General features: G+C 37.6%; 1 protein-coding gene across 1 annotated transcript; it reads right to left on the reverse strand.

Annotated features, from left to right (window-relative positions):
* Positions 1–46,154: 46,154 nt before the first annotated feature.
* Positions 46,155–56,697, reverse strand: LOC131869783 (uncharacterized). The gene is made up of 6 exons (XM_059215762.1): positions 56,525–56,697; positions 55,856–56,407; positions 54,613–54,722; positions 53,703–54,193; positions 47,377–47,528; positions 46,155–46,551 (listed from the first exon to the last, which is right to left on the reverse strand). The coding sequence occupies exons 1-6, from the start codon at positions 56,695–56,697 to the stop codon at positions 46,155–46,157; spliced, it is 1,875 nt and encodes a 624-aa protein (XP_059071745.1).
* Positions 56,698–72,089: the final 15,392 nt, after the last annotated feature.

Here is a 72,089-nt window from a genome sequence, read left to right on the forward strand (position 1 = left end):
AACAAAAGAAAAAGATTAGGGAGTTGTTGGTGCCTGGATCGAAGCAAGGAAATTGGATTGCAAGAGGACCTTGAGAAGGAAACAACTAAGTCATAAATGAGTCTACAAATTTCAAGGATAGAAATCATGGTTGGGTTTGCTAGCTTTGGAAAACATACTTTGGATAGATAGAAAACGTGTGATGGCTTATTCCTCCAATGCATGTGTGCGATCCAAGATGGATTAGATCAGATTGGATACATATTTAGTCAGTAGAAGGAAACTGTTGGCATTTGCATGAAGATTGCATTAATGATATGTTATGTTGTCATTGGTGTCAATTAACTAGTAATGATATTGTTGATATTGTTGTAATATTGTTTTGTAACTAGTAGAAATAATTTGTGGAGTAACCCGGTATTGCTATATATTAGAGAGTTGAACCGGTAACTGGTAAACCCTACCTGTTGTTTTTTATAAACCCTAACCGATTAAGTTTGGTAAATTGGTTATATTGGTTTATGATCTGATGATGAGCGGAAATGATTATGACACATATGATTATTGTATGAAGACAATTTCAAGTGATTTTGGCAAACTGTTGTAATGGTTTTTGTCTAGGGAATGAGAAAATGTATTACATATAATGCAAAGCACATGATGAGTTACTAAGTTTGATGAAGTGGTGATCAAGGAGTGATCAAGGTTTTCTTGATTGATGTGCAGAGATTGCTATGTAATCTAATAGTCATACTTGAACTGACTTGTTTGTAATCTCTATGAGAAGTAGATTTTTGTTGTGTTATCGACCTAATTGATTTGTTTATAAGGTTGATGAAGTTGTTTAGTTTAATGAGTTGGCAAAGAGTTGGAAAATATCAGTTGAGTGTGTGGTTGCCGAACTGGATGATGTATCTATAGTTTGAGTAAAGGCATATAGGAGCATGAAAATGATCTGATCAAGCAAGTGTAGTGCTATTCAGACAGATCAACAAACTCCTATTATTTTCTAATAATTACATCAGTATTGAAATCCCCTAACAGGGTAAGCTCTAACAAGGTGATCCATTAGCTTGGATTTTCAAATCCTCTATTGAGGTTACTCCTTATAGGGTATTGCTTCTAACAAGGCATTGTAGTCAATCCCTTAACCAGGTGATTCCTAACAGGATCAGTTCTTAACAGGACTTTTGTAAAGCTTTAACAGACTAGGATCCTAACAAGGCGAACTTCAGAACAATTCAGATAGTTATCTTGTGACTCTCATCTCACCGTGGTTTTTCCCATTTTGGTTTCCACGTCAAAAATATTTGTGTCAAGTGGTGAATGTTATGGCTGGTTTACTTAACTACTTAACTAATTTGATAAGTTATGATAACTTGAAGCATTGAGAAATGAAGTCTGTTGACATATGAAAATGTATTTGGATGTTTATTAGTTTGAAGTTGTTTATTGTTAATTTATTGTAACAGTCAAGCAATTTATCTTATGAGTTTTTATCTTGACAGTGGTATTACATAGGTAGTTCTAAGTTTACTTTAAGAGATTGATTTTTGAGATTGGTGAAGTTTGTATCAGTTTTTCTATCTACAGATTCACCCCCCCCTCTCAGTAGTTGACCAGATACTTATTCTTTCATCATACCATCAATTGGTATCAGAGATTATCAGGTCCTCTAAGGTCTAAGCCTAACAGCTTGAGGTAAATATCTTGCAGATCATGATGAAGAAGGAAGGTCCAAAGTTTAATAGAGAGAACTATATGATATGGAGTGATAGAATGAAAATTTATATCAAGAGTTTGAGAATCCAGTATTGGGAATATGTCAATACTAAATATGTTGCACCTACTGGGATGTTGCCTGATGATCAAAAGAAAGAGAAACAAGAAAATCATCAAGCATTAGAGGCCATTATCAGTTCTTTATCTGATGTAGAGTATGTAAATGTTCATGGTCTAGAGATTACATATGAGGTATGGAAAAACTTGAAGATATTTTTAACGATGATGAACATGTTAAGATTGCTAAAGAAGAGATTCTAAGAGGGAAGTTTGATGACATGCAGATGCCTGAAGGTGAGAATATCCAACAGTATGGTCAAAGGATAAAAGAGATAGTCGGTGAAATTAAGAGTGCAAGATGCCACAATGATCAGTAAGGTACTGAGAACCCTGCTACCAGTCTACACTATCCGAGTTGTAGCTATTCAGGAGCTAAAGTCCATTGACAAAACTTAGGTAGCTCTTGACTCCATCATTGGCAAGCTGACTTCTTTTTAATTAAATGGTTATGATGGTAGTGTACATAAATTTGAGTCTACATGTAAAGATTTTGTTTCTAACCCATCTGTGAGGAATAGTAGAGATGACAGTCATAGTTATGAATCCAGATCCAGTAGAGAAGTTGATGATGAAGACAGTTTAGTTGATCTTTAAGCATTGTTGGCCAAGTGGTTTCCTAGAGGTACAGGTAAATATAGAGGTAAATTACCTTGAAATTTTTTCATGCAACAAGATTGGACACATAGCTGCTACCTGTCCTAATGGGGATAATGAGCACAAATGAGAGAAATTCAAGAAGTATAAGGGTAAAGGCAAAAGAGATTGTCTTATTGTTGTTGATGGTGGTATTATTGATGAGGAATCTGATGGTGATGCTAATGAAGACATTGTGTTTGTAGCCATTAAAGAAGAGATTTTTAGACCAGAAGGCATTAGTATCTAGGATGGATAAATCTGATGATTGGATTATTGATAGTGGTTGTTCATATCACATGACCGATGATCAAAGCAAATTTCTTTGTTTGAAGGAATTTGATGGCTAAGTTGTAAGATTTGGTAATGAATCACCCTGCATGGTTATAGGTAAGGGAACTATTTCTCTTAATGTAAAGAGCAGTGCAGATGATGTCTACTGGGTTGAAGGTTTAAAGCACAATCTTTTGAGTGTGGCACAACTCAATGACAGAGGATACCCATTGGACTTTAAGAATGGTATGTGCAAAATCTATGGCAGAAAAGGTGAACTGATTGCAACCAGGAAGAAAACTAAAGGTAACTTGTTTCACCTTAATCCTAGAGTCATTAACTTTTTAATTGCAAAGATACATGATAGTTGGCTTTGGCATAGGAGATTTTGTCATATAAACTTTGATAGCATTGTTAAAGTGAGTAAGTCCAAGACTGTGAGAGGTTTTCCTCAGTTGGACAAACTGGTTAATTCTCTATGCAAAGAATGTCAGTTGGGAAAGATGACATCCTGTTGGTGGTTCATATAAATTCCCATTTTAATGTCCCTTATCGAGTCATGTCCCTGAATGGTCCTTTGGTCAGGTTGTGTTTCTTGAATTTTCTGTGCAATTCAGTCTTCGCGGTCTTCTTTATTTAAGTTTCACTGTGCTGAACTTGAACCTTGAATGTGAACCTTTTGGGTTCAAGGTTCAAAGTTCAATGGGTGTCATGTTAAAGTTTATTTCCCCACGCGGCTTTATAAGTTTGTTTTAGTGTTTGTCGGTGTTTAGCATTGGTTGAACCTTGAACTTGAACCTTTCGGGTTCAAAGTTCAAAGTTCAATATTTGTCATGTATATGTTTTTGCGTTGATGTTTTTCTTCAAGGTTCAAAGTTCAATGTTTGATTTCTTAGAAATCATATGACTTTTCATAAGGTGGTGGCACGGATTTTAAGGAATGGCTAACGGTGGTAGAAAAAGGAAATATTCTTTCTAAATGATTTAAAAGTTATCATTTATAGCAAGTATGGTGTGGGAATCCGTGTTTTCAGATATGAAGTGACTTGTTATTAAATGCATGCTCGTTTGTGATCATTTTAGAGTAATGTTGCACGAGTGAAGAGTAATGATGATAACTTATAGAAATCATGAGTAAGATTTTCTTGGTTATTTTAAATTGAGTAGTTGTCTTGTCGAGATTGTCATTTGTGAAACATAAGTTTTAAGGAGAGTTTTTGGAGCAAAAGAAAAATAGACTGCGACAGGGGTTTTGCAAATGACAGAGGAAGGAAAGAAGCAAGATAAGATTAAAGAGGAAAAACTTGACTTTGACACTACACATTCCATTGGTGGTTGAGTTACTAGATCAAGACACAAGAAGAATTTGCAGCTACCTGCCGCTCATCTCATTCTTGATTTGGACGGTGAGGAAGTACAAGGCAATATGACAACACCTATCTCTGATGCTAATAAGGTTTTAATCGATGCCGATGCTAATGCCCAGGATTCATAGGTGCTTGATGTTCTGTCTAATATAGATAATGCTATGTTGCTGACTTCAGGAGGGCCTTCGCCCGTGCAATCCAAAGACCTAACTATGGCTCCTAAATGGTTGAGCAATTCAATTACCAAGAAAAGGAATGTAGTTCCTATTTGTGTGTCAATGGAAGATGTCATGAGTAAATGTCTAGGGAGAGCCACGAAGCCTAAGCGGCTAAAGGTGGAAACCATGATCGGTTTTGATGAGGGCACAAAACATTAGACTATAGATATTGCTAAGCCTACATCCAATAAAGATGTTGCCACTGCCTCAAAGGCCGATTATACTATTGAGCGAGTTGATCTGGGGGTAGGAACTAGAGCAGTTGATGTGGAACATTTAGAAACTTCAACCAAAAGGATTATCTCTCGCAACTAGAAGGATGAAAAGGATAAAGCAGAGTTGAAATAGAGTTTAATGAAAATGGCTCAATACATCCATCCTCTATAGAATAGTTTGCTACCATTGTCCCAAAGCTCTATTCCCTTCAATTTAAAATCCCCTGGTAATCAGAAGTTCTTGGATGAAGTTCAAAGGAACAAGATGATTGGTGAGATTTTCTTTGAGTGGCTTACATTGATTGTGCATCAAGGAACTAATTATATATCAGATTGATGTTACCAAGGAATTGGACACTGACTTAATTGCATGGAAGAACAAAAAGACTAAATGGGAGGTGATTTCAAGGCAAATGCACGATATTCAGCGCTATGGCTTGATAAATTTTCTTACCAAAAGACAAGTGCCAAGATTAGATGAAGATATAATGTTCATATGCAAAGAAAGTATAGAGTGGTGTAGCCAAATCATCAAGCAAGGTCATAGTGAGTCTGCCAGTCTACGAGGTGAACTAACAACCCTGAGAACAACCATGCAAAAGGATCTACGTTGTGTAAATGTTCAATTGCTTAAAGAGGATGGCCAGACTTTGGAAGATACAATAGAAATGGTCAATCAATTAAGTAGTCGCATTAAATAGATTAAGGTGGAAAAGTCCTTAGGTGTGGAATATTTTACAAAGATTGCTAAAGTGGAGTTGATGCTTATAGTATGTCTAGATTACTTGGACTCTCACAAAGATAAAGTGCAGCTGGTGAAAAGAAAGAAGGAACTTTGGAAGCAAAGGGTAATTCATATCAGCCTGCCACATGTAGTAGTAATCTAGGAATTCTCAAGGGTTCATCGGGAATGGAGTGCAATGAAAGCGGTTATGGTGTTTGCCCATAATAGCAATCCAGGCAATCCGACTGAAACAAAATCGACAACATGACTAGCACTGCTGGCAGTTGTATGCCAGTGTGTCTAGTTTTCTTTTTATTTTTCAGTTATGCAGTTAGAACAGTTTCTCATTAACTCATTTCGAGTTAATATTACCTTTGGTTGAACTATTGGTCTGGGGGCCTCTTTATAAGCTTTGTAATGACTTTATGTGGGTCCACTAAGTTTTTGAAAAACTATCTTTTTAATTTTGGCTGAATACTTTATGTATGAGTTGGAAGTTGATGATCATTTATGAATGAAAATCAAATGACATTTTATCTTTGGCTTCAAATCTGTGTGTTTGGTGTTTGAAATTTGATGTTTCGTGTTTGAAATTTGATTATGTGAGGATCTATTTCAAGAAAGAATTTGTCATAGCTTTCTATATGTGCAGAAAATATCAATGAGATTCATCTTTTAAGGTTTTGATTTTGTTTTAGCGTACATGTAAAGTGTTGGTGTAAATAATTATTCATCATGGATATTATTACACTTACTTAAGTTTACTTAGGATAATGCATTTCATAGTAGTTTGGATATGAGACACTTGGGTGTTTGTGCCACATTGGGATAGTGTGTGTAGGAGAAATTCCACCTTTTTGGTGTTGATCTTGTTATTACACTATCATATTCACTTATTGTGGAGTGATAATTCCACCTTCGGTGGGTGATCCACCTCATGTGGAATATTATATTATTTCTCCTACCTACCCACACCTATTTCCTACCTACCCTTGTTTCTCATTGAGCCACATGTCATATTTGTGTGCTCATACATCCATATGGCCTTGCCTATATAAGCATGCCTCTATTCATTGAACAACTATTGAAGCTATATTATTGATCATTTTCTATTGATGAGAATACAGTTTATTCTTGTCCTATATTGTGTCTCTATTTTGTACATTTCATTGAGCTCTTGATCTTGGCAAAATCCAACATGGTATCAGAGCCATTGGGGCTTCATTGATTCATCTTGAAGAGGCATTATTGTGACGTCAAGAGGCAGATCTGAGGAGCAGCATCTTTTGGAGGCGTCCTAGACCAGATCTGACCTCACCATTGTGTCCAAAAGGTTGTTTCCATGAATTTTGGTTATAAAGTCAGCCTATTTTGGTGAGAAAATTTTTTTCTCCATTTTTGCTAATATTGTATGGATTTACAAATTTTTTATTATTTTTTTCGAATTAAAAAAAAAACAAAAATTCCGAAAGCAAAAAAATAAAAATAAAAAAGGAGAAAAATCAAAAAAAAAAAATCAAAAAGTTGTTTTTTGGGGGGTCCGCAGACCCCCCCCGTGACCCGTGAACCGCAGGTTGCAGATACGTACCTGTTTGCAGGTCTGCGTGTTGCTAGCCGTACCCTGCGTCTCGTCCCGGCCGATCGTGCCCGCAGTACCGTGTACCTATCTCCGGTGCCACGGCCTCCGCTTCCGGCATCTCCGGCGCCTCCTTGCTGCTAATTCACGCCGCGCGCCGGACTCTCTCGCTACCTACCGGACTCTGCCCACCGGTACGCTGCACTGCCACCACCAGCGGCGCCCGCCAACGCCGCCTCTCCGCGCCGCGCCTGTCTGAGCAGCGCCTCCTCTGCCACGCGAACAACCAGACCGGAGGACCGCGCCCGCCACGTGGCAGGCGGCCACTGGCCCACGGTACAAACCCTGCCACGCAGCATTCCGTACACTGCCACACAAACATCCATACACCACAGTCATCTGCCACGCAGACCTGCTTAGTCAGCAAAATCCATACAGTACGGACTGTACAGTCACCGGCCACGTCATCCGTCCGTACAGTACAGACACCCCGTCAGTAGAGGGCGAAGTTTTTGCGACGTTCATACGACCGTCAAATTTAACCCAGTGACTTGCTGACATCAGCGCCACATCAGCAGGGTTTGGAAATTTTGGACCCCCTTCTCATTGAGCTTTTTGATTTTGCAGTTCAACTTCAAATGGCCATAACTTGCTCATTTTTGCTCCTTTTTGGGTGCAATTTTTTTTGAAATGGGCTAGAATTTCGTGCTCTTTGCAATGGTGAAGAAATTTTTTGATTTTGATGCATGGATTTTTCAAAAAATTCAGTTTTTGGTGACTGTACCTCAGTAATCCCAATTTTTGCAACTTCAAAGGCTTCGTTTGGCATCATACGACCTCCTTTTCAGGTGTCGTTTTTTTTGAAAGTGCGTATTTTTTTGTCTAATTTCACATGATGCTATCAGATTGATGCCATTGTGAGTAGAATTTGTACTTTCAGATCTTGGCCATTCTTGGCTCTCTTGGTACTTGTATATTTGCTTGAATCTCAGTTAGATTCATTGCACTATTGATTGAAGTCTCTTGTATCTCATTTGAGAAGTTGTAAAATTTGCATCAGAAGACCACTTTGCCTTGTTTTGTAAGTGGCTCATTGTAATCACACTAAGTATAAAGTGCCAAAATCATCACTTTGGGGGGGGGTACATTGATTGAGTGAATTTGGGGGGGTGTCTCTTGTGCTTTTGTGCTCTTGTGTTCCTTCCTTTTTGCTGCTATGGGTTCTTCTAGGTTTCCTCTCTTAACTCCACATAATTATGCTACTTGGAAAATTGATGCAAGGAGTAAACTTATGGAAAAAGGACTCACTCATTACATTGATGGAACTTATGTTGCTCCAACTGATCCTAAGGCTGATCCAGTTGGTCACTTAGATTGGCTCACTAAAAATATCATGGCAATTGGTACCTTAAGAAAGTATGTATCAAAGGATCTCATTTTTCATATTGAGAAATGTACTCTAATCAAGGATGCTTGGCAAAAGTTTCAAGACTTGTATGGTCAAGTTGATGAGATTAGGGGATATCAAATTGATAGTGATCTCACCATGTTAGATCCCAAGAACTTTGATACTATACAAGATTATGTCACTAAGGCAAATGAGTTGAGGGCACAACTCAAAGATTGTGGCATTGATAAGAAGGATACTCAATTGATATTCAACTTGATAGGCAAGCTTCCACAAGAATATGTAGCATTTGTTTCTAGTTTCCAAACCCATAGGATGACAATGGGTTCAAGCTACACAATGCCTACATTTGATGCTTTCAATGAAATGTTGATGATGGAACAAACTAAGTTGATAAGCATGGGCATTCTTAAGGCTTCTAAGTCTCAAGCATTAGTGGCAAATAAAGGGAACAAAGGAAATCAAGGAAAGGACAACTCAAACAAGAAGAAATGGCAATCAAAGCCTAAGGACAAAGCACCATCTTCTCCACAACAAGGAGATTCATCCTCTTCCAAGAGAGATAATTCACCAAAGAGAGAGAGAACTACTTGTGCTTATTGTAAAAATATTGGTCATGAGGAGCATCGTTGCTATTCTAAGAAGATTGATGAGCTCACACATATCATCAAAATGCATAACATTGATTTGCCTAAAGTCTACAAGAAGGATGATTCATCAACTTCCACTTCCTCACATTCAAAAGGAAATGGGCAAGCATTCATGGCTTCTACAAGTGGAAAGACTCACTCTTTTGGAACAAGAAAAGGAAAAGCTCTATGTGCTACTATCAGTCATGATTCAGAGAGATGGCTTCTAGATTTAGGGGATTCTCATCATATGGCATCTTCGCAGTCTATGTTCTCTACATTTGAGCCTTGCACCATGCCACAGATTTTTGATGGGCAATCATACATACATGGACGTGATTGGGAAAGGATCTATTGACATTGGGGATAACTCCTTCAATGATGTGTTGTGTGTACCCCACTTGACAAACAATCTCCTTTCTATCTATCAAATCACACATGGCGCAACTAAGAGAGTTGTGGAGTTCACACCTGACTCAGTTTTCATTAGAGACATGGAGACTAGAGCTATCATTGCGATTGGGGTGGTTGATCATGCATCTCGGTTATACTCCTTTTCAGATTTTGTTGATGATGATGATTTCACATTTGATGATTCTACACATGATGATCACACTTATTGTGATGGCTCAGATTTTGAGGAGAACTTTGGACACTTGAACATGGGGATTCTCACATGTGACCCTATTCTTGAGTCTTGTATTTCATCTCCTCATATTGATATTACATCACCTATTGTACCTGATGATGCAGATAGTGCGATAGTTTTGCCATCATGTGATTCAGTGCAGCGGGATATTCATTGTCTTCCAGCTTCAGATTCATGGGATGATTACTTGACAGATATTGCAGGTTTGTTTGTGGAATCCTACATTGCAGATTTGGGAGACATCATTGATGACATTCATCTTCTCTTTGATGAAGGTGATCCTTCTTCGATTGTTGCGAGGGCACACTCTGACCCTCTTGTTCATTCTCTACATGATCATTCTTTCGAGGTTGACATGATTGTGGATACTTATGTACAACAGTTGGAGGAGGTCTTTTTATTTTTTGAGGAGACATGTGAATCTTTGGAACATGTTCTACATCCATCTCCACTAGATCTTGGAGTGCCTTTTTTAGCAGTGTGGCACAGTTTACCACCTTTGGAGGGGGTATCTTTCAGCATCGACATGGGGACACTTGAGCAGTTTTCAGAGATTCCTTTCATCATGAGTTTTCTTCATACGTCTTCCCTTCATGATTGGGGAGACTTCATGGATACACCTTTGGTTTTGTTTCTTCCTAAGGGGAGGAATGTTGTTCGACGTTCGTGGAGCAGTTTCTTCATACATCGAGCTTCTATCATTGGTGTAGATTCTCCATTGAGGGGGGGTCACAGTTTGACTTCACTTCTTCTCTCATATGGGGGGGACTTTTTCCTCACATGGGGTTTTGTCCTTCACATTCTTCTATGAGAGTTCTCTTGTATTTTTTTCATCTCTTGTTGGGGGAGGGTTTTTTCCCATTGGGTTTTTCTCTCTTTCCCCACTTTGTGAGAGATTCCATTGCATTGGTTTGCATGCATTTGCATTTGTACATGGGTACCTAACATGGCCTCATAGCTGGGACCCATCTTGCATTGCTTAGTTGCATTATAGACTTAAGTGCATTCCCCTAAGTTGCACTTAAGGGGGGGTGTTGGTGTAAATAATTATTCATCATGGATATTATTACACTTACTTAAGTTTACTTAGGATAATGCATTTCATAGTAGTTTGGATATGAGACACTTGGGTGTTTGTGCCACATTGGGATAGTGTGTGTAGGAGAAATTCCACCTTTTTGGTGTTGATCTTGTTATTACACTATCATATCCACTTATTGTGGAGTGATAATTCCACCTTCGGTGGGTGATCCACCTCATGTGGAATATTATATTATTTCTCCTACCTACCCACACCTATTTCCTACCTACCCTTGTTTCTCACTGAGCCACATGTCATATTTGTGTGCTCATACATCCATATGGCCTTGCCTATATAAGCAGGCCTCTATTCATTGAACAACTATTGAAGCTATATTATTGATCATTTTCTATTGATGAGAATACAGTTTAGTCTTGTCCTATATTGTGTCTCTATTTTGTACATTTCATTGAGCTCTTGATCTTGGCAAAATCCAACATGAAGTATGTCAGCTTTACACAAAGAATTATATATGAATCAATGCTTGTGTTCATTTGGTATTGACTAGTGATTACAATTACCTTTTTTGTACTTTCTGGTGAAAAGTATAATATTGATTTATGTAATTTGGAGCTGATTGAATATCCATTAAAGGGAGTTGTACCTTATTTCAGAGTTTAATCAATACGATGATTTTCCAACTGTATGGTGAAATTTGTCTTTCATTTCTTGGGCTAAAGAGTATAAAAATTAAATAAATTGTGAGAGACAAATCTATTTACCAACACATCCTCAACTTTCAAGAGCAAATATTTTTCAGCGGAACATTTGTTAGGTTTGGTTCATATAGATCTTTGTGGACCAATAAGGACAAAAAGTATTCAAGGTGACAAATATTTTATGATCTTCACTAATGATTTCTCAAGGATGATGTGGGTCAAATTCTTGAAGGATAAGACTAAAGCTTTTGGTAAGTTCAAGGCATTCAGGGCCTTAGCTAAGAAGGAGAGTGGTAAGAAGATAAAGTGTCTGAGGACAAATCAAGGCAGTGAATTTAGTTCTGAGTAATTCACTAGATATTGTGAAGAAAATGGTATCAAATGACAGTTTTCTGCACTGAGGACACCATAGTAGAATGGTATCACACAAAGAAACAACCGATCCATTGTTGAAGATGCTAGGACGATGTTGATACAAGGAGGTGTAGCGAAAAATTTCTGGAGAGAAGCTGTCAGCACAACTGTCTACACTATGAACCGGATTTTGTTAAAGAGAGGTAAGGACAAGACTCCTTATGAATATTGGTATAGAAGATCACCTGATGTTAGTTATTTCAAGATATTTGGAAGCAAATTTTTTATTAATAGAGGTGATTATATTAGCAAATTTGAAGCTAAAAGTGATGAAGGTATATTTCTTGGCTATTCGACCAAGAGTAAGGCCTACAAGTGTTTTAACAACCGAACACAGAGAATTATTGAGAGTGTTGATGTTTGAGTGGATGAATATCTTGAAGTCTCAGAGGAAACCAGTTTGGAGAAAAAGGATGAAGATCCTTGCATTTTGCTTTTGGAGCCAGAAACTATGAAATCTGAAACTGACAAAGCAAATTATGATGTACCAGTTCAAGCGGAACAAATAAAATTAGAAGAAGATGATGATAGTGAAGAAGCCGAACCTGAAGATAATGATGATGTTATTCCAAGATATGTGAGACTGAATCACAATCTTGAATAGATTATTGGGGATAAGGATGCTGGAGTACTAACCAGAATGAAGAATCAGAGAGAATTCTTGCATGATCTCCACTATTGAACCAAGAACTATTAAGGAAACATTTGGTGAAGATCATTGGGTTAAAGCTATGGAGGAGGAATTAGATCAAATTGAGAAGAATAACACATGGAACTTAGTACCCTGACTAGTAAATAAAAATTTGATAGGTACTAAGTGGGTATTCAGGAAAAAGTTGAATGAAGATGGTGTTGTAGTTCGCAACAAAGCTAGGTTGGTTTGCAAAGGTTATACACAAGAGGAAGGAGAAGATTATGGTGAGACTTTTGCACCAATAGAAAGACTGGAAGGTGTCAGAACTTTACTTGCATTTGCAATACACAAGAAATTCAAGGTATACCAGATTGATGTTAAGTCAACATTTTTGAATGGGATACTGGAAGAAGTATACATTAAGCAGCCAGATGGTTATGCTTTGACTAATGAGAAAGACATGGTATGCAGATTGCATAAGGCTTTATATAGATTAAAGAATGCACTGAGATCATGGTATGAAAGGCTTCATACACATCCAATCAAAGAGATAAATACTATTCAGTGAAGTATTTGTAGATGATATCATATTTGGAGGTAATGATGACATGAGCAATAGTTTTGTAGATGGAATGAAAAATGAGTTTGAAATGTCTTTAGTGGGAGAAATAAAAAATTTCATAGGCTTGCAAATATAGAAAATGAAGAATGGTATTTTCATCACACAGTCTAAGTATGTGAAGAGGTCTTGAAGACATTTGGCATTAGTGACTGTAAACCAGTTGGGATACCAATGGTTACAGGTTGTAAGTTGTCTAAGGAAGGTGAATCCACATATGTTGATGAGAAGGAATATAGGTCAATGATTGAAAAATTGTACTATGTTGTTCATAGCAGACTAGACATAACTCATGCAGTTGGCATAGTTGCTAGATTCCAGAAGAATCCTAAGGAAACACATCTGATAGCAACCAAGAGAATTATTAGATATTTCAAAGGTACTGTTGACTATGGATTATGGTATCCATATGGAGGAAATTTTGACTTGTAGGTGTACACAAATGCAGATTGGGTAGGAAATTTTGATTCCCAGAAAAGTACAACTGGTTGAGCATTTTTTCTTGGAGGAAGACTTGTTTCATGGAGTAGTAAGAAGCAGAGTTGTACTTCACAATCTACTACTAAAGTTGAGTATGTTGTAGCTTACATGAATTATACTCAGGCTATCTGGATGAGGCACATTTTGGAAGGTTTTAAGATGAAGATTTCAAAACCTATAAATATTTTATGTGATAATAAAAGTGCCATAAATATTTCCAAGATCCATATTTTGCACGCACAAACCAAGCATATTGAATTGAAGTATCATTTCTTAAGGGAAAAAGTACACAATAAAGATGTGATCTTGGAGCATGTTTCTACCAAGGATCAACTTGCAGAAAGTTTTACTAAACCTCTGCCTAAGACTACTTTTGAATATCTTAGAATTTAGCTAGGGGTTGTACCCCTTCATGAGGTCAGTTAAGCATGATGTAGATTACATCAGTCCTGGAGCTACTTGCAGAATTTTACAGAAGGATTGGTGTAGAAGTGGAATTATTCTATAGGGGGAACATCAGGTTGCAGGTTGTTGATGTTGCACAGTGAAATTTGACGTTACATGTTTTACTTTCAATTTGGCATTGTTGTCAAAGGGGGAGAAGAATTATGTGATTATGGGAAGAAGAACCAATGACAAGTTGAAGACATGGAGAGCATGGTGAATACTTGGTAATGTAAACCAAGATTCCTATTCACAATCACAACAACAATCAATGGTATTGATATTTGTATTGCCATGAATGCCAAAGGGGGAGATTGTTGGCATTTGCATGAAGATTGCATTAATGATATGTTATGTTGTCATTGATGTCAATCAACCAACAATAATATTGTTGATATTGTTGTAATATTGTTTTGTGACCGGTAGGAAGAATTTGGGGAGTGAAACGGTATTGCTATATATTGGAGAGTTGAATCAGTAATCAGTAACCCCTACTTGTTGTATTTGATAAACCCTAACCGATTAAGTTTGGTAAATTGGTTATATTGGTTTATGATCTAATGATGAGCAGAAATAATTATGACATGTATAATTATTGTATGAAGACAATTTCAAGTGATTTTGGCAAACTGTTGTAATGGTTTTTGTCTAGGGAATGGGAAAATATAATGCAAAGTGCATGATGAGTTACTAAGTTCAATGAAGTATTGATCAAGGAGAGATCAAGGTTTTCTTGATTGATGTGCAGAGATTTCTATGTAATCTAATGGTCATACTTGAACCGACTTTTTTGTAATCTCTATGAGAATTAGGTTTTTGTTGTGTTACCGACCTAATTGATTTGTTTATAAGGTTGATGAAGTTGTTTAGTTTAATGAGTTGGGAAAGAGTTGAAAAAGATTAGTAGAGTGTGTGGTTGCAGAACTAGTTGATGTATCTGCAGTTTGAGTAAAGGTAGATAGGAGCTTGAAAATGATCTGATCAACCAAGTGTAGTGTTATTCAGACAGATCAACAAACTCCTATTGTTTTCTAACAATTACAGCAAAATTGAAATCACCTAACTAGGTAAGCTCTAACAAGCTTGGTACTATTCAAATCCTCTAACAAGGTGATCCATTAGCTTGGAATTTCAAATCCTCTACTGAGGTTACTCCTTACAGGGTATTTCTTCTAACAAGGCATTGTAGTCTCATCTCACCATGGTTTTTCCCATTTGGATTTCCACGTAAAAAATATTTTTGTCAAGTGGTGAATGTTTTTGTGGTTATGTTCTTATGGTTGATTTACTTAACTAATATGATAAGTTATGATAACCGAAAGCATTGAGAAATGAAGTTTGTTGACATATGAAAAAACATTTGGATGTTTATGATCTTGAAGTTCTTTACTGTTAATTTTTTGTAACAGTCAACTGGTTTATCTTATGAGTTTTTATCTTGATAGTGGTATTACATTGATAGTTCTAAGTTTACTTTGAGAGATTGATTTTTGAGATTGGTGAAGTTTGTATCAGTTTTTCTATCTACTGATTCACCCCCTTCTCTTAGTAGTTGACCAGATACTTATTCTTTCATCATACCATTAATTGGTATCAGAGCTTATCAGGTCCTCTAATGTCTAAGCCTAACAACTTGAGGTAAAGATCTTGTAGATAATGATGAAGAAGGAAGGTCTGAAGTTTAATATAGAGAACTATAGGATATGGAGTGACAAAATGAAAATTTATATCAATAGTCTAGGAAGCTAGTATTGGGAACATGTCGATACTAAATATGTTGCACCTACTGGGATGTTGACTGATGATCAGAAGAAAGAGAAACAATAAAATCATCAAGCATTAGAGGCCATTTTCAGTTCTTTATCTGATGTAGAGTATGTAGATGTTCATGGTCTAGAGACTACATATGAGGTGTGGAAAAAACTTGAAGAGATTTATAGCGGTGATGAACATGTTAAGATTTATAAAGAAGAGAGTCTAAGAGGGAAGTTTGATGACATGTGGATGGCTGAAGGTGAGAATATCCAGCAGTATGGTCGAAGGATAAAGGAGATAGTCGGTGAAATTAAGAGTGTAGGAGGTAAAGTGCAAGATGCCATAGTGATCAGTAAGGTACTGAGAACTGCGCTACAAGTCTACACTATCCAAGTTGTAGCTATTCAGGAGCTAAAGTTCATTGACAAAACTAAGGTAAATCTTGACACCATCATTGGCAAGCTTACTACTTTTGAATTAAATGGTTATTATGGTAGTGTACAAAAATCAGAGTCTGCATTTAAAGCTTTTGTTTTTAACCCATCTGTGAGGAATAGTAGAGATGCTAGTCACAGTTATGAATCTAGATCTAGGAGAGAAGCTGATGATGAAGACAATTTAGTTGAGCTTGCAGCATTGTTGGCCAAGTGGTTGCTTAGAGGTACATGTAAATATAGAGGCAAATTACCTTTGAAATGTTTTGCATGCAACAAGTTTAGACACATAGCTGCTAACTATCCTAATTGTGATAATAAGCACAAACGAGAGAAATTGAAGAATTATAAGGGTAAAGGAAAAGATATTATCTTATTGTTGTTGATGGTGGTATTACTGATGAAGAATCTGATGGTGATGCTAACAAAGACATTGTGTTTGTAGCCATTAAAGAAGATATTTTTAGACCAGAAGGCATTAGTATCCAGGATGGACAACTCTGATGATTGGATCATTGATAGTGGTTGTTCACATCACATGACCGGTGATCAGAGAAAAATTCTATCTTTGAAGGAATTTGATGGCGGAGTTGTAAGATTTGGTAGTGATTCACCCTGCATGGTTAAAGGTAAGGGAACTATTTCTCTTAATGGAAAGAGCAGTGCAGATGATGTTTACTGGGTTGAAGGTTTAAAGCACAATCTTTTGAGTGTGGCACAACTCAATGACAGATGATACCCATTGGAGTTTAAGAATGGTATGTAAAAAATCTATGGAAGCAAAGGTGAATTGATTGCAACCGGGAAGCAAACTAAAGGTAACTTGTTTCACCTTAATCCTAGAGTCAATAACTATTTAATTGCAAATATAGAAGATAGTTGGCTTTGGCGTAGGAGATTTTGTCATATAAACTTTGATAACATTGTTAGAGTAAGTCCAAAACAGTGAAAGATTTGCCTCAATTGGACAAACCGATTAATGGTCTATGCAAAGAATGTCACTTAGGAAAGATGACATCCTCAACTTTCAAGAGAAAATATTTTTTAGTGGAACATTTGTTAGATTTGGTTCATGCAAATCTTTGTGGACCAATAAGGACCAAATGTATTCAAGGTGACAAATATTTTATGATCTTCATTGATGATTGCTCAAGGATGATACAAACTGATAAGATAGAAACTGGTAGTGCAGAGCTTTGAAGGGTTGCAAAAATTCATTTTCAGCAAGGATCTCATTTGTATATCTGAGTTTTCATATTATTTTCACTGAGTAGATGCTTAGTGCAAGGGTTGTAGCTCCTTTAGGTTGTAGCCTCTAAATTGTGTAGGGGTTGGTGCCTTAAAATTTGTAATCAGATCTTTTCATTGTGAGGATGGATTGGAGTAGAATATATCTAGTAGCTATTCTCACCACGGTTTTTCCCACATTGGGTTTTCCTCATACATCTAGTGTTATGTGTTGCATCTTCATGTGTGTAATGTATTAATCCTTTAGTAATTTCTCCTACACACATTGTTTGCAATGCTTTGGTAACCCATCTGCATCTTGTGTATCTCATATTGAACCATTATAGCTCTAATTAAGTAAAAATTGTTTAAATCACTTATTCACCCCCCTCTCAGTGATCCATTGTGTCCAAGATTTATTGTATTATCTTTTTAGGTGGCTGACCTAATTGTTTAGGTCTCTGGTCGGTAAATATATGATACAAGATCTCTTTGTAGATCATGGTGATGGGATGGTTATGCAACTATTTGTGTGCAAATAATGCTGAAATCATATGTAGGATTTTTGATCAATCATAGGTGATTGAATTGGGTTTGTAAGAGAAGTTTAAGACCTCCGGTACTGAGCTTAACTAAAATTGTACTCAAGCATAGGAGATTATATCTTTGCAGTTCTCTCTTCATTCTAGATTGTAGTCTACATTTATTTTATAATCAGTGAGGCTCCTTTTGTGATGAGTAGTACGCTCTAGGTTGTTGGCCTTCCTACATGTGCAGACCCCTCATTTTGTAATCATATACTTACTGCAAAAGTATTATCTGACCGTGGGTATGCTTCACACCATGGTTTTTCCCTTTACTATGTTTTCTACATACAAATATTCTTGTCACGTGTTATGGATGGATGGTAATTGTTCTATGATTTATGTTTATGCTTTATTTCTATATCGGTTATTCCAGTATTTGGTTTATGCATTCTAGTATTGGGTTTATGTGTTCTGGTAATAAGGATTTGAATGCTTAAAGTTCTATAATATGTTGACAACTAATTCACCCCCCCTCTTAGTTGTCCTTTGGTTATCTGAGTTGTCTAACAATTGTTACCTCCCCATGGAATGCACCCAACATGTGAGAAGTGACCAGAGTAAAATTCACTTCCATCTTTCACTCACCACCTTAAACTTTGTCGCACACAATTGCAAATGCTGCCACCAAGCACTCAAACCTCCTTTTATTGTCACCTCACACACTTCTCGTCCCATCACTCTAACTCCCCTACCATACCATTAATATTTTTGCACCCTTTATAGGATGACATCATTAATCATCTAGCCATGCAATCTCTCTGAAATCATCAATTTGTACCTCTCCCAATTTAGAAAATGATGATGCCCATTTTGATAAGACATCTACCTCCTTATTGCTCATTCTTACGTGGCTCACCTCACATCTTAGAAGGGCCTCCATCTCATCTTTGATGGCCTCAATATATTTTTTCAATTGCTATGCCTAGATCTCATTGCTAATAATGGAATTTACTATAATCAATTAATCGCCTTCCATGTGGATAGATTGCAAGCCAAGTTGTTTCCCAAATTTGATACCAAAGAGAGCTGCTTCAGCTTCGGCCACACTATTTATACCATCTTCAATTCTTTCCCCCCCTATAGCCACTATGTTACCCTTATAATCCCTCACCACACATCCAATACCAGAGGGTCCCAAATTTCCTTTTGAGGCCCCATCAGAATTCACTTTAAATCCCCGCCTACCTAGTTTTTTCCATAACACGTCCTTCTGAAACATTTCTCTTGAATGCACTCAGACCTGTCCCTTAGTAAGCCATTTGTTGTTGTTGTTGAAATTCTCAATTTATTCAAAATTTAATGAATTCTTTAAAAAACTTTATGAAGTGACAATATCACTTTGTAACAGACAAGTGATTCCTATTGAGCTTATTCTGGAGGAGAGCTAAGACATGCACATGTTACTAAAGGCCCAGAATAGACAAAGGATTTTTACTCATTAATGGATAAATTTCACATGGAGACATGAAGAAGTGGAGTGTATGAAAAGAGAGGACAACTTGTTTGATAGGAGAAAATGGAAAAAAATATCTTTGTATTTTTGCAACGAATTGCTTGAAAGGAATCCTAAGTTTGAAAAAATGCTTCCAAATGGTAAATCTAATAGGATAGGTGATGCAAAAATTTCTTACAAACTTTTAAACAATTTAAAATTAGATAAACAAATATAAAATCAGATTTCACAAATAAAACCACAACACCAGATATATGTGGGAAAACCCTTTTGAGAAAAAACCCACACTCTGAAAGCCAAAATCAATTGTATTATCAACAACAACAATAGTTACAATACAATGTACAATGCCAATGCTCTTTAGGAGTAGCTACAACAAAGATTTAGAAAATAGTTCCAGCAACATAGAAATGTCTTCAACTTGTCTCTCATCAAAACAACTAAGGCATCAACATATTAATAGATCTTATCACAAAGTGGTATCTGCCCATGGTTTCCAAAACCATCTTCAAATCCTAAGAGGTAAGTTGTGTCACAAGAAACACCTTGCTAATCCAATGACATGTTGCAAATAGTAACTTCTGAAGCAACAACACCTATCTCTTCCATAACAGTCATCTTGCCAAATATAATGTAAGTACAACATAGAAGTTACCATGACGGTGCCTTCCTTACCTCACATCACTTGTCAAAAGTGAACTCAAACCATAAATGTAGACTACTGAAATATAACTCTCCATGACTCTTCCATCGAACTAGAAACCATCATAGTCATAATAGAAATTTGTCATAATCTCAACATAGCAACATATGACACTAGTTCCCTAAAATATTAGGACTTCCAAAGTGGGTGAAAAATAAAACAAATAATTAAATTAGCATGTTTGGACTATAAGGTTGAGACACATTAATCCCAACATTATCCCACTTGTCGAAGACCTGTCAAGAGCGAAAACACTCTGGACCATCTGCTCAAAGCCCCAAAGCCCATATAACTGGCACACCAGCTAAACTTCTTAGGGCTCATTGGCTTCACCAATGCATCTGCAACATTCGCCAAAGTATAAATTTTCTCCAACTTCACCTTTCCATTTTCTATCATATCACGAACAAAAATGAAATTTTACATCAATATACTTTCTTTTGGCATGGAAAGTAGGATTATTCACTAAACAAATAGCACTATGGCTGTCACAATAGATAGTAATATGACATGCATCAAAAACAATATCCGAGCATAATCTCTTAAGCCAAATGGCTTCTTTGCAAGCATGAGTAGTTGCCATGTACTCTTCTTTAGTTGTGGACAAAGCGACCACAACTTGCTGCTTACTCATGCAAATTATTGCACTACCAAACATCATCAACACATATCCACTGGTGGATCTTCTACTGTCAATTTTACCTACCCAATAAGAGTCTACATATCCATGAATACTCAACTAATTCTAAGGTCTAGTAGGATTACTATGGAAAAATAGAGAATAATTGGAAGTACCTCACAAATATCACAACACTCTCTTCACTGCATCCCAATGCACTCATTCAGAATTAGCCATAAACTGACTAAGTTATCCCATTTCTTGTGTAGTGTCTCACCTTGTACAGACTATAACATACATTAGGCTACCAACAACACTTGTATAAGGAACTGTGGTCATGTCCTCCATCTTGGTAGGAGATTTTGGATAATCTTCCAAAGGAATTTTCATTCCCTAAATTTAACAGGAATAACTAACTGTCTGCAATTTGTCATCTTGAATCTTTCCAACACAGAGTTCACATACTTTCTCTCATTGACCCAAAGCTTTCTATGAGCTCTATCCCTTTTGATCTCCATTCCCAAAATGTACCTATCTACACCTATATCTTTCATCTCAAACTATGTTGACAATTGAGAGTTCAAATCTAAAATCATTCTCTTCCCATTACCAATGAACAACATGTATCATCCACATATAGGAAAATAATGAGAATATGACAATTTTTAGCTTTGCAATAAACACAATGGTCAGATTTAGATCTCAAAAATCCCAATGATAACACATAGGTGTCGAATTTCTAGTACCACATTCTAGGAGATTGCTTAATACCATTAAGATATTTCTTTAGCTTGCATACTAGATTCTCTTTACCTTTCTCCACAAAGTGCTCTAGTGGTGACATGCAAATCTCCTTGTTCAAGTCACCATGAAGGAAAGTTGTCTTAACATCCATCTACTCAAATTCCAAATAATAAGTTGCTATGAGTGATAACAAAAGCCAAATGGATGCCATCTTAGCTATAGGAGAGAATATCTCCCCATAATCAATCCCCTCCACTTGGGAATATCCCTTCACAACCAATTGTGCTTTGTACTTCTCAACACTACCATCCAGACCAAGTTTCTTCTTGAAAACCCATTTAAAACCAACAAGTTTACATCCTTCAGGAAAAGGTATCGGATCCCATGTAGAATTCTTCTTCAATGCAACCATCTCTTCATTCATGGCCTCCATCTAGGAGTCGGCATCATGCATACCCATAGCCTCTCTAACAGTCCTAGGCTCATTAGTGTTAGCAATCAAGGAAAAAATACAACTCAAATCTAACAACGAATAGCTAAACCTTTCTAGTGAATATCCATATTTGTCAAGTTGATGGATATCATGTGTAGACCTCCTCAAAGATTGAGGTTGAGGATCTTGTTCCTCTTCTAAACTATTTGATCTACTAGAGTTCTCCTCATTATAAGATCCCATAGGAGTATGTAGTTCAGCTCTCTTAGGAGGGTGGAATATGAAATACCTCCTTCTTTTGTTTCTCTTCTTTCTCTAGTTGTAAATCTATTTTGGAAGATTTAAACTCATGAAAGATAACACTTATTCTATAAATCACCTTCTCTGCATCTGGATCCCAAACCTTGTACCCCTTCACACTGACACCATAGCCGATGAAGATACATTTCACCGCCTTATTCTCCAATTTAGATTTATTTTCACTAAGGACATGAGCATATGCCTCACAACCAAAGGCTCTTAGATGTCTCAATGAGGGCTTTTTACCAAACCACACTTCCATAGGGGTCTTTTAAAAAAGCACCAAAATAGGAAATCTATTTATTAGATGTGATGGATGAAAATAGAACCAATCAAACTAAGACCTAATCCCACTCTGATGCACACATTGGAATACAAAAGAGCCCTAAGGAGATAATTCACTTTGTCTACTTCTTGTGAAAGAGAGTCAAGGAATATCTTTCCAGGGTTTCTATTCCTTTGCTACAATGATAGGAAGTGTGCAAAATATGATAGTGTGATCAACTAGGATAAGGAGATAACTAGAGATGCTAATATAAATTGAAAATACAGAAAAATGCAAATCTGAAACTAAGACACAAAGTACAAAAATGGAAATCAAACTTAGATGTGTACCCATCACCATAAATTAGGTCTAACTAAGTTGGACCAAGGTGCTACACCATGGTCCCTAATACTGTGCTAAGCTAGGATCTGAAACCTGAGATTATGAGCTACAAAACTGCCACAAAAAAGAAGAAAAACCTAGAGGACCAGAGCGCCATGCCTTGGTCCCAAAAAATTGAGACCTACCTCTGGCCTTGAGTCTGCACTTGTGTGTTCTATCGGTTCTGAAGATCATGCATCCATTGGATTCCTACATGTTGGCAAGAAACACTTCATAGATAATCCAATGTTGTCATTGATGGAAACTAATGCTAATGCACCCATCCTCATAGCTCAGTTTGTTCATACTGAAAGAGTAATTGATTATGGTTAAGTCCGATAGATTGGAATACAAATTATTTGACAATGAATAGGTTGATTGATCCATACTTCAATATAGGTTTATATCTTATGTTGTGGATCTCAAGGAAGCATTATGGATGTGTTATCTACCATATGTTGGCATTGTGTTGTCACTGATGTCAGCTGATATAGCATGTTACTGGTAAGTATGAAATGTTGATTGGTGAGAAAGTATTGGAGACTAGTATGGTATGTCAACCAATTAGTGATGTGTTGGAAGTACATTGTTGCCAACCGGTAAGCATTGCAACCGGTAAGAAAGCAAGGTTGAGATAATGAATAAGGACAGACAACTGGTATGCAGTTGGATGGCATACAACATGACTCCCACCAGATAAAGATGTTATGACCAACAAAGCTTGGGCTGTTGCAACTTAGTAAGGTAGACAAAGAGGGTGTCTACCAAGTTATGTGATTGAAGATATGTTTTCTCAATGTCAATAAAGTCAAGTTTAGTGCATTGGTCCATCTACTTCCACCTGCAAGTGGTCATACTAATCTTATCTCTCAACATACATGGAATGCATCATAATCCTATGAGATAAGATAATCAAAGAAGTTGAATGCAAGTGATTGAAGGCTTATACCGGATGACCATAGTGGAACATGAGGATGCCTTAGTTGCATGAAATCAGAGATGTGCACCAGATCAGCAAGGGAAAGTATGATGAAATACCGGGATAGGAAGAGGAAGAGTGGCGAGTGACGAGTTTGTCACTTTGACAAACCAGTTGAGAGGAGAACCAGTCAAATGAAGGAGAAGGAAAAGCTTAGCACTTGTAGACATGGATCTACTAAGAGATGTTTATGTCACCTAGAATGCAAATGGAGATTGATGTTGCCAAAGTTGGACACAACTAAAGTTTGTTGACATGGTGATTCTATGGGTGTCATCGGTATGCAGTCAGGAGTAATGTCAACTGCTAAACACATATATGAGTACGCTAGAAGATCTATATTGGAGATTGTTGATGTACTATGTCAACTGGTAAGTGGCCAAAGAGGCAAAGGTGAAAGGCTCTCACCTAATGAAGATATGCATGGAGACCCACTCAGGATACATGTGATGGATTAGTATGTTTGGTGACTAGGCAGATGTGTTCCCATTGACAAATTTGGAGATTGCACGTCATGAAGGTGAGCTAGTTTGTATATAACATTAAGGTAAGATGGAGTGATAGTATATAGGTAACACTGGTTGTGTGTTCATTCGGTGACTAAGCTTGAACCGACATGATCAGATGAGTTGGATACCAACTGAGATGCCATGTGGTCTCGAAGTGGCAAATGAACTGTGCATCATCAAAGTTGTCAATGAGGTAGTTAGTGATTGGTCAACATTAATGTCGATTGCATAAATCATGGGTTGAGAGCAAAAGGATGTGACTTAAGGCAGATTAGAAGGTTGATGTTTATGTTGCAACAATCAATGCAGGATGTCCTGGTTCAGATCATATTTGGAGTGGCAACCGAGAGATCATTTAATGTGACTGAGCAAAGTAGGTCAATGATCCATTTGTCATGTTTTCTAAATATAGAAAACATGTATTGGAAGCAATGAGATTGGTGGTGATGGGTAATCTATTGCAGGTTGTCAATCTTAAAGAAGGGATCCAATCAGATTTGATACGGATTGAGTTGGCAAAGAAAATCCTAGGGCGTGAAGTTTGAGTTTCCATTTTGGCAGGAAAGCCCAAGTATAAATATACAGGTTTAAGATCTAAGTGGTTGCTATTGTGAAGGCCAATGAAGGAGGTTGAATTCTAGATTCTGGATGCAAGTGAAGAGTACAGACAAAATAGTCTGAGTGCTTAAGTGCTAAACCTTGAATCTACTGAGAGTGTTGAAGGGAGAAACTAGTAAGAGGGTTTAACAGAAGGTTAAACTGGTGTGGCCAAAGTAACTGATAAGCTGCTAAAGATTGTAGCAGTCAAGTGAATTGGTAGTGACAAGTTGTAGTGGGTTAGTGTGAGCAGAGGACTGGTAGAGATCAGAGAAAAGTGAATCGGCAGAGAAGAGGCAAAATTGAAAGTCAAGTGAATCGGCAGTGGTCGAACCGGTAAGAAGGCAACAATAGTGAGCAAAGGTGAATAGACTACCGGTGATGAAAAGTAGTAGTGGGTCCAAGTGATCAAAAAACCGATAGCGAACAGAGGAGAGGAAGACCGGCTGAGAAGAGTTGAACCAGTAGAGTAATTTGATTGTGAGAGGTTAAAAAACTCATTTGTAACCGGGCTATTCTATTGTGTTGATATATTTCATTTTAATCACTGAGTTGGAGATCGGTGTAGGGGTTGGTGCTCCTTGGGTTGGTGCCCTAAACTTTGTAATACAATGTTTATTGTGAAGATAGATTGGAGCAGTAGACTCTAGCAACAAAACTCACCAAAGTTTTTCCTACATTGGGTTTTGCTCATATATCCAGTGTTATGTGTTGTGCCTTTTATGTATGCTTGCATTTTTGGTCTTCTCCTTGTGTCACCGATATATTCATTTAGTGTTTGAACAGCTAACCGGTGCACACATTTAGGATTAAAAGGGTTAAGTTTGGAAACCACTGATTCACCTCCCCTCTCAGTGGCATCTTGTGTTCTACAATTGGTATTAGAGCATAGGTTCCCGATTAGATAAGATTTCTCTATCTTTGGTAGATTCTGGTTTTGAGAACACAATGGTCAGTTTTGAGTCAACCCCTACTCTAGTGTTTGATGGGTCAAACTATTTCATTTGGAGTTATAGAATGGAAGTCTACCTGTCCTCTTTAGGGTATGATGTCTGGATGTCAGTTGTCAATGGCTATTCTAATCCTGTCAGTCCTCCCCCTAGTCCTAAAGATGAAAGAAGATCTATGTGCAATGATGAAGCCATGAAAGCTATACTCAATGGGATTTTCGGTGATATTTCTTCACAGGTGGATAGATGCAAATCGACAAAGAGTTTGTGGTACAGATTGAAAAAACTATATGGAAATGGACCTAGCACTACAGAACTGGTTTATGAGAGAAAGAAGAGAAATGGAACACATGCATATACAGATGAAGACAGATCAGTCAGATGCTACAAAAATGATGAAGAAGAAACCCATATGCTCATGGTTGAAGAGACAAAAAGTGAGATCCACACATCGCAAAGTGATCATGCAGACCAATCCTATAGGCAAGATGTGTTTAGCAGTGATGAAGAGGATCAAGAAGAAGTTAAGGTTGAAGTTGATCTAGAAGGGGAGCTTGTAAGTGCCCTAGATGAACTAAAAAATGTTAGGAATTATTTTAAGAATTACAAAATTTTAGTTCATGAAGAATGCAGTCAGTTGAGAACATGCCTTGAAGAGTCAAATAGAAATATTTGCATATTGACAACTCAACTTGAAGAGGCCAAAGATATGACTGGTGAATTGAAATTAGTTTTTGATGCCAAGGAGAGTAGATGTGAGGAGTTGGAGATAGAAGTGGAGACAAAGGATAAAGAATGCCAGAGGCTAAAATGAGAAATGGAGAATCTTCAGAAAGATCTTGAGAAGTGCCAAGATGAAATCAAGGTGAGGATTCAGTTTGGTGGCAGCATTGATGCCTTGGATAAAATATTGAATAAACAAAAGCACTCCAAGGATACCAAAGGATTAGGATTTGATACTGGTAAGTGATTCACAAGCAAGGCTTCCTACAACAAAGACATTCAGTTTGTCTCCAAAAATGGAAATGACAAAAGTCAGACCTTAACAATCAAGAATGCTCCAAGGAAGAAGATTGACATAACTACAACCAGTGAAGACATGAGGATGATGATCAGTGTTGCAGGGAGGAATAATTCAGATCCAAATGAAAAAAAGGAAGTTGAATGAAGGTAGCTTCATCAAAAATAAGAACATAAGAAGATAGCTTGGAAGACCTCCTATTGGTAGAAGACAAAGAGATGTTGTTGTTCCCAAGAACAATTCCCGGAGAAGTAGAAATGGAGAAGCCAAATTGGTAAGATCACCTCATGTTTGGTAAAACAAATTTGTAAGTTGCAAGCCCTCTTTCTCTAATTACTTTTTTGCTTGCAAAGATTATGGTCATAGAGTAGATGAATGCAAAATAAGGTCTAGGAATAGACAAAAAAAATTTCCAAGGAATAACAATGTAGTGTGTCAAAGATGTAATGCATTTGGCCATAGAAGTCACGAATGCAAGAAGAATAAATTTCAATCACATGGTAGTCAATGTGATAGTTATACTCAAAATGGAATTAGTTTTAGAACATATGAGCATCAAAGACCTGTATGGAACAAATGGAGAAATGTTTATTGAAGATCAAGATATCTATTGAAACTGGTAGTTGGCTACAACAGCATGATTAGGAGAAGAAGATCAAACCGATGTGATGGAAGGTCCTCCAATCATTTGTCTGGCAGGAACATAGTATGCTACTATAATAATGTTCTTGGTCATACTACAAAATCTTGTAGTGCAAGGGCCAATCAGCAGAAGAAGGTAAGACCTTCTCCAAAGACAACAAATGAGGAAATGAGTGAGTTCAAGAAGGTATGGAGGAAGAAGGAAGAAAATACAACCATGGGAAGGCATTGTCCATTCAATACACAGGTGATATATCCTAAGGCATAAAGGAGATGCAGGACCTTAGGGGGGCTACATAATGATGAAATAATTCACCCCTATAGTTGAAATGGACAAATGAAAGGACAAGTTGCTACAGGTACAAGGAAAAAGATGAGATGACAATGTGTGTCGTTAGTGCCTTGGCTACACATCTACATATGAGAGATGGATTACTACCACATGTGTCAGTGGATGGTTCAAATTGCAAATTATGATTAGAGGAACTTGACACAAGAAGACAGAGGCTGATGGACAAAGTGTTCTAGTAGAGATATTGGACTGGTATAGAAAATTGGCATGTATAATATGTTATCGATATGGATATTGACTAGTATTTCAGGTTGTGTGATTCAATGTGTTCTGGGATCAGTGCGTGACTCTGGTGGCTTGGATTGAGGAAATTATGTCTCAGGTGATATTGGAAAAGTCTTGAATGACAATGTGTTGGTCTGGTAGCTGATCTTATATGCATGCATCATTTTGATTTAATCGATTTGGTAGTTGACATGATGTTGAGGTGAATGTCAACTTTGTGGTCATGTAAGATTATGTCTCAAGTTGTCATGGACATCATGGAAGTGAAAGACTATTTGTAGATCACATATAATCAGTTCTACCAGTACAAGGTGTAGTTTGGTGTCTCGTTTAGAACCTGACAGGCAAAGAAGACACGGGATCTGTGGTTCAAGGGGAGTTCACAGCCATATCTTCTGATTGGTATCAGATATACTGAACACAGAGGGAAATCAAGTGTCTATGGTTGTACCGGTATGTTTGATACTTTGGGATGTGTTCATTGGTCCTTGTTTGTAAGGTCTTTCAATGTCTATTCAAATTGTACTTAATTGAAATAACAATTGGACCAATGGGAGAGTTGCTTGTAAAAAGGGAGAGAATATAGAATTTATATAAGATTGGTATATTCTATTGGTATTTGGTTGGTGTTTGATCCCTCTATCTCAGGTGTTGTTGGATGAGAGGATGCAAAGTATAATGGTCAAAGGGGGAGAAGCAACTGGTAGAAAGCTCTGTCAGTTCCCTTTGACATTGTTGTCAAAGAGGGAGAGAAAATTTGCAGTATACTAGATAGTACATTGTTGACATCAATGCCAAAGGGGGAGATTGTTGGCATTGTGTTGTCATTTATGTCAACTAGTATAGCATGTCACCGATAAGTATGGAATGTTGACCGGTGAGCAAGTATTAGAGATTAGTATATGTCAACCGGTGAGTGATGTGTTGGAAGTAAGTTGTTGCCAAATGGTAAGCATTGTGACTGGTAAGAAAGAAAGGTTGAGATAATGAAGAAGGACAGACAACCGATATGCAGTTGGATGTCATACAATAGGACTCCCACCAGATGAAGATGATATGACTGATAGAGTTTGGGTTGTTGCAAGCTAGTAAGGTAGACAAAGGGGATGTCTACTGGGTTATGTGTCTGATTGAAGACATGTATGCTCAATGTAAGTAAAGTCAAGTTTAGTGCATTGGTCCATCTACTTGCACCGGCAAGTGGTTATACTGAACTTATCTCTCAACATGCATGGAATGCATCATAACCCTTTGAGATAAGATAGTCAGAGAAGTTGAAGGCAGGTGATTGAAGGCTTATGCCAGATGACCATAGTGGAACATGAGGATGCCTTAGGTGCATGAAATTAGAGATGTGCACTAGATCAACAAGGGAAAGTATGATGAGCTACCGAGATAGGAAGAGGAAGAGTGAGGAGTGATGAGTTTGTCACTTTGACAAACCAGTTGAGAGGAGAACCAGTCAAATATAATGAAGGAGAAGGAAAAGATTAACACTTGCAGACATGGATCTACTTAGAGATGTTGATGTCACCTGGAATGCATGTGGAGATCGATGTTGCCAAAGTTGGACACAACTGAAGTTTGTTGACATGGTGATTCGATGGGTGTCACCGGTGTGCAGTCAGGAGTAATGTCAACTGGTAAAAACATATACCGGTACGCTATAAGATCTACATTAGAGATTATTGATGTGCTATGTCAACTAGTAAGTGGCCAAAGAGGCAAAGGTGAAAGGCTCTCACCTGATGAAGATATGCATGGAGACCCATTCTGTATACATGCGGTGGATTGGTATGTTTTGTGACTAGGCAGATGTGTTCCCACTGAGAAATTTGGAGACTACACGTCATTGAGGTGAACTAGTTTGTGTATAACAGTAAGTTAATATGGACTGGTAGTATAGAGGTAACACTGATTATGTGTTCATTCAGTGACTAAGCTCGAACAGGCATGATCAGATGAGTTGGATACCAACTGAGATGCCATGTGGTCTCGAAGTGGCAAATGAACTTTGCATCGTCAAAGTTGTTGGTGAGGTAGTTAGTGATTGGTCGACATTAATGTTGATTACGTAAATCACGGGTCGAGAGCAGAACGATATGTCTCGAGGCAGATCAGAAGGTTGACGTTTGTGTTGCAACGATCAATGTAGGATGTCTTGGTGCAGATCATATTTGGAGTGGCAACTGAGAGATCATTTAATATGACTGACCGAAGAAGGTCAATTATTAGTTTGTTATGTTTTCTAAATATAATAAACATGTATTGGAAACAACGAGATTGGTTGTGATGGGTGATCTATTGGAGGTTGTCAATCTCAAAGAAGGGATCCAATCAAATTTGATACAAATTGAGTCGACAAAGAAAATCCTAGGGCGTGAAGTTTGAGTTTCTGTTTTGGTGGGAAAGCCCGAGTATAAATATGCAGGTTTAAGATCTAAGTGGTTTCTTCTATGAATACCAATGAAGGAGGTCGGATGCTAGATTCTGAATGCAAGTGAAGAGTGTAGAAAAAATAGTCTGAGTGTTTAAAAGCTAAACCTTGAAGCTACTGAGAGTTTTGAAGGGAGAAACTAGTAGGAGGGTTTAATAGAAGGTTAAACTGGTGTGGCCAAAGTAACTAGTAAGTTGCTAAAGATTATGGGAGTCAAGTGAATGGGTAGTGACAAGTTGCAGTGGGTTTGTGTGAGAAGAGAACCGGTAGAGATTAGAGAAAAGTGAAATGGCAGAGTTGAAAGTCAAGTGAAATAGCAGTGGTTGAACCAGTAAGAAGGCAACAACAGTGAGAAAAGGCGAACAGAGTACCGGTGGTGAAAAGTAGAAGTGGGTCTGACTGATTAGAGAATCGACAGAGAATATAGCAGAAGAAGACCGGTTGAGAAGAGTTGAACTAGAAGAGTGATTTGATTGTGAGAGGTTACAAAACTCATTTGTAACTAGGCTATTACTATTGTGTTAATATATTTCATTGTAATCATTGAGTTGGAGCTCGGTGCAGGGGTTGGTTCTCCTTGGGTTATTGCCCTAAATTAGGGGTTGGTGCCCTAAACTTTGTAATACAGTATTTATTATGAGGCTAGATTGAAGCAATAGACTCTGTTGGTTCCCAAAACCATAGATTAGAAAACTTAAGGATTTTCCAAGCCCTTAACTAATCCAACTAGCTTTGGCCAATGAACAGGAATGGTCAAAGACCAAATCCCTCTGTACTTAAGGCTCCACTGCACCTAGGTGGGTATACCTCTCCCTCTTAAGCACAAAAAGGGTTATTTAAAGTGGATTTAAACTTTGGTAAGACAACTCTTTGCAAGAAGGGCAATAATTTATTGCTACTGCTGAGTGCTTTTATTTGAATGCTTTTGAAATTTGAAAACTGAATGTAATGATAATTGTGTATAAATATTGTTGTATTTTGGAAATAAATGCTTTCAGAAAATTCAAGAAATATGCAATAGAACAATTCAAAAGGTTTCAAAAGAATTCTTCTCTCTCGAGGACCTTATGCATATAAAATAAGAATCTCAGAGAATGAATAATAGACCAGTACCTCTATCTCAGAATACATATGATACTTTGTGGACAAACAACTTTATCAACTCAGGAGACAATATTAATAATCACTATAGTGGTTCAGTACGTGTCACTTAAACAATAAGAACCCAATCTCACATTTAATGTAATAGCATGTGATTCACATTACAACAAATCCTTAAACAAATTTATCAAGAGGATGAAGAATGTTTCATCAACACAGAAAGTAGACAATGCATTTGAAGTAGAAAGAGTGAATCTTAATCTATGAGAAACGACAGTACACAAATGCTACACTTGGAGATATTCCATTACAATTTGCTTGCATAAAACTAACATTTCTTCTTCCTATAAATTTTTTTAATACATATGACTTTCAGTCCCGACAACAGTATGAATATTTTTTTAGAAAAAATCCCCATGTTTGATACAAAACAACTTAATATAAATACTGTAGCATCGTAAATTGTACGCACTCGCTAGGGTGGTACAATTTCACACCTAGTTTAGCACCCGCCTTAGCGCATTTTGCATTCTGCATTGCATTTCTCCTTAAGCACTTAATTAATCAAATTAATTAGGTCTAAAGTCTTATTTCATCATTCTCTACATCATAAAGTAGGGCCCTTTCACTAAAGCGCGCCCTTCACATTTCATTTCTTCAATACATCACTTAATCAAAAACCCTAATTAAGTCCTATTTCGAACTTGGGGGCTTGGTTTCGGGGTTTAAACATCTCAAAATCACTTGTAACTTCGAGATTCTCTCTAAAATCATCATATCCGACGGCCCTGAAAATTTGGTGAAAAGTTGTCGAGACCATGGCGCCCATGCAACATGGTCCCGGACATTTTTTCCAAAATTTTGGGAGCACGATCCAATCATAAAATAAAGCTTAACCCCAAGAAATTGGCGGGATATTCAATCTCTAGGTCGGCCAAAATATGAATTTACGACCTAGGGTTTCATACATAAAAGCTCTCTTTCCTCATTTGAAGGGATCAGATTTTTGTCTCTAGGAACTTGATATGTAGCGAAAGAGCAGATCTTTGAAGACTTCAACAACATTCAACATCATTCTATCAAGCATCTATCAAATCCATTCATTCATCCAATTAGGGCTTGGAAGACATTGAAGAACAATAGGAGATTACCGACTGAAGATTGGTTTGTACTCCTCCCTTGAGGGTTGGGTATGATTTCATATTGTTTTCAGGTCCTTACATAAGCTTTGATACATCATTTATTCATGCTTTAGATCATATTGCATCTTGATTTAGAGCATTTACATTATCATTTACAAGCAATTAGGGTTTACTTTCTAGGTTGCTCTAGTTTGCTTTCTTGCATTTTGGACCTTGCACACACACTAGGTCTGCACACACAATACATTTTACAAAACAACTTGGCTATTCGTGGAGGTGGAAATCACCAAAGCGGGGGTTTGACTAATGCAAAACCCTATATAGCCGCCCTTCCCCCTTTTCAGATATTATTGCAGGTTTCGGGATTCGGACGACGCCGCAAGACACAGATCCGGAGAGAGAAGGCTGAGGCAGAACCCTGTGTGAAATTGCAGCTCAGAAGACCAGGACAGGGGCGTTGGGCGCCCTGGTCCTACCAGGACAGGGGCGCTGGGCGCCCTGGTCCCTGGGACAGAGGCCCTGGGCACCCTGGTCCTCCGGACAGATAGCTTTCCGACAGCTTTCCGACAGTTTCCAGACAGTGTTTCAGGGTGCAAAACAATGGTTTCCGGTGCAGTTTTCAGGACAGTGGCGCCCGCGCCCCCGTCCCGAACATTTTCAGTCTGATTTCAACTCCAGGTACATATCTGCATTCTTATTTTATCCTTACGTTTACAGCTGTTCATTGTTTAATCTCAATTCTGCAAACTTGTTATTAGTTCATACTTACATTTCGAGGTTAGGGTTTGAACTTGTATCATTTTAGCTTTCAATTTCAACAAGGGAATAGAAATCCTAATAGATATCCTGTGGCTCTCTCTTTCACCAAAAGAAGTAGCCAACCATGCGATATCTCTAGGCTCTTTTGTATTCTGCAATTTGTGTCAAAAGTTAGGATTAGGGTACATTGTCCTAGTCTCGCTTTTTTCCCCTACACATTTTGGTGAACCCGACGTGAATCTATCATTGCTTCCTCTTGCATTGCATTTGTTAGATCTAGATCTAGATTTAGTGTATTTTTCATTAAAAGAAAAAAAAAAAAAAAAAAAAAAAGGAGAAAACTTGTGTTTCTTTGCATTGTGTGTTTAAATTTTATGCAATCTTTTCAAAATGTCAGATTTCTATTTGCAAAATGTTCATGCATTTGATGATTATTATGAGTATAGCCAAGATGAATTAGATGAAGCTTTAGATGAGTTTTTAAACCCTAAGGATGCTAAACCTTCATTTTACCAAAAACTCATAAACCTTGTTACTATGCCATTTAGGTGTGATGAGAAAGATAAGTCGAATGATTCCTCTCAAGGATACATTCCTATCCACTCTTCCCCTGAATCTAGTAACATGGTTGTTTTCAATAATCCCCTCTATGAGGAGATGTCTCCTTTTGAATCAAAAGACAAACCTTTTAACCGATATGATTATGCTTTGTTGGATGATGCCCTTGATGACTTTGTGGCTTTGTCGAAACCTATAAACAAAAACAAGACCTCTAAGTTGGTTAACATGATAAATTTGAATGAATATAACAAACCTCTCTTTGAAGTCCAAGGTGCTTATCCTTCTCCCACCTTTCAAATTCCTAAGAATCCTCTCCTTACTGTCCAAGGGAGGTATGATCATGATTCCTTTTGTACTCCGAATAAACCAATCATTACCATACAAGGAAGACAACCTATAAGTCCTTACAATTATGCTAAGCAAATAACTAGAGAGAGTTATCATGCGGTTGCCCATACTTATCATACCAGAAATAATAAGCAACCCAATCCTCCTCCTGTTATTCCAGTTTCGCTTCCTAATCCTCAACCAATTCTTCCTCAAGCTCCTCGTATTTCGCAAGTTATGGGTAAGGAATATGATCTCATAGAACAGCTTAAGGCTACCCCTGCTAAGATATCCCTTTGGGATTTGATTCAAAATTCTTCCGCTCATCATGGAATGTTACAAGATGCCTTGAAAGATTTGAATGTTCCTCCACCGAATACATCTAGTAATATAGCATCTTTTGTTAACTCTGTGATGAATCCTAAGCCTCAAATTGTGTTTACGCAAGATGAGTTGCCTACTAGTGAAGTCCAACAACAATATGATCCCTTGATGATTGTGGTTGTCATGAAAGACACTGCTATAAGACGAACACTAGTAGATAATGGCTCTGGCCTTAATGTGTGTAGCATCAATCTATTGCATAAGATGAATGTGGATACTTCTCTTATGGAGACTGACTCTCGTTCCATTCGTGGCTTTGATAATGTGGCTAAGACTTCATTGGGTATCATCACCTTACCTCTCACAGTGGGACCTGTTACTTTGCCTACTCCTATCCATGTTATGCCGGGAAATTTAACATATAACTTGTTATTAGGGAGGCCTTGGATTCACAGCATGCAAGCTGTCCCCTCTACATTGCATAGACAAGTTAAATTCATTTATAACAATAAGACATATACTTTGATGGGAGATACTAATTTTCAAGCTTGTCTACAAACATCTAATTCCAAAGGAGATTCTTCTAAGCCATCCTCGTCTAGTGATGACTCTTTAAATAAGAAACCTATCGATGAGTCTTCGCTTTCCGATGATCAAAATCCTTGGGATGAATCTGGAATTCCTAAGGAAGATCCTTCTCGGCTTGAAACTACACATAAAAAGGATTTTGATCCTGAGAAGGTTCTCGTAGAAGATGATTGGGGATCTCTTGACTTTAACCCTACCTTTGTGGGTGAATATAAGATTCCTTCTAGAGAACTTAAAGTTGAAAAGAAGGAAGAAGCTGGAAATCACAAAGTTGGAAAGAAAGAAGAAACTAAAAGACAATCAATCCTGCCTGAAGCTATGAGTAATAATTTTGTGGCCGCTTCTCAAACTTCCTCTTCTCACATCTATAACTATGAAGAGTTTGATGCTTTGTCTTATGAAAAACCACCTTCTTTTCCTAAAATGGCTGATCGCTATGGTCGGGGTTTTCGCATTTTTGCTAAGCATGGGTATCATGGAAAAGGTTGTGGTGCTAATGAACAAGGGATTAGAGTTCCTCTAGAGACTAATTTTCAACATTATGCCTTTGGACTTGGCTATAATCCCTGCAGACGTACTAAAGCCTCTAAAAGACCATGCATTAGTGTTAATGCCATCTCTACATCTTTATCAATACAACACCCTGAGTATATTGATGAGGATTCTTCGGGTGATTGTGCTCTAGATATCTTCCCTACCAACGACGCTTTAGCTGAGTTCTTGGGAGCCTATGACACTCTTCCTCGTTATCATCACAATAGGGGACTCCCTTATTGTTTGAACACTGAAGCTTATTTTGGAAAAGAGATTGATAATGATAAGACTATGAAAGAATTCCCTCAGTTAAAGGATACTCCTCAACAAAGTAATCTTCTCATAAGTGATACCACTGATGTTAAGATGGATCCTTGCAACAAAGAAAAAATAATTAAAATTGGAAAATGTTTGGATAAAGAGGAACAGAAACAATATGAAGAACTATTGCATGAATTCCCTGAGATTTTTGCTTGGGCATATTCTGATGCTAAGCCCGTGAAACAAAAGATTCGAAAAATGAATCCTAAGATAGCTCTGCTTGTTAAAGCTGAGATTGAAAAGTTATTGGAGGCTGGATTTATCCGCCCTATTGACTATTCCCCATGGATTTCAAACATTGTCGCTGTGGCTAAACCAGATAACAAAATAAGAATGTGTACCGACTTTCGGGATCTAAATAAGGCTTCTTTAAAAGATGATTTCCCTCTTCCAAACATTGATATGATAGTTGATTCTACGGCAGGACATGCCCTCTTATCCTTCATGGATGGTTTTTCAGGCTACAATCAAATTTTCATTAACCCTCAAGATCAATACAAAACCGCTTTCACCACTCCTTGGGGTACGTTTTGTTGGATAATGATGCCTTTTGGACTTAAAAACGCCGGTGCAACTTATCAACGAGCGATGACCCTTATCTTTCATGATTATATGCATAAGATTTTAGAGGATTACGTTGATGATATTTTGGCTAAATCCTTTCTTCGCATGGATCATGTTAAAGTCCTTCGTCAAATCTTCGAAAGAATTCGTAAATATCACATGCGCTTGAATCCCCGAAAATGTGTTTTTGGTGTGGATAGTGGAAAACTATTAGGGTTCATAGTTTCGCATCGTGGGATTGAGGTGGACACTAAGAAAATAGATGCTATTGTTAACATGCCACCTCCTCGAAATGTATCTCAACTTAAAAGCTTACAAGGAAAGATTCAAGCTATTCGTAGGTTTGTGTCTCAACTTGCGGATCGTACCTTTCCTTTTACTCAACTTCTTAAAAAGGATATCACTTTTCAGTGGAATGAGGATTGTCAACAAGCATTTGAAGATTTAAAAGTGTATTTAGCTAGTCCTCCTATTCTTCAACCTGGTGAACCTTCTAAACCCTTTATCCTGTATACAGCTGCTTCTTCTCATGCTCTCGCAGCATTGTTAGCACAACATGATAAAGATGGTAAGGAGTGTCCGGTGTATTACATAAGTCGTACCTTACTCGATTATGAGACCCGATATTCTGTGATAGAAAGACAATGCTTGGCCGTGGTGTTTGCGACTCAGAAATTGAGACATTATCTTTTAAATTCAGAAGTCCATGTCATGGTTAAGTTTGATCCGTTGAAGCATCTTTTCTCTAAAACTGATTTATCAGGACGTCTCGCTAAGTGGGTTATGATGTTAACTGAATTTGACCTTAAATTTGTTTCACAAAGAGCAATTAAAGGACAAGCGTTGACTGATCACTTAGTTGAGGCTCCTTCACCTTTTTCATTCCCTAACCCTGAGTCCTTTCCTGATGATTTCATTCTTTCTATAGAGAAAGATGAAACTTGGGAGTTATATTTTGATGGCTCTAAGTGTCGTACGGGATCGGGGGCAGGGGTTGTTTTGGTTTCTCCTACAAAGAAACCTATTCCCTTATCATATCGTCTAAATTTCCTGTGTACCAATAACATTGCTGAGTATGAGGCTCTTATAGCAGGAATAAAAGCAGCCCTAGCTCTTAATATAAAACACATACATATCTATGGAGACTCGCAATTAATTATAAGACAAGTAACAGGAATATATCAAGCAAAACAAGACAAATTATCACAATATAAAGACCTTGCTATATCTTTATTACAAAATTTTGATTCTTATACCATGGAACCGGTCCCTTGAAAAGATAACCGACATGCGGATGCGATGGCATGTGTGGCTTCGTTAGTATCTTTAGAGGACCCTATGGTCGATCTTAACTTTGTTATTCACAATCTTACTTCTCCAGCTATTGAAGATGATTCTAGCTTGGTAACATGTTGTGACTTTGTAAACTCAGATGAATGGTTCTCGCATATTGTAAGATATTTGACCGATGGTACCTTCCCTGATTCTGCTAATAGGAACACTAGGGCTACAATCCGCAAGCTGTCTGCTAGGTATATCATCCTTTCTAATGTCCTTTATCGAAGGGGTTATGATGGTCTTCTTCTTCATTGTCTTAACAAGTCGGAAATCCCTGTTGCTCTTGAAGAGGCACATTCGGGTGCCTGTGGGGGGCATTTTGGGGGCAAATCCCTGGTTCATAGGTTGCTTCGTATGGGATACTATTGGCAAACTATGCAGAAGGATTCCTTCTCATTTGTTAAGAAATGTCACCAATGTCAACAACACAATAACCTGATTCATGCTCCTGCCCAAGAACTTCGTTCTCAAGTAGCTTCTTGGCCTTTCTCCACATGGGGTTTGGATCTTATTGGAAAAATTTCTCCTCCTTCATCTCAAGGACACACCTTCATTATAACCGCAACAGATTACTTTACGAAGTGGGTAGAGGCTATTCCCCTTCGCTCTACTACTGCTGAAGTGATTTGTCAATTTCTTCTAGAAAACATTATTTCTCGATTTGGGATACCTTCCACTATTATCTCAGATAATGGAACATCGTTTAAGAACAAGGACGTGAAGAAATTCCTTGAGAAGTATCATATCAAACATCGATTTTCTACACCGTATTATCCTCAATCAAATGGCCAAGCCGAATCATCCAATAAGATAATTGAACAAATTCTTCGTAAAACCGTAAATAAGCATGGTAAGGATTGGAGTAACCAGCTAATCTACGCTCTTTGGGCCTACCGAACGAGTGTATGAATTGCTACGGGAACTACTCCTTATAATCTTGTTTATGGTGCTGACACTATTATGCCCTTAGAGTTAGAAATTCCATCACTTAGGGTTTCTCTTAAAGGTATAGTAGATGATGACTCCTATAGAGAACAACGACTTCAACAGCTTGAGATGCTTGATGAACAACGTATAAACGCTCTTGAGCATATTCAAGCGTATCACAAAACTCTACAACGAAGCTATAATGACAAGGTTATTCAACGTTCCTTCTCAGTAGGTGACTTAGTCCTTTATGAGAATCAGCGCAATGTGAATGCCTTGCCTGCAGAAAAGGGAAAATTCAGTCCTAATTGGCTTGGACCATACATCGTTATTGAGGATTATGGATCAGGTGCTTACAAAATAGCGGATGTAGATGGTACGCCTCTTAAAGAACCTATCAATGCTATGCACTTGCGTAGATATTATGTTTAATTCTTCATTTTTTTTTTCATCTATCTTCTTTTTCAATTCTTCAACATTGGATAATATGTTAGTATTTCTTAATTAAAGCAAAATAGAATTAAATGTTATGTTAATCTATATTGCTTCGTTCCTGACAAGCGTGCCTTCTTACTTTATAGTTTGTCTTGAATTCATTTATGTAAATTGTAAAAGGTTTACATTTCTCATTATGCTAGCATATTATACAATGTCTTTATGTATTAAGTAGAATCGTATCATGTTGTGTTTAAATTCAGAATTAAATCGCATTAGTTATATGATTCTTAGACTTAATGCATATTTCTTCCTTATCATCAATGTCGTACTTGATTAAATATTTTAATTAAGTCACACATGTATCAATTTAATCATGGAGCATTGAGAAATCAATCACATAGAAATTAAATCCTGAACATACACGTACATTTACCAAATGTATTAGATTTAATCAAAACAAAATATACATTGTTTTAGGCATTAAAGATAACACATTTGAGACAGAACGAGAAGCATGTATATATACATATATATGTGTGGATCGTGTACAAATATAGGTCACTGTATATCCAAAATGTGATCTCTCTCTTACATCATACAATCATCTCCTATCCCTAGGGCTAGTGGCTGGAGAGTGCCGACTGGATGCTCCCTCCTGATCTAGCCGTGGAGGTGGACCCATGGGTGTGTAGCGCGATACAGATCGTGAGTGACTCCGAGAGGAACTCCTACGATCCCTATCCATGAGGATCGCACGATAGGTGGTAGCCTCGGTCTGGGCCACTACTAGATCTCGCCGCACTTGCTGGAGGTCCTCTGATAGGACTCTCTCTCTCTGCCCCGCCTGATGGAGATCCTCTGATAGGATTCTCTCTCTCTGCCGCGCCTGATGGAGATCCTCCAATAGGACTCCCTCTCTCTGCCGCGCCTGACGGAGATCCTCTGATAGGATTCTCTCTCTCTCCCTCCATATATCTACCTATAATCGGAATGGGAAAAACAAATCCTCATGCCGACCCGCGTTCCCCTGAGGCCTGTAGGTAATCTGTGAGGAACTGGGAATCTGTGCTATCATGGAGATGTCTGTCATTGCCTGCTGAATCAAGGAACGCCAGTCCTGCACATTAGCTGTGGCAGTAGAATAGATCTTTGTTAGTACCATTCTATATCATCAAAGCATTAATCAATCAATATAAACCTACTATACCTGGATCTCCCTCGCGCCAGTAGGGATCATGATATGGTAGCATCTGTGACTGGGAACCGCTAGGCTCCCCTCGCTCGAATACTCTATCCACGATGGGTGTAGGCTGGACGGTACTGGTGACAGGTCTCCGTATCGCCTCCTGTTCCTCCTGTTGGGGAATAAAAGGTGGATCCAGAGCTATGGTATCGTCTCCTGAATGGTGGGGAGCTGCATCCGACTCCTCCTCATCATCTCTATCATCCTCCTCGTCGTCCTCCTCATCATCCTCATCCTCATCCACATCATCACCTGCATCCTCCTCGTCCTCCTCTCTATCTGCATCCTCCTCCTCCTCGTCACTGGGCTGATCGCCTGTAGGTGGATCAGGATCTCGCGTCTCCTCATGACCCTCTCCCTCATCTGGCTCCTCTGACCTGGATCCCTCGTCCTCGTCTCGGTCTACATGTCTCCATGGGCCTGGATAGCCTATCGAATGATCTGGTGGAAAGATAGGACCTGGATATGATCTCATGAACCATGAAACATATCTACGCTGTGCTCCAGGCTCTGCAGAATAGTCAGTGACTACATCCTGATCTGATCCCTCCAAGTCTGTCGTCTCGATATCATCCACCGTCGGTCTCGCTACTGCTCTAGGTCTGGGAAGGACCCGTGAGTGTCGAGTATAGATGGGCACATCGGCTGGAACACACTGCTCTAGTCCGAACTGCCTCCGTACTCGATCGAAGTAGAAAGGGACTATGATGTGTGCATATCGTCCTCACAGTAGGCGGTTCCTCTGTAAACATGCTAACTGTCTCTCCATACCATCCCATCTGTGCATCAGTAGGTAAGGTCTCCACACTATCACCTTGGATGTCAGTCTGTCAATAGTCACTCTCTAATACAACAAATCCCCAAATCTCCACTCGCTGGTCAGTGGATAAGCGAACACCCTAGGTCGCTCACTCACTATACTCAGTGGATAGCCGACAGGCCTGGTGCATGTGAAGTGCTCTAAGATCCACACCTGCAGAAGTGTGCATGTCATCAAACTACAACCCTGTCCGAATACATACTCCTCAAGGTCGTGATAGAGATGTGCAAGCATACTCCGACCCCATGCATAAACTCTCCTATGTCTCTCCATCCCTCTGATACACCATGTGAGGCCCCCATGCATGTGTGTCCCTCGCCCATTAGGGCAGACGGCTAGTGCTATGATGGCTATCATGAGGCGTCTCAGAAGTGGTATCTCTCCTGTAGGATGTAAGAGCCAGCTGACCATGATACGACCTCTCATCTCGCTCGGCATGACTCTCCCTATGCAGTACATCTGCTCCCTCTGATGATCCTCTGCTACCCGATCAGTTGCATATGTGACTGTCGCTCCTCTGATAGGAAGACGCAGTATACGGTACACATCCTTGAATGTGACCGTCAGCTCTCCTACTGGAAGGTGAAAGGTACAGGTGTCAGGATCCCATCTCTCCATCAGTGCCATCAGCATCGCAGGATGAAATCGAATGGCCGGCATAAGAATCATGTACCACAATCCTACTATCGATAGGGTGTCTCTCTCTGACTGAGTCAGCCGTGGAATCTGGTCTCGCAAAGTGCGAAGGATGTGTCCCGCTGTATGCTCTCTCATGTACGGGAGACCCTACAAAACAAAAACATGACCAAAATTAGTACTCAATCATCGAAATCGCAAATGCAAACTGTTGAACATTTAATGCTTGCCTTGTAACCCCTCGCCAGGCCCTAATTGGGGACCATGGCGCCCTATCAGGGACCATGGCGCCCTGTCAGGGACCATGGCGCCCTGAGGGGACCATGGCGCCCTGTCAGGGACCATGGCGCCCCTGTCAGGGACCATGGCACCCTGGGGGGACCAGGGCGCCCCTCAAGGACCAGGGCGCCCTAGGTGGGCCCCGGTCGGCGTTCAAGGTCCGCATTCGATCACAGAAAAGTCAAACATGCGAGAAATCAAAAGTCAAATGTTCAGTCAACTCACCTCGTCCAGTGGCTCGTCGTCGATCACGGCCTGGCGCAGGATCTCGATCCTCATGGGACGCTTCGGTCGTCGTGAAGGCATGATGACTAGGTGGGCTCCGCTGCACTGAATAGTATCCTGAAATCGGCAAAGTGACGAATACAAGTGTCACTTTCAAAGTATATACTCTCGTTTGTCTATTCTTACTTCTCGAAACCCTAATTTTTCCCCTATCATTCATTTTATCATAACTTGGGTTTGGGAGATGCGATTTTCGAGCTGTTTGTTGCGTTGGAATTGTATTTTCCTTCTCCTACTCTCGGGATCTTCCAAAAAGTGCTCTGATGAAGCCTATTTAGTGAACACCCCTCATCAACACTCTATTACACAATTTGTCACAAGTAAACATGTTACCCTGTTTCACCTCCCTAAATAAGCAAGTCGAAACAGGGGGGGCATATAGCTACTCACAGATTTCATCACTTTCCCTAGTAAGCATTAGGTGATTTTGTGATCTAACATTTGTTTTGTAGGGTGCGGTTCCTAACTGTGTACTGTAGATACCGCTGGGGGCTTCGTCCGACGACTTATGGATATATCCTTTTTCAAATAATGTTTACTTTTCTGTACTTTAGCTTGCATATGCACGTAGTACTCATATGACCGCTAAAGTGGGGGCTAAATGTAGCGTCGTAAATTGTATGCACTCGCTAGGGTGGTACAATTTCACACCTAGTTTAGCACCCGCCTTAGCGCATTTTGCATTTCTCCTTAAGCACTTAATTAATCAAATTAATTAGGTCTAAAGTCTTATTTCATCATTCTCTACATCATAAAGTAGGGCCCTTTCACTAAAGCGCGCCCTTCGCATTTCATTTCTTCAATACATCACTTAATCAAAAACCCTAATTAAGTCCTATTTCGAACTTGGGGGCTTGGTTTCAGGGTTTAAACATCTCGAAATCACCTGTAACTTCGGGATTCTCTCTAAAATCATCATATCCGACAGCCCTGAAAATTTGGTGAAAAGTTGTCAGGACCATGGCGCCCATGCAACATGGTCCCGGACATTTTTTCTAAAATTTTGGGAGCACGATCCAATCATAAAATAAAGCTTAACCCCAAGAAATTGGCGGGATATTCAATCTCTAGGTCGGCCAAAATATGAATTTACGACCTAGGGTTTCATACATAAAAGCTCTCTTTCCTCATTTGAAGGGATCGGATTTTTGTCTCCAAGAACTTGATATGCAGCGAAAGAGCAGATCTTTGAAGACTTCAACAACATTCAACATCATTCTATCAAGCATCTATCAAATCCATTCATTCATCCAATTAGGGCTTGGAAGACATTGAAGAACAATAGGAGATTACCAACTGAAGATTGGCTTGTACTCCTCCCTTGAGGGTTGGGTATGATTTCATATTGTTTTCATGTCCTTACATAAGCTTTGATACATCATTTATTCATGCTTTAGATCATATTGCATCTTGATTTAGAGCATTTACATTATCATTTACAAGCAATTAGGGTTTACTTTCTAGGTTGCTCTAGTTTGCTTTCTTGCATTTTGGACCTTGCACACACACTAGGTCTGCACACACAATACATTTTACAAAACAACTTGGCTATTCGTGGAGGTGGAAATCACCAAAGCGGGGGTTTGACTAAGGCAAAACCCTATATAGCCGCCCTTCCCCCTTTTCAGATATTATTGCAGGTTTCGGGATTCGGACGACGCCGCAGGACACAGATCCGGAGAGAGAAGGCTGAGGCAGAACCCTGTGTGAAATTGCAGCTCAGAAGACCAGGACAGGGGCGCTGGGCGCCCTGGTCCCTGGGACAGAGGCGCTGGGCGCCCTGGTCCTCCGGACAGACAGCTTTCCGACAGCTTTCCAACAGTTTCCAGACAGTGTTTCAGGGTGCAAAACAGTGGTTTCCGGTGCAGTTTTCAGGACAGTGGCGCCCGCGCCCCCGTCCCGAAAATTTTCAGTCTGATTTCAACTCCAGGTACATATCTGCATTCTTATTTTATCCTTACGTTTACAGCTGTTCATTGTTTAATCTCAATTCTGCAAACTTGTTATTAGTTCATACTTACATTTCGAGGTTAGGGTTTGAACTTGTATCATTTTAGCTTTCAATTTCAACAAGGGAATAGAAATCCTAATAGATATCCTATGGCTCTCTCTTTCACCAAAAGAAGTAGCCAACCGTGCGATATCTCTAGGCTCTTTCGTATTCCGCAATGTGTGTCAAAAGTTAGGATTAGGGTACATTGTCCTAGTCTCGCTTTTTTCCCCTACACAAATACATATGCTAAAAGACACAAATGAAAGGAAACACCCTTTCATTATCTTAAACAACTAACTGAACAGTAATTAAAAGCCTAACTAAGATATCAATTACATTACACAAACTAAAACAAGACACTAAGACTTTCAATCTAGCCTTCGTCCACATTTTTTAATATGCTACAAGTAACCCGGATCCTTGTATGTTGTAGCATTGAAGATTGCATCCTTGGCCACATTCTCAATCACATTAAAATTCTCCAACTGATCGGTCATATTGTTCATGTCTAGGACATTTTCTCTAGCGATGGCTTGGGCTGTACTAAGCATAGAATTACACTCAGAGATCAATACAGTTTTATCTTTGATCACCTCTGCATCATCTACTAGATTGGGAACCCCATGCTGAGCAATCTTCTAGCATTCATCAAATTCAGACTTTAATTCTTGTGTAATTTCTTCATGGGCAACAAGCAGACCCTACACCTTCTTCTTTACTTTCTCTTTGGTTGATGCATCCTATAATAACATGTCAAGTCTATTCTGAATTCTGGTGTGAGAAACCATATTGTCCATGTTCCTCCGATATTCACCCCAGAATTCATCCAATGCTTTCTCCATATTGTCATATCTCTTACATAGCAACACACAAGCGGTATCGGCCCTAATGCTTTTCATCTATTTTTTCAACTTATTGTGTTCATAAGATAGGTTCTCAAATTTTTTCTTCCATTGGCCTCCTGAATCTATAATTTGGGGAGCAAGGTGCCCACTCCTGTTAAGGGTCTCTTCATACAAAGATTTATACTTATTATTCTTTGCTATCTCATGTTTCATTTGGGCCTTATTGAATTTTGAAATATTAATACCCATGTTAGTTGTGACCATAGGATCTACTTCTCCAACCTTCAAGGTCATCATATGACCAAAATCTTTATCTACATCAATGATTTTTGTCCTTTTGTTAGGAGGCTATAAGGCCCACAATAACATTTCTTCCTCCTTTGGATCATATCTTGATCCAATAAAAGTATCTTGCATTCCTTGGATATTCAATTTCATATCCTTATTATCTGAATGTAACAAAGAATAAAAAATGAACGAAGCACTCAGGTCCCATCCTGGAAACACAATTATTCCTACCTCTACTAGCAACTGCCTACCCCTTTGTGAGGTAATAGTCTCCACTTCTTTGTCAATATCTTCCTTCAACCTCTTCATCATTTATGCTTCATTCTCAGGGGTAACATTTGGCATTGCTTCCCTTAATTTATTACCCTTGAAGTGGTACAAGAATTATTTGAATTCCTTAGACTTAATGAACTGGTCATCAGATACAAAAGAATCATGTTCTGCCATTCTTTCATCTATTTCTGCATTTAGAGCAACAATAAGCCTATCCTTCTCCTTCTCAGATGCACGGAGCTTAAAGACTACTTCATTTTCCCCTAAATCACTCTGGACTGGTTCTCTATCCATGTTTTCTAGTCTTTGCCTTCTTTCCTCTAGCTTCTTCTCCAAGGTCTCCATAACTCCTGCAAGCTCAAATTCATCCTTCTGATGGAAGTAGTCTCCCAACTCTTGTCTTTTCCTATTGGAATGAATGTAACCCTTAGGATCATAGTGTGCTCTAGATACATGCTGAAACAAGTTGTATTCATCCACCAGCTTCCTGTCAATAGCCTCATATGCCCTGGTTGATAAAATTTTAAAGTCATGAAAGTAAAGTGTGCCAGGGAGGAAAACTTGCTTATGTGTTCCTCCAAAATGTTTGGCATTAGACACACTTAACTGCCTTACAATTTCCAAGAAGGCAATCTTGTTTGGTGCAAGCTTTGGTAACACATATGAATAACCCTCAAATCGATAGCATCGAACAAAAGTAAAATTTTGGCACGAGTACCAATCACCCCAGTTGTGATTGAACTTTGAATTTTGGTGCTCGTGAGGCCTTAGAAATTTCTTGACCTCCTTAGAAAATGATCCTTGCCGAGGCTCACCAAAAAGAAAGAAAATTGGTTTGACAAAGAACTCCTCAAATTTGAGGTAGTGGGAATTCACAAATCTATAATCCCAAAGGGAAACCCATAATTGCACTAGTTGCTCCTTTCCATCCTTCCCAATTATATTTACATTCAATTCTTCTAGCCACAACCCTCTAAGTTTCCCATAAAATAAAACAATATGCATCAACAATGAATAGTGCTTGAAATATTTATCTGGATTATCCTTCAAGTTCAAGAAACCTTCATGCAATCTATCTACCAGGTATGAAGCAAAGTCAAAAACCCTAGGGTCATTCCTCTAAACTTCTGCTGCTAGAACTAGCGGTCCTATGTTTGCCACATAAGGAGCTTCAACTCCTTCCACCTAACCACAAGTCATTTATGTATATTGCAGATACTTCTTGAAAATAGTCATGTCATAAGGAGGACCATCTTCCTCTGTTAGTCTCCTCTTCTCTACTTTGTGGACAGCGAGGTTCCAGCCCTGGTATGTAGTGTCCATCTTCCTGTACTCATCTTCCAAATCTACAACAGACAAAGGCAATTCTGCCTCCAAATTTACTGCAAAAACTTCCTGAATTGTAGCCCTTGCAAAGTGCACTAGAGCAGTCCCATCAGGAAACATAATGCATCGCTTGTGTGCATTATAATTTCTTACTGAAAGCTTCAACAAATCAATATTCACAAACACATTGGGTACTACAAGTTTACCTAGACCAGTTTTCCATGGGTTTGAAATTGGCATGGGCTCATCCCTGCAGAAGTAGTGGAAAAGGAACAACTCGTGCCCTCATATTGTGATGAATACATCTCCAATCTATTTGTATCTATCCTCTAACTAGTCCCGGATAGGCAAATTTTTCTTAGCTCTGCGTGACCTAGCTCCTGGAGATACCATTTGGTCTATCATGTCCTGATTTAGCTTTCTACTGACCTCACCCTTTGATTTCTTAGTTGCGGTACTGGGTACTTCGGAAGCCTTCTGCTTCCCTTTTGAGCTCGACCCCTCCATCTCTGAAAATTTCTTTACTCTATGCTCAGTAACTCAAAAAGTTTCTCAATAAGCACTCAATATCTTTCTGCAATAACTTCTTGAGAAATGTTGCTCTGCAATACTAGTTATATGTTTCAAGGTGTCCAATCTTGTAATTGGTTATTGTAAATCTTGATAGATTTGCTTCGTGCGGCGATAGATTTACTCAATTGATACATTTAATGGAAACTATTTTTGTCACTTCTTCTCATCAAGAAATCCAATGGCTAATCAACAAGACTCCTCCCAATGATTCAAATGTTTAGCATCAGTTGCTATTACTTTACCACTTTTTGCTTTCTGATCGGAACAAACTACCCCGACCCACTTATCAGGTCTCGGGATAGTAATTTTTTCTTTATCCTGATGGTTCATTTTATCTCGATGGGTATCACTTCAGTCTCAGCTTTTGCCTTTTGTTTTAACGCTCCATTGGCATAACTATCCCCGTTGCATTTGCCTTTGTTTTCCTTTTACTTAACTCATTGGGTGTCGGCATAGTTTATTTCATGTCCTTCTGATGCCCTGATGATCTCAATATACCAATCCATTTTCAAACTAAGACCACCGCATTATCAACACAATTTATCCTGAGTAACTCCTGGCACTTACCACAGTCCTATTGGGTCTCGTCATAACATAAAATTTCTTCTTCCAATGTCCCAATGAATCCTCATTAGATGCTTTCTATATCAGTATAAATCATACCGATGCCCCCGCCAATGCTTCTATCTTCATATGGGGTTGGAATAGCCATTTTCCATTCCTCCTAAAGTCCCGATGAGTTCTCGATGCACTTTTGTGTTTTACGCTTCCATGTTTGTTTTATCGGTATAGGTAATACTGATAGCTCTACCTTCCTATTCTTTATTTCATCGGGGATCAGTCTAGCTATTTTTTACTACCCCAATATGGTTCTTCTTTCCGATGGGCTCAACTTCAGTTTCCTTTAGTCATCAGGTATTGGGACAAAAATTTCTTATTACTTCCAATCTCTTGATACTATGTGATAAGCTTTGCCATATCATTACAAGTCATACCGATGGTTCCATAGGTTATCAGTATAGCAATTTCTATGCCTGGTCGATAAGCCGATACAAGACAACCACCTACTTCCTCATCGGAACAAGCTATCTCAATGGAATGACCTTTCCAAGAATGTGCACCATGTTGAATATTTTTTAAGCACTCCAATGAGTCCGCACTCTGTTTCATCAGTACTAGTGATGTCAATAATCCTCCTTTGGCTTGCCAATGCGGTTTCATCGAGACTACTTATGCCGATAAGTGAAATTTTGCAATTTAGCATAAATGAGCCATCCATCCTATAAATTGATGATCCCAACTTTTCCCACAGGGTCTGAAACATACTAGAAGACAATGCTTGATCACTATAATGTCTCCTTTGTTTGACAAATGCTTCATAATGGATTCCTTGTGTAGTCTATACTTAGTACATGCCCTTAGTGTGCCCAAGTGGTACCTTGACATTCCTGAAATAGCTGATCCTTGGAGAGCTTTTCTTGTGCTAATAAGGTTCTTGCACATGCAAACCAATAATAAATGCTCATATGATAAAAGAAAAAGGCCTCTATGTAGCATAAAGTATTTTGTAAAAATATGTGCTAGTAGTGGCTCTTTCTGGGGATGTATGTTCTCTTTAAGGACATAGCAAGATCCTAGTTATCTCTGGAAAGTCAACCTACATGAAAACAGAAAACAAAAGAAATTTTAACTATTATGATACAAAAATACTCCCTGCTCATCAAGAGAAAAAATGCTTAAGGTACTGACCATGAACCAAGAATTCCTGTATTTGACCATCAGTATCTTGCAAGTAATAGGAGTTTTCTCCACCTTTTTTCTGAAATGATAAAAAGTCCTAGCCAGAGTGCATTGAACTTGCCATGCTTCCCTTTATCCTGATCTTTGGCATTCCATTTTAACACCCATTCCCCATCTTTAAATGATATGTCACATGCTTTTTTGTCATGTAAAGCTTTTACCATTTGTTGTCTCTATAAGTTTCTTTCCTGAGCTTCTCTTCTACATTCATCCAGCTCAGCTAAAGCCATCAATCTTTCACCCATGAAGTTTACTTCTTCCAAACATTCCTTTGTAACAAATTTATAAATTGGAAGCAAATTATTTAAGGGAAATCTTGTCTCCTTTCCATATACAAGCTCATATGGGGCAAATCTCATGGACTTCTTGATTGTCACTCTATCAGCCCATACTGCTAAGACCACTTTTGAATCCCAAGCCTTTTTATTATCACCAAACATCCTTCTGATAATCTTCAGCAAGTTCTTGTTGCTTGATTTTGCTTGTCCATTCCCTTGGGGATGGTAAGGTGATGAGTAAGACAGAATGACACCATAATTTTCACAGAAATCATAGAACTCCTTGGATCTGAAACACATCCCATTGTCTACTACAATCTTTTGAGGTACTCCAAATCTGGTCAGAATATTTTCTAAGAGAAACTTTGTCACCACTTTGCTTGTAGGAATATCCTCAACCCATTTAGTAAAATAGTCAGTAGCAACCAAAATCCATTTATGCCCACCACTAGATTTGTTTGCTATCTCTCCTATGAAATCAATACCCCACATCTGGAATGGTTCCTTTGTATGCATGGGTCTGAGAGGAATGGCTCCATTATATTTGAGTTTCCTTGAAAAATTTTGACAAGCCTCACATTTTTTGACATAAATATGACAATCCTTGAAAACTTGAGGCCAGTAATAACCAATATTAAGAATTTTGTGAGCAGTGGTTTTAGCTGAGAAGTGACCTCCACATACACCTTCATGTAAAATCTTTTAAAACAACAGATGCTTGACACTCATCTAGACACAATAGAAGAATACCATCTCTATTTTTCCAATATAGATCCCCATTAAGTAATACATACCTAGATGTTTGAAGCTTTAAAGTTCTTTTTTGACTATCATTTAAATTATCCGGACATTTCATGTATCTCAAGAAGTGAACAATATTTGTGTACCAAGGGCATCTTTCAATGCTAATTTGTACATCTTTCAGCTCTACCTGGTTTACTTGTGCTGCTTCAAGGTTGGATTGTGCCATCAACTTCGCTAAACCTTGACCTCTTACCAATCTTGTGATTTGTAAATCAATATTGAACTCTTGGATCTGGTTTATCCATCTACATCTTCTCCCAGTAGGTTCTGTTTGTTTGAAAATGTCTTTAACAACATCATTTGGTACATAGGCAATAACAATAGCACCAACTAAGTAAGGTCTAAAGGATTTCACAACTTTCACAAGAGCAAAGCCTATTTTCATTCAAATCATAATTCAATTTTGATGCTTGTAATGTTTTACTAAAAAATGTCACTGGTTGTTCATGACCCTCATCATTCTTTTGTAACATGACAACAACAATAGTATGGAATGAAGCAAATGAAAATACTTGAAAAGGTTTTGAGAAGTCAGGTGATTTTAAAACAGGGGCTTCCTTGATGGCTCTTTTGATATTTACAAAAGCTTACAGAGCTTCATTTGTCCATTTTATTTCAGCACCCTTTTTTAACATTTTAGCAATAGGCTTTATGATTTCAGAGAAATTTGAAACAAACCTTCTCACAAATTTAATTTGATCGAAGAAAGATTGGATCGCTTTAACAGTTTTTGGATTTTGGATTTTATCAATAGCAGCAATCCTTTCTGGATCATTTCTAACTCCATCTTTTGAGACAATATGACCTAATAATTTTCCTTCAATAACCCCAAAGTGACATTTTTTAGGATTCAAAGATATGCCATATTCTAGTGCTCTAATAAAAAAAATTCCAGGTCATTACAATGATTTTCTACCCTTTTAGAATAAGCAATCATATCATCCTGATACACTGCCAAGATACAATCAATCATGCCCTCAAAAGCCACATCCATAGCTCTCTAGAATGTAGCTCCTTCATTTGTTAGTCGAAAAGGCATCCTAGCATAAACATAAGTACCCCAAGGTGTAGTGAAAGCAGTTTTGAACTTCTCTACTTCCCTAACTTTGACTTGATTGTAACCCGAGAAGTCATCCATCATAAATAACAACTCATTCCCTGTGACCTTCTGCAACAAAGCTTCCATATTAGGCAAGGTATAATTATCTCTGAAAGATGAAACATTTAGATTTCTGAAATCTACACATAACCTAATATCACCATTTTTCTTTCTTACTGGTACGAAGTTTGATACCCATGTTGAGTGCCTTATAGGCTCAATAATCCATGCATTTCTCATTTTCGTTAACTCCTCCTTCATCTTTGGAGCCAAGGTAGGATTTATAGGTCTTTGCTTTTGTCTAAAAGGTTTTGCATTAGGATTCAAAGGTAACTCATGCTAGAACAAATCTTCCCTGTAAGCTTTAAGGTCATCATATGACCAAGCAAAAACATGCCTATACTTCCTCAATAGATTAATCAATTCAATTCTAATTTTTGGTGTGAGCTTCTTTCCAAGATACACTTCTCTTGGGTTGCTTTCACTACCTAATTTTATCTTTTCGACCTCTTCACATCCTCCTGAATTAGGCCTGAAATTCATTACATCTTCATCATCAAACATTCTTTAAAGCTCTATTAATCCTTTTGGGATTTTATTAGTTTTCAGCTACAATACTTCTTGCCCAAGTACAATTACTTTGTCATCTTTGTCTTCCACAAGTCCATTCCAATCAATCCGCCAGTGCTCATATTGATCTTCACAAAATAAGAATTTTAATAAATCCTTGTCATTATCAAAAACTTGCTAGGTTTTTACATTATCAGGCACTGACGGTCTAGTTTTAATCTCCACTTGGGTAATGTCAACCAAAGGGATGTCATTGTGCTTGATAGCCAAGTTTGCCATGAAGTTTGCCCAAATATTGTTTGATCTCTCAGTCCAATTGATGGAGAAAGCATCGAATAATTCAATGTGATCCCAAACTTCGTTCCTATAGCTTCTTATTTTTTCATTTTATTCAACAAATTTGCCCCTAACTTGTGAAATTGCTAATTCTAAATCACCATAAACCATTAGTAACTTGATACCATGCTTACTTGCTAGTTTAAGACTTAAAAAGAGGGCCTCATATTTGGCAATGATATTAGTACATTCAAAAGCCAACAAGAAAGAATATTTAATTTTTTTTACATTAGGTGCAATAAGTACAAGTCCTGCTCCATTCCCTTCCTTACTGCAGGCACCATCAAAGTATAATTTCCAAATTAAGTTTTCATTTTGTTTAACTATTTGTGTAACTTTACTAATCTCTAAAGGTTTAGAAATACTTACTTGGAAGTTGTCCATATCTGAATGGAAAAAGTAGGTTGCTTCATCGGGATCAAATTCTTCTATGAGATACGGGGATCTTGGCTCTTTGTTTATCCTCATTGTTGTCCCTTTGATTGGAATAGTAGCATAAGATAGATCAAGATGAATGTGACCACCCACTAGATTTGACCATTGCCTGGATAACAAAATTTTGTAGTTTGCAAGAACTTGTGCCACTATGATGTCTGTCTTATATGTGGTATCTGGGCAAGCTAGAAACCTGAACTCTACGTCTTTCATAATACCCACCACCGGTACAAACCTATTGTCCATGGCATAAAACTTACCATAAGGTGTGTCAACATGCATCCCAAGCTCCCTCATGACATCTTCATGCATGATGTTCACCACTACCCCTGAATATATCATACAATTCTTGATCATTTTATTGTTAATTAACAATGTCAAATAGAATGGATCAACTTGTGTGAGATTTTTTGTGATAGACGTGCCTAAGTAAATTACTGGAGGATCCTCTTTTAACTTAGCAACATTCTTATTTAGATTCCCAACATTTGATATAATCTTCAAGGTTTCATCTTTATATTCTAGAAATTTCATTACTTCAAGCAAGGGCATATAAACTTTTACCCGAGACAATGCTTGAGACATAAAAGTTGCATAGTTTGAAGAAGGCTTACTAATTTGTTTTTTCTCCACTGGCTTGACAAGCTTTGGCATTTCAATTGGCTTATTCTTTTCCAGCTCTGTCCTTTTTTTGGCATCAGCATCCTTACCCTTGGCTACGTTATTTTTTGTCCCATTAGATTTTGTGACTTTGCCAAAGATACTCGCTGGCTTGCCTTGCTCATTGTTGACATTCCTATTCTTCAACTGATAATTACTTTTCACTTGTTCTATAGCTACGATAGTGAAAGCTTTCTTTTCTTCTTCAGTAAAGTTTCTCAAAGAAGGCACTGCTTCTTCTTGAAATAGTTTTCTCAAAATAGGGGTATCTTCGTCATCATCGAAAAAAACTTGTTGTATACCATATTGCAAATTTTCTCTTCTTTGATGTACATCAAAATATTCCTCTTCTTCAAATAATCCTCATTTCTTCCCCAATATGGATCAGATGAGAAGGCATTAACATTTGGTTCATAATCTTCATTTTTATCTTCTTCTTCTATCAAGCCCTAGGCAATCATGCACCATTTTGCAGCATGAGGCAAATTACATACATCACACCATGGATATTCATCTACAAAGTTTGTAGTTTTCTTTAATGGATCAAGAGTCTCTTTGTTCGTATTAGGTTTTACTGGTTTTCCATCTTTCCAATTTGTATTGTATGGCATATCATGCAATCTTGGTCTATTGTAATTCATTTGCTTATTATTCTTGTTTGGTGGCCTTTCATTAGGATTTTGCTTACTTTTCAAGTCCTTAAGCATGTCCATGATCTGAGTAAGATCATCTTTCTTGGGATTTCCAGAGCTGCATAATTTTGGATAATCTCTCTTAGCAGCCTTCCTAGCAACCTTCCTATTATTTTCAATAGTAGCAGCTATTTTGAACGCTTGTTATAAAGTGTCAGGTCTATGAGACAAAATCTCATAATGAGTTTTGTTGTCAAATGCACTCAAATAGAAGTTAATCAAAAATGAATCAATAGGTCTAATATCTCTAGGTATTCTATTTAATACTTTGTTAAATCTTTTATTAAATTCAACAACTGATTCATTTTGATTTTTTCTTATACTTGTTAATTCATGAGATGCAAATGAAGGATCATTATGGTCTCCAAATTCCTCTAACAATAGCATTATAAATTCCTACTAGCTGCAAATACATTTGTATACGGTGAAAATGGATAACAACAATGATGAAAGACTAAATGAATTCAACCACAAAACCCTAGCCTAACAACAACAAAGATCCACCATAACATATGAAGATTACCTAAGACAATGCAAATCAAAATAAATCACAAAGATTATACCATCACATGTCCAATAGGGTTTGGATCTCCATTCTTCCTATCTCCATTGATCTTGCTTGATATATTTGCTCTTAGATTTTATGTGCACAAGAGCTCAACAAATAACGAAAATGTGGTTGTAAGTAGGATCGCATATGAAAGTGCAAAGCGTAGTATAGTCAATTGATCAAGTAGTCAGTTAGGGTGCATAGTTGGGGGTTTGATAATGAAGAAAGCATCTCCTTATATAGAAGACACAATAAGAAATGGAGGGATAAGATTGAGAGGTGTAAAAGATAAATGGTCGGCTATGATTAGAGGGTAGGTAAAAGAAATAATAAAATAATGAGAGGGTAGGTAGTGTATGAATTAAGAGATGAATGACATGTGTCACAGGTAGAAAAGGTTAATGAATTAATTAAATAAATAAAGATTTATTTAATTAATAGAAGAAGTGGGATCAATTAAATAAATAATATATTTATTTAATTTAGAAAAAGGATAATTTAAATAAATAAATGTATTTATTTAAATGAGAAATAAGGCTAGAAGAGGATAAATGAATTAATTAAATAAATAAAGATTTATTTAATTAATAGAAGAATTAAGTTAAAGAAATTAAATAAATAAAGATATTTATTTAATTAGACATGACAATTTTAGGTGTCTACAACATCTACTAGGAAGGCTTCTATACCATTCTCCCACATCCTCAGTCAAAGATTCGACAAACTGTTTCATGAATACATCTTCATGAGGAATTTCAAATTCTTTGATGATATTTTTCACAATTACCACATGTTGTTCTGCTGAATCAACTCCATTTCCTGAAAATTTTGGGATTGATAATCTCAAATCGTTAATGATCTGATTTGGATAACCAACAATGCCAGTGAAATCTAATTGTCTGTACCTCTCAATGATTAAGGGTTGTCTACCAACATGATGGTTGCTTTGATTGTTCATAATCCCATTATTGTTGCCATAGTTTCCATTATTACCATTATTTCCACCCCCATTATTATTGCCATTATTGTTACCATTGTTCCTACCTCCACCATTGCCACTTCCATAATTGCCATTCTTACCTCTATTTTGTTCATTATTCTGATTAATGCCACACCCATTATTTCCTACATGGTTGGCCCAATGTGTGTTAATCCGGTTCCCATAATTTTCCCCATCTCCATTCCTTCTTCCATCCTCCAGCCTTTCTTCATTTTGATCCTTGTGCACATCCCTCCATATTCTATTTTCACTTATCAATGGGTTGTCATAGGTTACAAAAGGCTGGTCATTTCTTCTCATATGAGGAGGACTATATCTTGGAACTACTTGTCTACTTGTTTCACCTCTCTCTTCTCACAACTTGTCTGTCCTGGGGCTTGAAATATTATTTCTCTCTATTCCTAATTTTTGTAGCACCCAATCTGGTTTCCTTTTAAGTGCCCTCGCCATCTTGGCATCATCAACACTCATATCTGCCATTTTAAGAATAAGATCATCCCACTGTTTTTCTTCCTGTTTTTTAGCATTCATGATCTCATCATGGTTATGTCTGTTATCCTTTGAACTTATTTTATGAAAAGGATTTTCTTCTCTACTCTCAGATTTGCCAGCAGACGAAGAATATTCCTCCCTACTAGGAAATCACTTATATCCTTCAAATACCATGTTTGATTTTTTTCCTTTGTTCCTTGGGACTCAACTCAACAAGATCTTCTTGTCCTTTATGCAGAGATCTTGTCCCCTGCATAAATCTTAATGACAAATTTATAGGAGTTTCTCTTGTTTTCTCAATATACCAATCATTACTCATGTATTACATGTAGATTTTCCATCTCCTAAGAGGAAAAATATCTTTTACTAATCTTTCGGGCTCTTTCCTCCAGCAGAGTCTAAAATGAAACCCACCATAAATTTTAAGTGCTTCTTATCACAACTCCCCAGCAGAGTCGCAAATCTGTTGGTTCCCAAAACCACAAATTAGAAAACTTAAGGATTTGTCAAGCCCTTAACTGATCCAACTAGCCTTGGCCAACGAACAGGGATGTTCAAAGACCAAATCCCTTTGCACTTAAGGCTCCACTAAACCTAGGTGGGTATACCTCTCCCTCTCAAGCACAAAAAGAGTTATTTAAAGTGGATTTAAACTTTGGTAAGACAACTCTTTGCAAGAAGGGCAATAATTTCCTGCTACTGCTGAGTGCTTTTATTTGAATGCTTTTTAAATTTGAAAACTGAATGTAAAGATAATTGTGTATAAAGATTGTTGTATTTTGGAAATAAATGCTTTCAGGACATTCAAGAAATATGCAATAGAACAATTCAAAAGGTTTCAAAAGAATGCTTCTCTCTCTCGAGGACCTTATGCATATCAAATCAGAATCTCAGAGAATGAATAATAGACCAGTTCCTCTATCTCAGAATACATATGATACTTTGTGGACAAACAACTTTATCAACCTATTAATAATCACTATGGTGGTTCAGTACGTCTCATTTAAACAATAAGAACCCAATCTCACATTTAATGTAACAACATGCAATTCACATTACAACAAATCCTTAAATAGATTTATCAAGAGAACAAAGAATGATTCATCAACATAGAAAGTAGACAATGTATTTCAAGTAGAAACAATGAATCTTGTATATTAATCTCTGAGAAACGATAGTACACAAAAGCTACACTTGGAGATATTCCATTACAATTCGCTTGCATAAAACTAACATTTCTTCTTCCTATAAAATTTCTTAATACATATGACTTTCAGTCCCTATAGCAGTATGAATATTTTTTTAGAAAAACTCCCCCTGTTTGATACAAAATGACTAAATACAAATACATATGCTAAAAGACATGAATGAAAGGACACACCCTTTCATTAACTTAACAACTAACTGAACAGTAATTAAAAGCCTAACTAAGATATCAATTACATTACACAAACTAGAATACAACACTAAGACTTTCGATCTATCCTTCATTCACATTTTTGAATATGCCACATGTAGCCTAGATCCTTGTATGTTGTAGCATTGAAGATCACATCCTTGGCTACATTCTCGATCACATAAAAATTCTCCAACTGATCGGCCATATTGTTTATGTCCAGGACATCTTCTTTGGTGATGGCTTGGGCTGCACTAAGCATAGACTGGCACTCAGAGTTCCATATGGTTTTGTCTTTGATCATTCCTGCATCATCTACCAGACTGGGAACTCCATGCTGAACAATCTTCTGGCATTCATCAAATTCACTTTAATTCTTTTGTAATTTCTTCATGGGTAACAAGAAGACCCCGCACCTTCTTCTTTACTTTCTCTTTGGTCGATGCATCCTATAATAACATGTCCAGTCTATCCCAAATTCTTGTGTGAGAAACCATATTGTCCATGTTCCTCTGATATTCACCCCAGAATTCATCCAATGCTTTCTCCATATTGTCATATCTCTTACATAGCAACACACAAGCGGTATCGGCCCTAATGCTTTTCATCTATTTTTTCAACTTATTGTGTTCATAATATAGCTTCTCAAATTTTCTTCCATTGGCCTCCTGAATCTATAATTTGGGGAACTGGGTGCCCACTCCTCTTAACGGTCTCTTCATACAAAGCTTTATACTTATTCTTCTCTACTATCTCATGTTTCATTTGGGCCTTATTGAATTTTGAAATATTAATACCCATGTCAGTTGTGACCATAGGATCTACTTCTCCAACCTTCAAGGTCATCATATGATGAAAAGCTTTATCTACATCAATGATTTTTGGCCTTTCATTAGGAGGATATAAGACCCACAATAACATTTCTTCCTCCTTTGGATCATATCTTGATCCAATAAAAATATCTTGCACTCCTTAGATATTCAATTTCATATCCTTATTATCTGAATGTCACAAAGAATAAAAAATGAATGAAGCACTCAGGTCCTATCCTAGAAACACAATTATTCCCGCCTCTACTAGTAATTGTCTACCCCTTTGCGGGGTTGTACTCTCCACTTCTTTGTCAATGTCTTCCGTTAACCTCTTCATCATTTATGCTTCATTCTCAGGGGTAACACTTGGCACTGCTTGCCTTAATTTATTACCCTTGAAGTGGTACAGGAATGATTTGAATTCCTTAGACTTAATGAACTGATCATCAGATAAAAAAGAAGCACGTTCTGCCATTTTTTCATTTGTTTCTGCATTCAGAGCAACAATAAGCCTATCTTCTGCCTCTGAGTCCTTCTCCTTCTCAGGTGCATGAAGCTTGGAAACTACTTCATTTTCCCTTGAATCACTCTGGGCTGGTTCTCCCTCAATGTTTTCTAGTCCGTGCCTTCTTTCTTATAGCTTCTTCTCCAAGGTCTCCATAACTCTTGCAAGCTCTTCCACCTCCTTATTCCTGCACAAGTCTTCAAATTCATCCTCTTGATGGAAGTAGTCTCCCAACTCCTATCTTTTCCTTTTGTAAGGAATGTAACCCTTAGGATCATAGTGTGCTCTAGATATGTGCTAAAACAAGTTGTATTCATCCACCAAATTTCTGTCAATGGCCTCATATGCCTTGGTTGATACAATTTTAAAGTCTTGAAAGTGAAGTGTGCTAGGGAGGAAAACTTGCTTATGTGATCCTCTGAAATGTTTGGCATTAGACACACTTAACTGCCTTACCATTTCCAAGAAGGCAATCATGTCTGGTGCAGGCTTTGGTAACACATATGGATAACCCTCAAATCCATAGCATCGAACAAAAGTGAAATTTTAGTATGAGTACCAATCACCCCAGTTGTGATTGAACTTTGGATTTTGGTTCTTGTGAGGCCTCAGAAACTTCTTGACCTCCTCAGAAAATGATCCTTGCCGAGACTCACCAAAAAGAAAGAAAATTGGTTTCACAAAGAGTTCCTCAAATTTGAGGTAATGGGAATTCACAAATATGTAATCCCAAAAGGAAACCCATAATTGCACTGGTTTCTCCTTTCCATCCTTCCCAACTGTATTTACATTCAATTCTTCCGGCCACAACCCTCTAAGTTTCCCATAAAATAAAATAATATGCATCAACAATGAATAGTGCTTGAAATATTTGTTTGGATTATCCTTCAGGTTCAAAAAACCTTCATGCAATCTGTCTACCGGGTATGAAGCGAAGTCAAAAACCCTAGGCTCATGCCTTTGGAATTCTATTGCTAGAACTAGCGGTCCTATGTTTGCCACATTAGGAGCTTCAACTCCTCCCACCTGACCACAAGCCATATATGTATATTGTAGATACTTCTTGAAAATAGTCATGTCATAAGGAGGACCATCTTCCTTTGTTAGTCTCCCCTTCTCTGCTTTGTGGACAACGAGGTTCCAGCCCTGGTATGTAGTGTCCACCTTCCTATACTCATCTTCCAAATCTACAAAAGACAAAGGCAATTCCGCCTCTAAATCTACTGCCAAAACTCCCTGAATTATAGCCTTTGCAAAGTGCACTAGAGCAGTCCCATCAGGAAACATAATGCATTGCTTGTTTGCATTATAATCTCTTACTAAAAGCTTCAACAAATCAATATTCACAAACACATTGGGTACTACAAGTTTACCTAGACCAGTTTTCCATGGGTTTGAAATTGGCATGGTCTCATCCCTGCAAAAGTAGTGGAAAAGGAACAACTCGTGCCCTTGTACTGTGGTGAATACATCTCCAATCTCTCTGTATCTATCCTCTAACTGGTCGCGGATAGGAAAATTTGTCTTAGCTCTTTGTGACCTAGCTTCTGGAGATCCCATTTGGTCTATCATGTCCTGATTTATCTTTCTATTGACCTTACCCTTTGATTTCTTTGTTGCGGTACTGGGTACTTTGGTATCCTTTTGCTTCCCTTTTGAGCTTGACCCCTCCATCTCTGAAAAATTCCTTCACTATATGCTTAGTAACTCAGAAATTTTCTCAATAAGCACTTGATATCTTTCTACAATAACTTTGTGAGAAATGCTGCTTTGCAATACTGGTTATATGTTCTGAGGAGTCCAATCTTGTAATTTATTATTGCAAATCTTCAGAGATTTGCTTCATACGGCAACAGATCTACTCAATTGATGCATTTAATAGAAACTATTTTTGTCAGTTTTTCTCATCAAGAAATCCAACGGCTAATTGACAAGACTCCTCTCGATGATTCAAATGTTTGGCATCGATTGCTATTACTTTACCACTTTTTGCTCTCTTATCGAAACAAAATACCCCAACCAACTTATCGGGTCTCGGGATAGCAATTTTTTCTTTATCCCGATGGGTATCACTTCAGTCTCAGATTTTGCCTTTTGTTTTAATGCTCCATCAACATAACTATCCTCCATGCATTCACCTTTGGTTTCCTTTTACTTAACTCACCAGGTGTCGGCATAGTTTATTTCATGTCCCTTTGATGCCCCAATGATCTCAATATACCAATCCGCGTTCAGACTGAGACCACCACATTATCGACACAATTTATCCAGAGTAACTCCTTGCACTTACCACGGTCTTATTGGGTCTCGGCATAACATAAAGTTCTTCTTCCGATGTCCCAATGAATCCTCATTATATGCTTTCTATATCGATATAACTCACACCGATGCCCCCGCCAATGCTTCTATCTTCATTGGGGGTTGGAATAGCCATTTTGTATTCCTCTTGAAGTCCCGATGAGTTCCCGATGCACTTTTGTGTTTTACACTTCTGCGTTTATTTTATCGGTATAGGTAGTACTAATAGCTCCACCTTCTGATTATTTATGTCATTGGGGATTGGTCTAGCTATTTTTTACTACTCCGATATGGTTCTTCTTTCCGATGGGCTCGACTTCGGTTTCCTTTAGGCATCGGGTATCAGGACAAAAATTTCTTATTACTTCCGATCTCCCGATACTATGTGATAAGCTTTGTCATATCGGTACAAGTCATATCGATGGTTCCATAGGTTATCGGTATAGCAATTTCTATGCCTGCCCGATAAGTAGATACAAGACAACTGCCTACTTCCTCATCGGAACAAGCTATCTCGATAGAATGGCCTTTCCAAAATTGTGCACCATGTTGAATATTTTTTAAGCGCTCCAATGAGTTTGCGCTCTATTCATCGGTACTAGTGATGCCGATAATCCTCATTTGGCTTGTCAATGTGGTTTCATCGGGACTACTTATGTCGATAAGTGAAATTTTGTAATTTAGCATAAATAAGCCATCCATCCTGTAAATTGATGATCCCAACTTTTCCCACAGGGTCTGAAACATACTAGAAGACAATCCTTGATCATCATAATGACCCCTTTGTTTGAAAAATACTTCATAATGGATTCCTTGTGCAGTCTATACTTAGTACATGCCCTTAGTGTGCCCAAGTGGTACCTTGACATTCCTGAAACAGATGATCCTTGGAGAACTTTTCTTGTGCTAATAAGGTTCCTGCACATGCAAACCAATAATAAATGCTCATATGATAAAAGAAAAAGGCCTCTATGTAGCATAAAGTATTTTGTACAAATATGTGCTAACAGACTCCAGCAACATTTCTCACCGAGGTTTTTTCAATATTGTGTTTTCCCTATATGTCTGGTGTTATGTGATGTGCCTTTTATGTGTGCTTGCATTTTGGTCTTGTCCTTATCTCACCAGTATATTCACTAAGTATTTGAATAGCTGACCGATACACACATTTAGGATTAAAATGGTTAAGTTTGGAAACAAATGATTCACCCCCCCTCTCAATAGCATCTCGTGTTCTACACCATATTCTAGGTTTGTGGCATCTAGTATTGACTCATAGTTGAGTTAGATGATCTAGTGTATTGGTTCTCAATTTGACAGAACTGTTTAGCAGTATTCTATAAATAATCATTTTGCAAATTATGTGGATTGATATTGGTGTTCAATTATGTGATCGTGGCATGTTGTTAGACAATTTTAGTAGTGTGTGGATAATTCATTTTGGTCCGCATATGCATTGCAGTTTGAATTGAGCTAACTTGGTATACAAAATTTTATTATTTATAAAGTTTTCTTGAAGCCTACATGTAGAAGATCTAATTTCATGTTGTGGATATTAAAGATCGATGGATATAATCATTTTTGATATTGGTGTGTGTGTAGAAAGTGCTTGTGATTGATTGTGCACAATTTCACATGTGCAAGTGAAAGATTTATGATCTGGATATTGAAGAACAATACAATACAACAGTGTAGAAGAGCGGCAAGAGAATATGTGTTTTGTGCTTAACCAAACTGTACCTAGGCATTAGTAGATGATATTTTTCAATTTAGACATTACAATTACCTTTTGTAAAAGATATTGTAAGATAGTGAGTCTTCTCAGGGTTATATCCCTTATTGTTTGAGCAGTGAGCTTTAGGCAGTGTTCTTGAATGTATTTGCATTTGCCTATGTAATATTTGTATACTTTTGTAGAGTATATTTATATTGTGGGTCTCATCCCCATCGTGGTTCTTCCCTTAACTGGGTTTCCATGTAAAAATCTTGGTGTTATGGTCTTGTTGCTAATTACAATATGTTTTTACATCTTTCTTTTGCTCATTTTCATTAAGTGGTTGAAAGAACAAGTTAATAAGGTTAAAATGTGTAGAACACTCTCAATGTTCCTTGATTCCAACAATTGGTATCAGAGCCTAGTTCCTCGAAAGAAGCCTAACAAATTGAGGAGGATCCGGGAAGGTGAATCAATGGATTCTGGTAGTCTTCAACATCACTTTATTGTGGCACTTGAGGATCTTGATCAATCCCAAGAAGAGGTCCAATAGATAAAATAAAATCTTAAAGATGTTGAGAACTTCAACCAATCATTAAAAGATTAGTTGAACAAGTCAAGAGAGAAGAGAAGGGAACTTGTTGATAAGATAAAGGAGAAAGAAATCCCAAGCATTGATGACCAAGCCTTGAAGGAGAAGACAAAATAATGTAAGAAACTTGCTAGAGATAATGCAGTCTAGAAGAATGAGATGAAATCTATTGTGATGAAATTAACAAAAGAGATTGAGGAAAGGAAGAAGAATGAGGAGAATCTTTCTCAGTTATTGAAAGACAAATATGATGAATGCAACAAACTTGATTGCGAGAATGGTAAACTAGAGCATGATTTGCATGAAACCAAAGAGAACTTGGAAAGTATATTCTTCTTCTTAGATATTATTTTGAATCTGCAAATGATACAAGGAGAAATTCAGGATCAATTCAGCCAAGCTTAATGAGATGCTTGAAATTTAGAAGGATGCCGATGACATAAGAGGTCTTGGATTTGAGAAAGGTGAAAGCTTCAGATATAGTCAAAAGTATCAACATTAGAAGAATAAAGCTAAAAGGTCTCTGGTAAGGCAACCTAATGCTCATAAGTTCAATGGTAACTATTTTGTTTGTAATAAATTTGGTCATATGGCTAGTCAATGTAGAAATAGAATGAATCAGAGTAGTCCATCTTTCTCCGGTCAATGTTTTAAATGCAACAAGTACGGGAATAAGTCAAATGAATGGTGGACTATGATTAATAACTCTTACAATAGAAGGAATATCAGATGTTATGTATGTGGTAGGTTTGGACATGTTGCTAACCAATGTAGATCAAGAGGAAATAAAGGGAACTTCATGCCTAGATAAGGAAATGTTGTGTACTATAGTTGCAACAAATCTGGTCTTATTGCAAGATTTTGTAGAATTAAAAATGCGAATAGGAATGGTTTGGTAGACAAGAACAAGAATGTGAAGGAAGATGATAAGGCCAAAGTGAAAGTTGAAGAGGTCAAAAATCAGATGAAGAAGACATGGGTGAAGAAGAGCGATGATAATGTAGGGAATGGTCTGCACCTGATTCCATTCCTATAACTTCATCCGGTAACTAAGCTAAGGCATCCGGTCTTGGGGGAGTTTTAATGAGAATTTTATAAACACCCTATTTGACATCTATGAATGATTCTGATAGGTTGCAGAATTTGTATTTAATGATTACTGATCTATTGAAAATATTTCTTGAAATTCTTGAGTAATGTTGAAGATTTGTAGAAGATTTTTGTGGAGCAAGTTTGTGATACAAAGTATCCAGAGAACCTAAGGACATGTGCATTAATTACACTAAAAAGTTAGGTTCATGAATGATATAGGGAAATTATATTCAATCATTTGTCACTTTGTATTCAAAGTGATATTTTTTGAGTGAGCTCTGAGAGAAGATTTCAACTAGTTCAAAGTGAGGGCGATTTGGCAAGGAACCCTAGTCTGATGAGTAAGATATTTATCTGAGAAAATTGAAACCCTAAAATTTGTGAACAATGACTACATCTTTGGTTGTGAATATTAAAGAGAGATCCCATCCAAATTTTAAGAGGCACCCTTTCAAATCAATGGAAGATGGTCCACTTAGTGATTTTTCATTTGTCTCATACGACGTATTGCATGTAGAGGATGTTAGAGAATACATCCACTTGAAAATTGATGAAATAAGTGGATTACAGGAATCTATATAACAACCAATTTCTTGATGAGAATTTTAAATTGAAACCTAAATTCTCGGTGCTAAAGGAGAAGAAGTTCATTTAGGTGCTTAGGTTTCCAGTATTTGATGGAGATGATTGGGTTCGGTAATGCTAAGCAGAATCCATGATAAATTCATGTGGCTAAACTGCCCACATAAGATTACCAAAGAAGCTATCCAAGCCGTGATAGGATTCAGGTTAGCTGGTGGATTACCCACATTGAAGGTGGTGAAGAACCAAATGGTGATAGATGCAATCGATTGGTAGTTTAACAAAAGAGCCATGACTATCTGTGATATATTAGAGCATGATGTAATATTTGCATCGATGGTGATTGGGTATAAAACATATCACTCCAGCAAAGAAAATTTTGTATCCAGAACAACCATCTATGCTTCCTACCAAATAGTCTGGGAGAACAAGCAATTTGACCTTTGTGAATTGCTCTATTTATAGTTGATGGAGAACTTAGAAAATATTAAGAAGGACACGAAGAATTCCTTCAAATATGGTACACTCATTCTATGGCTATTTTTCTACTTCATGAATGAAATTTCAGGGATTAGGAACATACAATAGTCATCAAAAGCTCCAGTAGCTGCACAAATCCAAAACTATATTATGTCTAGGAGACTTGAAAGTCCAAAAGACAACTTATTATGGGGATATTTCAAGAACTTCCAAGGCATTATGCAATCAAGGGAAAGGATCCCTAAGGAGATTGTTGAGAAGTATAAAGACACCATATGCTTTATGGTTGATATTGACCAATGTTAGATGGAAGCGATGGAACCAAGAACTATATGGATAATGCTGATGGGGTATGAGATAGAAGGTGATATCCTTGAGCTATATGCTCAACATCTTCTGAGTATCCTAGTAGATCCATCTGAAGAAAGGTTTGGAACCTTTATGGAGAAAGACCTGCAACTCTACTCACAATTCAAGAAGCTAGAGATTATGAGAAAGATTTGGAAAGGAGTTCAGTCATATGCATAAAGAATAGGGATCACCAAATAGGAGGTTCGAAAGGAAAGAGAAAGGATAGAACATGCTGAAGAAACCAATAAAAGGGTCTAGGAACTTCTTCCAAGGCAATGCAACCCAAAATATCAACACCTCCATTTGGTCAAAAACCGGTGAGTAGAAAAAAGCTAGTATGGGAGCCATATAGTAGGTTAGCCAAAAGGCGGAGAGTGGAAGTGGCTAAGGAGAAAATTACCATGGAGGACAATAAGGAGACAGAGTCTGATGATGCAATTAAGGAGGTAAAGGCTAAAGGAAGTAAGGCCACTAAAGTTACTAAGGAGAATCCATCCAGTGGAGTCAAACCACGAAAGAAACCAAAAGCCTCTGGAATAGACAAGGTGATGAAGTAAGTAAGATTCTTAGTTAAACCTCTTGTGTCATTAGAAAAAAATATAGATGAGGTTGTTAAGCATGGTAATTTTGAAGCCAATGTGTGAATGGTATGACAATTTTGATGATAATGGATGAAGGACTTTAGAGGAAGCTACTGTTAAGTACTTGAATGTGTATAGTAGAGATCTAGTAGAAAGAATGTCTAATATACCTAAGAGCTTGTATGAAATTTTGGAGATGAGAAGGAAAACTACAAATAAGGAAGATGAAAGGTTAAGAGAGTATGTAATTGTGAATTTATGTCCGGTAATAGCAGTTGCAGAAATGAACAAAATTATTCAAGAAGCTAAGCCACACTTTAGAAGCAAAACTAGAGTCAATAAGCTTATGACAGGTCTAACTGATGAAGTAATGCAAGATACAAATAAAATCCTTAAAGAAATTATGTAGAGAAATCGATATGATTGTTTCATTTGAAGTGCAAAAAGGTCAAACACATAATGCATAGCCTTATGTAAATGATTCCTCTATTCCAAAAGAGAAAGGTTCAGATAAAAGACCATGGGATGAGAAGGATGAGAAAGAAGATGAGGTAGTTAAAGAAAGAAAAGTTGAGGATAGATAAAATCCTCCCTACAACCTTCGGTGACTAGCATTCAAGCTAAGGGTGATGATGCTAAAGAGGGCTAAGGCAAGATACATTGTCGGTGCAGTGTTGGTTAACATATTTGTCACCTAACTCTATATCATCACGCCTACAAATGTGACAAATGTAACCACGGTTGAACCAGTCTGAACAAACTATCTACTGATTGATTCTCTGCTTATTTTATAAGGTGGGAACTACCTTCAGATGATATTCAATGAATAAAAATTAACTAAAATATTTTTAACAAGAAATCAATTAAGGAAAGAGCTTTTAACTAGAAAGCTTTGAAAAGGCATGCATAAAATACAAACACTTTTTAGATTTTCCAAGATTTTGAATCAACTAGATCGCTACAAAGTACCATTCATAGATAATATCTTTGAAGCAATGGAAAACTAAAACCATTCACCACCTCAAATATAAATTATTCACTAATAACCATTCAAAAGAACATAAAACATCGACACATCGTAATTCAAATATTACAAATATCTTAAGTTACCAACAAATTTTCTATATTCAAAATAGTAAACAAAAATATACTTAAAGAATTTTTGTTCCCAAGAGTAAAACAAAGTTTTCCCAAAAGATCCTAAAATGAAAATAAGTCCATCTATTTAAAACATTTAAAAAAATGGTTTCTTGAAGACAACCACTATTTTGAAATAAGTCTTTTAGCCTTCCAAGCCAATAATCAAGGAAAAGAATAAAATGATAAAATTATTAAACTGCCCCTTCCTATTCAGCTTCCAGTTCATTATCACCAATGATCTCCACCTCTTGATCAACACATGCCACTTTCTGGGCCTTAAGCTTTTGTCTGTACTCACGATACTTATTCATGATCGGCTCCAAGTTTGAGTCCTCTGGTACTACTGTGATGCACAGTCTTGTTCTCCATTTTGAAATCAACCCATCAGTAGTGGGTATGTTTTTATGCATTTTATCCATCTCAGTCTCAAAGGCAGTAGTATGCACCTACAAGTGACACAATCCCTTAAAGGATTCCAAAGAAATATTTTGAGGGTCTTTGATGTTCTTTTGATAATTCCCCTTGAATTGGCCCATCATTTCACCAAGTTCTTGTACATTCTCCTCAAAGTTATCAATAAGGTCAACATCCAGAGCACCAAGATTATTCTTTATTTTTAGCATATCATTAAAATAGCATTTTATGATATTATCAATGCCACTGATATAATCATGGTAGATCCTTTATTTCCATTCCAAGGCTTCTCGCCAGCTAAGATAAACTTCATTAGGATACTCTACCAATTTTTCAGTAGATCCTTTATTTCCATTCCAATGTAGTGAGCTCTATAACCTCCTTTGAAAGAACAAATATGCTCCCATGTTCTTTGCTGACATGTTGTAGCTCAGCTAACAATTCCTTTCTTTTATTCCAAATGTTCACATACAACACCCTGAACTTAGTGATGTAACAAACGCCAATTCTATATATTTCATCTATCCATTTAGTGACTACTTTAGCATATCCTAAATTACCTTTGATCTTTATCACAGTATCTGGATCAAGTCCCTGCACATGTGAACTCGAAGCCTCCCCACTAGCAGGATTTATAATAGATGAAATGAAATCCTTTAATGACTGCACTTGGGACTGTAGTTCCAGATTCTTCTTCTTCTACCCTTGAGCCCTCTTAATCAATGCATGGACTGAAAAGTTAGCATGGTAGACATCCCCTTCTAAAGTAGAAGGTCTCATATCCACATTACTAATCTTATAATCCTTTTCTGTTATATCACTTGCATTCACATCTTTAATAGGATCAGCGATCTCTAGAAGCTGGTGACTAGATATAGGATTAAAAATGATTCGATACATCCGCTTGGCCTATTTAGGCTTGCGAGAACTTGGAAGCAATAGTGCAATTGTATCAATCTCACTAGAAACAGGGGTGGATACTTTTCTTTTCTTTTCTACCTCTATCTTTAGCCATGTTGGAGAGGTTGTTTCAAGTCTTGATTCTTTATTAATAGTGTTGGGGGTATATTTACACAAGAGAAGAGGGGATTTCAAGAAAATTAGAGAAATAATGATCATCAGTTATCTGTTTATAAATACCTTTAGAATCAACAAGGGGAGATTTCCCTCGAGGTGGCACAATTTTATCATCCTTCTCAAAAGTTAATTTTATTCTAGCAATGGTTTCTTCAGGTTTCTCCCCATCACCATCTGACTGAGAACCTTAGGTTGGTAGCCTATCTGCAGACTTAGTTGTTGATGTTGGAATAGGGGAAGAGGAAACTTCTCCTTGCTCTCTATGGGATGATGACATGTGGCTTTGTGAGAAGCTAACATGTTGTTTCCACTTGCCATTTAACCAGTTGGATGTTCTCAACATTGGAGCAGTGCAAACCATTAGGTCTGAGACCTCTTATTTGAACCAATCAACTTTTGTGGGGGGCACATCATCAAGAGTATGATACTCTGGGTCAAAAATGACCTCATATTTAATCACATCATCAGGAACATTAAAAGAAACACCAACAGTGTGAATTTGATGCAAAAAGAGTCTCATGAAACCTCTTTTAAACACTTAAACATCATCTAGACAATCCTCCCAGAATTCCTCGATCTTAGGCCGATGCATATAGCCTTTGGATCTATACAAATTATGCTTCACATATCCCTTGCTATCAAAACTACTTCTAGACAACAGAGATAGAAAATGAAATTTCTCTAGAATTGTTCCCGCAACCTTAGAAACACCATTTTTTTTGCAAGAGAAATGAGATGTGGACAATGGGAATGAGTATCCTTTCTTTCCCATGTTCAGATATTTAACATTTACAACATCCATCCAATGAAAAACTTCCAGGAAAAAAATATAATCAGATGGGAACCAAGGCAATTTCAACGGGGCCTTCTCAAAACCCCCAATTCTAAGGTATGTGAACCTGCCAAATTGGGTGTAGAAACTTTCAAATTTCATCACAAAGGTAGCAGAGTCATGGTAAATCCATAGACTAGGGTTTCCTTCTAATTTTCTAACCATACCCATCAAGAATGCATCATTGACATGGGAAAAAGACTGCATACCCTTACGCATAGTGAGATGGAGTTATTTTTGGTAGATGGGTACGAATGGAGGGAGAGGATGATGTGATTCCAACCTCTTCCAAGAAGACTCTTAAATATCTAGTATTAAAATCAGATATGAACACATATGAAAGGCAAGGGTCTGACAAAAATTCTGTAATTGTTTGGGAAAATGATGGCTAATGATAAAAGCTCAGTCAATAAAACTCTTAGGAGCACAAATTACCAGAATAAAATGACACATCCAAAACTCAAAAGAATCAGTGTAAGCATTCCCTACAACATGATATAGGAGGACTAAAATCTCTGCAACTTCATCCTTAAAGTGCATTCGTTTCAATTTGGTGGGGAATTGAGACCTACCTCCTTTTTCAAACTTTAACCAATTTATGGCGATACAGTTCATACACCAGTCTCCATGCATTTTGAAATACTCTTCACTAGCTAGAATGGACATGTCTTCAGAGGCTTTTCCCTTGAGAAGACACAAACTACGAGAGACGCTGTCAACATAAATTAATGCTACAACCCTACCTGCTTTTTCTCAAATTTCTTGTGTCTCTGGGTTGTATCTTTTAGAGCATGCAATGATTAAATCTGCACAAGAAATGACAATCAAATAACTAGCTACCCATTGTTGAGGTTATGAATTGGTACAACTACAAAATCTACTAACCTTTGTCATTGATGCCAAAGGGGGAGTAGTAGATGAGAAAATTAAAAACACAGGGATCACATGCTCAGGGGGAGCTCTCACATTTTTGGTAACATTTTTGGATAACTTTTTTTAAATCTTTTTGAAATTTCTCATGAGTGTTGCCATCAATGCCAAAGGGGGAGATTGTTGGCATATGGACACTCCAATGAGACATTGTGTGTGATTGAAGGTTTTGTCATTGATGGCAACCTTGCAATCCTATGGCATCGGCAAGACATTATACTGGCAAAGCATTACTCAGGCAACCTTGCAATCCTATGGCACCAGCAAGACATTATACCGACAAAACATTACTCAAACAAGATAGTGCACTAGCATTAGCAAGATCAATCTACACCAGCACCAGCATAGAAGATGTACACCGGCACAGAAAAGAACATGTATATTGGCATTGAGGCCGACAGGATTTTTGATATGTAATATTTTGTTTATTATTGTAAGCCGACTTGGAAAATTGTAAAATGACTCTTGTATATAAAAGAGATCATTGTAGACATTTGTAGGATATGAATAGGAAGCATAAAATAAATTATAAGGCAGACCTAATGTGCGAATTGTAGGTCAAGGGTATATGTAAAGAATAGAGCAAGAATCGGTACTGAATCTAGCATTGAAGATGCTATTGTAAAGCAGTACAG

This window comes from Cryptomeria japonica, chromosome 2 (assembly GCF_030272615.1).
Source record: "Cryptomeria japonica chromosome 2, Sugi_1.0, whole genome shotgun sequence".
Classification (NCBI taxonomy): Eukaryota; Viridiplantae; Streptophyta; class Pinopsida; order Cupressales; family Cupressaceae; genus Cryptomeria; species Cryptomeria japonica.

What these genes read in the sequence shown, in the direction of transcription:
- LOC131869783 (XM_059215762.1), bottom strand. Translation starts at nt 56,697, where the DNA reads ATGAATGCTAAAAAACAGGAAGAAAAACAGTGGGATGATCTTATTCTT. An exon ending in AGCCCCAGGACAGACAAGTT is followed by an intron (nt 56,408 to 56,524) that starts GTGAGAAGAGAG and finishes AAGTGAAAATAG; the next exon opens with AATATGGAGGGATGTGCACA. An exon ending in CATGCTTAAGGACTTGAAAA is followed by an intron (nt 54,194 to 54,612) that starts GTAAGCAAAATC and finishes ATGATGACGAAG; the next exon opens with ATACCCCTATTTTGAGAAAA.